General features: G+C 31.3%; 5 protein-coding genes and 2 pseudogenes across 14 annotated transcripts in view; 4 read left to right on the top strand and 3 right to left on the bottom strand.

Annotated features, from left to right (window-relative positions):
• The window catches only part of LOC149885578 (uncharacterized), an 18981-nt gene extending 18746 nt beyond the window's left edge, over positions 1 to 235 (top strand). For all 4 annotated transcript variants that reach the window (XM_090094417.1, XM_090094418.1, XM_090094419.1 and 1 more), the window contains one exon: positions 1 to 235. This exon is cut by the window's left edge and continues 1087 nt beyond it. The gene's annotated coding sequence lies outside the window, so the exon portion shown is untranslated.
• A 1243-nt stretch (positions 236 to 1478) lies between these two features.
• LOC149885577 (uncharacterized) lies at positions 1479 to 2248 on the top strand. The gene has a single exon (XM_090094422.1). The coding sequence runs from the start codon at positions 1594 to 1596 to the stop codon at positions 2170 to 2172; it is 579 nt and encodes a 192-aa protein (XP_089950548.1). The 5' UTR covers positions 1479 to 1593; the 3' UTR covers positions 2173 to 2248.
• Positions 2249 to 26093: 23845 nt separating this feature from the next.
• LOC149885576 (uncharacterized) lies at positions 26094 to 27728 on the bottom strand (annotated as a pseudogene).
• A 6040-nt stretch (positions 27729 to 33768) lies between these two features.
• Positions 33769 to 60720, top strand: LOC145184848 (uncharacterized). 4 transcript variants are annotated; one of them, XM_090094413.1, is made up of 11 exons: positions 33769 to 33904; positions 34430 to 34540; positions 36177 to 36561; positions 38698 to 39064; positions 39363 to 40005; positions 43862 to 44054; positions 46216 to 46635; positions 46781 to 47059; positions 55655 to 55809; positions 55907 to 59060; positions 59506 to 60720. In XM_090094413.1, the coding sequence occupies exons 2-11, from the start codon at positions 34472 to 34474 to the stop codon at positions 60567 to 60569; spliced, it is 6729 nt and encodes a 2242-aa protein (XP_089950539.1). In that variant the 5' UTR covers positions 33769 to 33904; positions 34430 to 34471; the 3' UTR covers positions 60570 to 60720. The 4 variants fall into 4 exon arrangements, with proteins under 4 accessions (XP_089950539.1, XP_089950540.1, XP_089950541.1 ...); XM_090094414.1 differs by having other exon boundaries at positions 34430 to 35588; XM_090094416.1 differs by lacking the exon at positions 33769 to 33904 and adding an exon at positions 35954 to 36006 and having other exon boundaries at positions 34428 to 34540.
• On the bottom strand, positions 41297 to 43095 carry LOC145189559 (uncharacterized; annotated as a pseudogene).
• Positions 60721 to 67032: 6312 nt separating the features above from the next.
• Positions 67033 to 69042, top strand: LOC145183966 (small ribosomal subunit protein uS2). Of its 4 annotated transcripts, none has more exons than XM_080059481.2 (5): positions 67033 to 67126; positions 67599 to 67888; positions 67964 to 68254; positions 68426 to 68647; positions 68887 to 69042. In XM_080059481.2, the coding sequence occupies exons 2-5, from the start codon at positions 67637 to 67639 to the stop codon at positions 69001 to 69003; spliced, it is 882 nt and encodes a 293-aa protein (XP_079915607.2). In that variant the 5' UTR covers positions 67033 to 67126; positions 67599 to 67636; the 3' UTR covers positions 69004 to 69042. The 4 variants fall into 4 exon arrangements, with proteins under 4 accessions (XP_079915607.2, XP_079915608.2, XP_079915609.2 ...); XM_080059482.2 differs by having other exon boundaries at positions 67062 to 67130; XM_080059483.2 differs by having other exon boundaries at positions 67104 to 67134.
• Positions 69043 to 70329: 1287 nt separating this feature from the next.
• LOC149885575 (zinc finger BED domain-containing protein 5-like) lies at positions 70330 to 71184 on the bottom strand. Its single transcript, XM_090094213.1, has 2 exons — positions 70930 to 71184; positions 70330 to 70698 (listed from the first exon to the last, which is right to left on the bottom strand). The coding sequence occupies exons 1-2, from the start codon at positions 71182 to 71184 to the stop codon at positions 70330 to 70332; spliced, it is 624 nt and encodes a 207-aa protein (XP_089950339.1).
• Between the last annotated feature and the right edge of the window lie 905 nt (positions 71185 to 72089).

Here is a 72089-nt window from a genome sequence, read left to right as displayed (position 1 = left end):
CACGCTTATCCTGAACTTATCGCGAGCATGCCAGTGCTTAACTTTGCAGTGGCTTTATTTGGCATTGTAGCTACAGGTTATCGAGAGGCGACATTAGTATTTGTCAATCAATCAAAAATCGATGTTAAGAATCGAAAACATGAAACCTAAATATTTAGGAATTTCATTTTTTGTTTTGTAAATTTACTTCTTTTAGTCTTTCAAGTTGTTTTTTGTTGTTTTTTTTTAATATTTGAAAAACATTTTTGTACCGAACAATTTTTATAATGGATTATGTATTAATTATATATTATTGTATATTATCTATATTAGTTATTAAATTATTTTACATGTCAAGCATTTTTATATATTATATAATATCATACTAGTTAAATATTATATCAAGCTGTAAGTCAGATGCACCTCCTTTTGAAAATAAATTTCGACGGTCCTGTTGGTGGTATGGCTCCACTTATTGCTTTTTAATTGCTGTTAAGAAGTAAATAAATAACTGCTTGTTATCATTTGGCCCAACGAAAATCGATGTTAAGAAAACATGAAACCTTATTAATTAAGAATGTCATTTGTAAATTTACTTTTTTTAGTCTTTCAAGTTGTTTTTTTTTTTTTTTGTTTGTTTGCTTTTTTTTGTTTGTTTTTTTTTTTAATATTTGAAAAACTTTTTTTTTACCGAACAGTTTCAATAATGGATTACTTTAACTATATGTTATTATATCAACTATAATAATTATCTTTTATGTCAATTATTATTATGTATTATATATTAGTTTTATATTATTATACACCATGCTAGTTAAATATTATATCAAGCTTTAGGTCAGGTGCACCTCCATTTGAAAATTAATTTCGACGGCCCTGGAGGTGCTTGTGAAGGCTCCACCTATTGCTTTTTAATTGCAATTTCGGAGTAAATAACTGCACCTTGTTATCATTTTGTCAAATGCAAGGCGGATTTAGTAACTTATGGTGGTTGAACACCCATGTAAGTTAGCAAAAGCTCGATAAGCCAATTCTATCATTCTGTTGTTCATACGAAAGACCTTAACAAACTCAACTACGTAATTCAACGATGATTCACCAAGTTGCTGCCGTTTTATCGTTTGACATACTGTCAGTGTATTGGTTGTATTCTGACTATTTTCGAATTCACCAGAACATCAATGTATCCAGTCGAGGGTCTAGTTAATAAGTTTAAAATGACTGCAAAGATGGAATATTGGAATTTATATTAAAAAGTCATTCGATATTAATTTCTCGAGTAGGTAAGCAGAAGATAGTATGGCTCACGATGTGACTTTAAATTATGCAAATTTTGTCGTTACGTCAGTTAACATTCCGTGAATTTTTGGATAATCAAAGCATTTTTTTGCCATTTTTACAAAGTTTCCACTCTGGCATTGGGATGAATTGTCGCCAATATATCTTAATTCACCATTCTTAACTTTAGACAATGAAGAAAATACTTTACATGACAAAATAAATTTCTTTCAAAATAAAAAAGCTACATATGCAACAGACGGATGTGACATTAGTTTACCTAAATCTAAAAATCTAGAGTTGTGAGAAAAAATAAAAGAAGAAAAAAGATGTATTATGGATTTAAAAAAAGAAAGTGTTTCTGCTAGGGGCTGTAGCGAGCTCCTTAGTTCAATCAAAAATCAATTGTATGAGGTAAATAAAAATGCCAATCCTTTCACAGAAGTATATAGTCTGTTACTGAAAGCGTCAAAGCTTTTACAAGAAAATACTACCCATGAGAGTAGTATACCTATTAGTCAGCACCAACATGCTAAATATTTTAAACTTTTAGATTTGCCAAAAAAATGTAAAAAAAATACATACTCGAATCGTTGTGGATTGGCTAAAGACAGAAAAATAGCTGCTGCCAAGATAAATTTTACAACATTGAAATGTCATGATGTTGATGTAGAGGAGGAAGTAGTTATGGAAGACATTGAGCTAGATGGCCTTCCTTCATTTACTTCTAATGTACCATATATGTCAATAAAGCCTGAAGGAGAGTTTGAAAAAATGCCTGCTATAAAAGAGAACTTCGAAGACACCTATATTTTAAACCCTTGTTTCAATATCACTGACCAAGACTTAAAATCAATTGATAGCAATGAAATGCTAGCTGACAACATCTTTGTGTGCCAATCCATAAATAAATAAATTGAAAAACATAAATGAATAACAAATTAAATAAGTAAAAACATTGATTTTTGCATCTTCTATGCTCAAAATGTGATGCCTTTTTGTCAAGACAGTATTGAGAGCATATTGTCAAGATCATGACAAATATGTTATTGAAAATAATTTATTGTTTCATATAGCTGGCAATAAAAAAATATTATTGTTAAAATTAATTGTTTATAAATTGTTTTAGATAAAATATATTGATATTAACTATTGTTACATTTTTTAGGCTATAAAGTTATTTTGACACTGAGTCAAAATAACTTTATAGCCTTTAATTTCTATTTAAAACATTCAAATTATGTTTATTTACTAACATTGTATACCATGCAATGGCTATAGAGAGATACTGGTATGTAGCAACATATCAGCTACATCTCTACGTAGCTACTACATAGCCTACATCTATGTAAAGAGATATAAAACTATGTGGATTCCCCCTATATTTATAAACTGTTATTACTATTGTTTTTATTATTATTGCTATTACTATTACTATTTTTATTATTATAATTACTATTATTATTATTATTATTATTATTATTATTATTATTATTATTATTATTATTATTATTATTATTATTATTATTATTATTATTATTGTTATTATTATTATTATTATTATTGTTATTATTATTATTATTAATATTATTATTATTATTATTATTATTATTATTATTATTATTATTATTATTATTATTATTATTATTATTATTATTATTATTATTATTATTATTATTATTGTTATTATTATTATTATTATTATTATTATTATTATTATTGTTATTATTATTATTATTATTATTATTATTATTGTTGTTGTTTTTTTAAAAAATTTAAATTCAAAAAAAAATTACCCTGACAAATAATTAAATTAAAACAATCAATGTTATTAGTATAACAATGACTATAATACTTTTAAGTATAATAATAAGTTACTGATTGACAAAAATGGTATCACTTATAATTAATTTGATCAGAGGACAACACAGGTTATGTCTTCTTCTAGCACTTGAACGACTAAAAAGAATTTTAAAAAGTGTAATATTACACTTATATTTGTTTAAAAATAGTAATAAAAACAATTTTTATTTAAGTGTATTTACACCTGTATTTATTCAAAAATAGTAATAAATACACTGATTATTTTTATTATTAATCTTATTATGATGTTCTGTTAAGTTTTAACTTTCTATTATTACTTGCACTATTTGTATATACTAATTTCCTTGAATGTAATACTTTTCAGAATATATTAGATTTGATTTAATACGGCTGTTTGTTTATTTGTTTATTTTTATTGCGCTTTGATTATCCAAAAATTCACGCAATGTTAACTGACGTAACGACAAAATTTGCATAATTAAAAGTCACATCGTGAGCCATATAATCTTCTGCTTACCTCTCGAGTAGAGTGGCACCTCGAGCCTTATCGACCACTTGCAGCACTATCGAAACGTTCCTTTTGCATCATTTTAAGATCATAGAACTACACTAACCATTTCATCTTACGAACTATTGGAATATTTTTAAGAATTCAAAAAACAAACTACAACTCTTCTGAATTAGGTAAATGGTCTAACTTGTCTCGCGGTCAAGAACTAAACTTATGAAGCCGCTTTCTCTCTTTGTCTGATCAATTGCCGTGAACAGTTTAAGCAACATGTGTTGCTCTAGATTTGACATTTCGTATTTAAAACGAAAAAGCTAAAGATTGTATGTTTCTTTTTCTTGTTTTTTGGTTGACCATAACTCTTCATTCCGTGTTGAGTTTTTTAATTATGTTTTATTGGCGAGATAATTTTGTAAGCTCGCTTTTTTAAAAACCCCTTAATTTTCGAAAAACAGATAAAATCGTCATCAGATCATATTGAAGAACCAGGTAAAATTTTGTTTCAAATTGAAAAACAAAAAACTTGGATTGCAAAACGATTTTTTTTTTTTTTTTTTTTTTTTTTTTTTTCAAGAAGCGATTTTTGTTTTATATTGAATGTGAGCTGAATATTCCATATAAGCAGCCTTTCACATACATCTGTTGTGTGAATGAAATATACGGAGAGGGTGGACTAGTTATATTGAATTATTTGTTAAAGAATGGCTTTAGACCCTGAAAGAAAAGGATCTGGAAAAATCGAAGCATCAAATTGGTGCTAAAGCAAATTCAAAGAGAAAGGAGTACACCATGACGTTTGATAATGCTCGTAAGGACAGTTATTAGCGAATTCTGAAGGACAGCTGCAAGTATATACAGAGCACAACAAGTCTACTTTTTCTCCAAGAGTGCACCTTAGGCGATCAGGCAAACAAAAACCAGCTTTCGACAATATATCTTTTATGATTTTCTCTCAATAGTAAACACTCTGACTAGAGAAATCCAAACTTTTAAGTATTTAGCATGTTTAGTTTCTGAGACATTGAATTTCTAAAGTTTAAAATGGATTTCATTTTGCAGGCTAAAGTTTGATTTTGACCACTCTAATCGGCACGCTGTAATCTACTGCTTTTTAGTGTCAACCTGCAAGTTTTTTTCATGCAACATCAAAAATCCAATACCTGGGATTGATTTTAATGAATAGAAAAAGAATATGACCAATTAGTTAATCAACATTTAACATCAATACTTCGAACAATCTTATGTCATTATTTCGACACATAAAAGGCAAAAGGCCCTAAGTGACATTTTTACAATTTTTCAAGAGAACTAAAATGCTACTCATCTATTCAAAAAGATTTTATGGAAAATTTATTTCACCTCTTTATTAACCTGCTTTCATAATTTATCTAATAAACTAACAAAATATATAATAAACTAACTATACAAACAAGTTCACATAAAAATATCATCTTCACCAAAAAGGTCACTTAGGACCTTTTGCCTTTCAGGTATCGATATTTTCAAGTAAAAAGGTCAAAAGGATATTTTAATGTAAGGATTTTAAAGCTCTTCCTTAACATGAAGGAACATCATTAGCCTTTTTAGAAATGGGAAAAAGTCAACTACTTGGGCATCTTACGACTGGAACATAATTGCTTTAAGTTTCTATAGACAATTTTTTTAGGAAAGAGATATCATTGACAACATCAGTAGGGGAGACTTGTACTGAATGGACCTTGTACTGAATGGACCTTTTCAAAAAAAAGAACTTAGAGACCATTTAGATGTATTTTTGTCGTCACAAATAATTCACCTTTACACAATGTCTCTTCAGTATGTCTGAGTTAAATTTATTCAAAGAAAAGCAGTAGTTATGGAAGTTTTCTGTTTTTTCAAGGCAAATGTAATTTTTTAACTTTTCTGAGTTTTCAATTTACAAAGTTTTTTCAAGAAGAAGTGAACTCTTAATATTAATAATATTATAGATATATATTTTGGACTTCAGATAAAAGTAGAAGGAAAGTTATCTAGGGTACAGATTGTTGTAATTGTTTGGGTAACATGTGGATATTGATATGTGTACTGAATGAACCACCATTGATTGTACTGCATGGACTGGACCATTTTCCGATTAGAGCATTTATTGCGTTTCAGTTTGTTACTTACTAAAACAAAATAATCGTGTCTTTTTAACATAAACAAGTTGTGAAAGTGTGACTAATAAAGTATACTAAAAAAAAAAAAAATCTTGGGCATAAAAAACTATAAAGCTCATGGTTTATCATGATTCATTATAGGTTAATTTTCACTAGGATAACAATATTATCATTCAATATTGGAACATCAATATACCCTCATTGCTGTGCATAATTCAACATTTTATTTATTACGAGTTTACTGCTGGTCCATTCAGTACAATCAACTGTACTGAATGGACCATTAAACAATTTAGTACAGGTCATGTTTATCGCATTTTTTAACAATGTTTTAATTGCTCAATGGTTTACACTTTTCAAGGATAGTTAGTTAAGATATGAATCTTGTCTTCTGAACTAAAAAACCCACCATAGTTATTCACAAAATAAATATTAATCGAATTTATAAAAAAGTCTTATTTTGTGGTCCATTCAGTACAAGTCTCCCCTACATTTATAACATTCTCTTAGGTCTTTTTGCAAACTTGTTTTATACGGAGCCATTTTAATTAATATTTTAAAACTATAATATAATTTTAATAGAGTATCAAATTCCCTATAAATATACTAATTTATTTCAATTGCATGATTATGAGTAGCATACATAAATTGATTTAAACTTTGTCTCATTTTTTAGTCATCAGGTGATAAATCAGAATGTTGTTACGTATTTATAGCTTCTTAGGGCTTTAACTTATCTGTTTACCATACAGAAATTTTATCGTTAAAAATCTTAGTTATTTGATCAATGAACAATCAAAAACACGCTTGAATTTGCTTCTTTCGGCATTTATTGAATTTTATTATGAGACAAAAGTGACGTTTTTTTGCATCTGGTTAATATTTACTCCATAGTGTGCAGGGCTCTATCTGGCAGAGAAATGTGGTTGAAATCAGAATGATACTTTCAGAGAGTGAGGACGAGTTTTACTCTAACGATTGCTCTCTACAGAAGTCTTGAACGATTACTCATGAAACTTGTGAGGCTTGGATATGCCACGTGACGATACTGATATCTAAATTTTTAAGATATTTAACATGACATTTAGCCTTATCATTTGAGTAATATTGACATAGTTTGGCTTGACTGACTTATATAATAACTTGTCAAACGGTTCAGTTAATGAAGCTTTTCAGATGTTCGTTAAGGGTGACCTTCCCTTCTTTTTCGGACTTGTAAAAGCACGCTCTCACAGAAATCTTTTTGACATCAGTGATAATTGTAGAACACGCATGGTCTTACATTTCAAAAAGTTCTACATTATCACAGGATTTCAGATTTTTACTCTTGCAGAAAGTTGAAGTATTGAAGAAATATTTTAGCATTGTAACAGTACTCAGTGTCATGCAAACAAATATAATTTGCATCAAATGGCTATTACTAAAAAAAAAAAAAAAAAAGAGGATTCATTCCTAGACTAGTGCAAACAAGGCTGTCATAAAAAAATGTGTATCTGCTGAATTATTTTAAAAAAAAACAACCTCCAATTGCATCATCAATTAGTTAAGAATACAAATATTGGTTTAGAATTTGAGAATAAAAAAAGTGTGTTTCAGCTGAATCCGCAAAGCCTGCAAACCACTTATGAGGTATTCTATGAGAAAGTGGGACAGGCATGTTACTCACCATCTCAGATTTTCTTCATACTTTGAAAAAATGATCACTTACATCACATATATTACCTTGTAAAACTTTTGCACTGTAATTAAATGGGTTTTTGAGAAAAAATGGTGGATTAAAAAAATGGTGGAATATATAAGGAAAAGCGGGTTCTGAGCCATGAGCATGAACACCGATGCAAAACGCAAAATAAACGCTTCAATTTTTTTATGTAAATAATGTCTTAAACGCCGATTTTTCAGTATTCAAGAATGATATTGATTGTTTTTAAAAAGCGTGCATCCTTTTAAAAATGGTTTCTTCAAAATTTAAAGCCTTGTTCTCCTGTGTCTTTTATCATCTTTTGAGCTGAGTGTTATCACAAGCTTGTTGTGTAGTGACTGATGGCCAAGGTGGTGTGAGTGCCATCATTCAATAGGATCCTTTTGTCATCGTTAGCGCTGAGTGCGACTTTGTTAATTTCTTCAGTGTAGACGTCATGATGATGGGATCGGAAAACGTTCATGGTTGCAAGATGTTCATTCTTATCCTTCAAGCAGTCGTAGTAGTCTTGATGAGTGAGGTGATTTTTAACCACGTTCTTTTTGACTCCTTTGCATTTTTAAAAACTTTATTTTTAAGAATGTTACCACAAGGTGTTGATAATGCTTTGAAAGTCAAGACCTTCATTCAATTTTTTTAGAACGTAAAGGCATAAATGTCCGCAATAAGAGGTATGACCAAACTGTACTCTTTCGCTGTTGTAATAAACGGGGCTTTTTAAGTAGTCAACCAGTTCGACAAGAGGAGGTTGAGCGTATGAATCAAAGCTGTATTTCTTATCGCCGTCTTTGTACCAGCACACCCAATGAAATCCTCCAGTGCTTGAATCACCAGTGTTTGCTATGCCACATTCTTTTCTTCTTGGTTTTTTCGGTAACTCGTCTCTTACAAGAACGCCTCTAAAGTTTTTAATTTTAACTGTTTAGCAGCCTTTATCAGTTGAAAGTTGGTTAAGGCTTCGTTGGGTAAAACAATTCCTTCAACGTTGATCATTTTTTAAATTTTTTAAAAAGTTTAAATTAGAGAATGGAGCCTAAAATGGGTATGCTATTGAAGGGTGAATTAGGACCGAGAAGTAAACCAGAACCAGAAATAAGAGTGGTTGCAAGCGTACCGAGCAAGGGGAGTAGAGCACCGATGAATCCTCCTGTTATTTCATGTCCTTTTCCAGTTTTAACAAAGAGTCCTTTTCCAGTTTTAACAAAGAGTCCATCGCCTTGAGTATTTCCAATCCAAGGTTTTAAGAATAAGCCAGAGCCAAATTTGGTTATTTTTATACCTTTTCCATCTTTGCTCAAGTAAAATGTTTTGGGTTTATTATGATTAACGCCTCGTCCAGCGATAGAATCAACCATAGCTGAGCCGGCAGATGAAGCAAGTCCGCCTAATAAACCTTTTGCAAGTACTGGAGCTGCACGAGAGGCAAGAGTTCCTAGTAAAGGTAAAAGGGCACCGATGAATCCTCCTTCTACTTTTGCGTTGTGCATGAGTTGTTTTTTGCTGAGTTTGAGCGTGACACCTTTTCCAGCTTCGTAGGCTTTTCTAATTTGGTTGAGTTGTGTGCTAGTGACAGCAAGAACATGTTCACCGTTCAAGTCTTGATGAGTGAGTTTTATGCTAGCAGCAGTCTTGCCTTGAATGGCTTTTTTAATTTTATCAGCTTGTCCTTTTGAAATGTTGAGTTTGATGTTTTGATACATTTTATAGAGTTAAGAAATTTATTTATTTCACTTCTCGAATGTGATAACGAATCGTAATGTCCTCACCGCGAAAATCGATTAAATCTCCATTTTGATCAATGATGCGAGTAACCATGGTTGAAATTTCAAGAAGCTTAACAGGAAGATAAATTAAATGCATTGGTCTTTCGATGATTTTGTAACCAGGGTTAACATTTGGGTAAAAGGAGTAGATGCAATTGAGTTGAGTTCCATTAATGTAGGATGATCCGATAAAGTTGTTAACAATTCTGATGGTGTTGCAGCTTAAAATTTTAGCAATATGATCAGACTCGTATTCGGAATTGGAATTTAATTTTCTTTTAGTAAACCCTAAAACTGAGGCGATGCTGTTCTCCACGTCAAAGTCAATCAGATAATTCATACCAAGTTTAATGCTTGATTTTAAAGTATTAATGTTGATTCCAATTTGAAGGTTGTTTGAAGAGTAATTTATTTTATTTGCGATGATATAGCTTCCACGTTGAGCTGTTTTTATCGTGTTTAAAATTGACTTTTGCAGATAGTCGTTGATGTCTTTAATTTCATAGCTTCCATCAGGAACGATAATGTTTTCCCAATGAGCACCATTGTTCATGCTGTATTTGAACGAATTGTTTTTACTGTTTATGTTTGGTATGCTATTGTATGTTTCCAAGCCGAGAAAAGCCATTTCATAACTTTTTCCTTTCTCGAAAACGATTTTGTCTAAAAAATCAGTCGTGATAACACTTGATTTACTATCCACCTCAATGATTATACCAGGCATTTTTTATGTCGTGAAAATTTTTTAGATCATCTCATGATCAGTGGAAAAAGGCAAAATCGTCAAACCCGCTTCGGTATTTTCCATTATCTTTTTCAGAGGAGAGATCAATGACAGCAAATCCACGATGTTTAGACCAGCAATCTCTACAAAACTTTCTAAATTCTTTTATGTCCATATCACATGAGGCGTGTCTTTTATAAATTTCACCAACAGTTCCATCGTCCTGAGGAAAGAGGCAAATAAAATTGGCATTGGTTCTAATAGCATGCCCATCAAGGTCGAAAAAATTTTGAGCAAGGTAAAACATGTCGACGTTGGAGTGCCTTCCGTGCGTGTAATATTTTTCACACATGCTTTGCTTTTCTCCTTTTAAATCGTCGAAGATCATTAAATTGTTTTTTGTTCGATCAAGTTCGGAAGGGTCAGACACATCATCTTCACTTTCGAAAAAATAACACTCTATGTTATCAGATCCATGGAAAGAATTTTTTGAAAGTTCATCAATCACATCTTTAGGGTTTAAATTCAATTTTTTCATCTTTTTTTTATTAAGCAATTGGAAAATGAGTTCTTTTGGAAGGTTATTTTCAAAGCCTTTTTTGAGTATTTGATATTCAGGTTGAAAAAGGGATTTACCAAAGACTTGCAAGTGGTTATAATCCAGCCATCCAGGTCTTAATAACAGGTTTAACATCAATGTTGTTTTTCCACAGCCAGATTTTCCAACGATGAGTCCTCGAATGTCTCTTGGAAAGAATTTGTTATGATTTCTTGTGCTTTCTTTATCATATGACAAATCAACAATGTCCATTTTTATGTTAAAAAACTTATTTATATATGTTAAAATCTACTGCGTTAAATGCAAAAGAGAAACTGAAACCATTCACTTGAAAAAGGAGATGACAAAAAACAATAGACCTATATTGAGGGGGAATGCGACTCTTGCGGAACGACCAAATGCCAATTTATTGCTAAAGAAACAAAAGGAGGTGACTTGGTAGAGTCGATCAATAAGCTGTCTAGCAAAATAAAGCTTCCATGGGCAAAATTTCCAGGAGAAATGCATATTCCAGGAATGAACTTTGCAGGGCCTGGCACAAACCTGGACAAGCGACTGACTTCTACGGACATGTATCAAGATTGGAGCAAGCTGGTAGACAGAGTGGACAATGCAGCGTACCATCATGATTTGGCGTATAAATATTTAAACGACCGACAAAACAGGAATGTGGCAGATCAGATGATGCTTGAGGAGATGAATTCGATTCCTAATCCCACTCAAAGAGAGATCAACGAGAGAAAGCTTATCGCTCCCATCATCAAAGCCAAAGCTAAATTTGGATTAGGTGTGAGTGATTTGAAATGGACAGATCAGCTTGCAGAGGAGCTTCATAAACCGGTTATTCGTCATTTTAAAAGAAGAAGGGTGATTGTGAACGACATGGATGAGATATGGGCTGCAGATTTGGTGGACATGCAATCGTTTTCAAAGTTTAACAATGGCGTGAAATATTTGCTCATGGTGATTGACGTGTTTTCAAAGTATGGATGGATTGTTCCGTTAAAAAGCAAAACAGGCTTTGAAGTAGCTGAAGGGTTGAAAAAAATCTTCAGTGAAAGAAAATGCGTCAAATTGTGGGTGGATAAAGGAAAAGAATTTTACAACAAGCATGTGAAAGCGTTGGGTGTGCAATTGTATTCCACTGAAAACGAGGAAAAAAGCTGTGTCGTCGAGCGATGGAACAGAACGATGAAAGAGAGAATGTTTAAATATTTTCCAGCCAACAATACTAATAAATACATTGACGTTTTGGATGAGATGGTGAAAAATTACAACAACACAAAGCACTCTTCCATCAAAATGACTCCAGTGGAAGCCAGTGATGAAAAGAATAAAGGTAGGGTATGGTGGAATCTGTATGGAAAGGATCAAACATTACCAGCAAAACCAAAATTTTTAATGGGTGATCAAGTGCGAATCGTAAAAAAGAAGTCTCATTTTGAAAAAGGGTATACACCGAGATGGACTGAAGAGGTTTTTACCGTGTCAAAAGTTCAGTATACGGATCCTCCCACGTATAAAATCGCTGATGCTAACGGTGAAGAAATTCAAGGCACTTTTTACGAGCAGGAGATGCAAAAGACGCATCAGGATATATTCAGGATTGAAAAAATCGTTCGCAAAACCAAGACCAGATCATTGGTGAAATGGTTGGGGTATCCAGACTCGTTTAATTCGTGGGTGAACAACGATGAATTAATCCGTTTGCAAAAATGATCTAAAAATTCAAAGAATTTTCCAAAAATGCATGCTCCTCACAAGTTTTTTAGAAATGTTGCCTCAGCAGAAGTTCACAATTTGGAATTGCAACTAAGATTTTTAGAAGAGAGGATCAGAGAGTTGGAGGAAAGAAAACCGAGTAACATTATTTTTTATACGAAAACGTTGGATCATCCGCCCTATTACAACACGAACAGACAGTATGAGATTTTTGCTCAGAAAGACATTAAATTTGTTGCTCTCTCCCATACAACGATATCTTTATCCATTGGACTGAATTTGGAGAAAGGTGTTGCAGTGGTGATATTAATGAATAAAATCACTGAGCAGTTGAATTATAGAAAGAACGAAGTCATTATTTCAGAGTCTGTAGATAACGTTATTATGGACGTGAACAGCAACAGCAAAGAGGATGTGATTGTTAAAAAAGGCGAAAAGTTCTGCACGATTACGCACATTGATTTAAAATAATCTTTCTTAATGAAAAAATGGAGATATTGAATGAAAAACTTTATCCAGTTCTTCCATCAGCTCCTGTAGATGAAGGGCATCGTCTTCAGAAGATTGGTGAGATTCAGAAAGAAATAGAAACTGAAAAAGTGAAAAGAATGGCTTTGAGCAAAAAGTACCATCGCGTTTTCAGGATCATTTCGAATGCGGACAATACGATGCAAGGATTATGCATAGCATTGGGTGCGACTGGTATTGGTCTTTTGTCAACAATTATTGCAAGTCCAGCAGCGATTGCGTTTGAAGGGGCGGCTATTGGAATGGGTTTTTTATCGATTATTGGCAGTCAAGTGAATAAAAAGATAGCATTGAAAGCGGAAAAGCACGAAAAGATAAAAGTGTTGGCAGAGTCAAAATTGAACACGATTAGCGAGCACATTTACAAAGCGTTGGTGGATGGAAGAATAAGCGATTCAGAGTTTCAGTTGATTCTTGATGAGCTTCAAAAGTTTAAGACCATGATGGGGGAAATACGAACCAAAACTAAAAACGGAATAGATGAATTGGCTAAAGAGAACTTGATCCAAAAAGGCCGAGATGACGCGATTAAAGCGTTCAACAATTTTTATAAAAAAGGATAACATTAATGTGAAAACTGATTTAGGATATTTTGTCTACGTATTTTAAAAAGATGTTTTTCTTTAAAATACAAGACCCTGATAAAAGAGATAAAATTGTGAGAGAAGTGAATGAGAGAAGAAAGAGGATTTACCAAGACGACAACATTTCAGAGTCAAATTTTCAAGCTAATGCGAGCAAGCTGTTTAAGCCGCTCATCGAAAGCAACGAGAAGGGATCTAAAAAATCTTTCCATGGATCTAAAAAGTTTGTATCCAAAATGCCTTTTGAAGTGAATAAAGTTGATGATAAAATGTTTATTGGTAAAATGGAGGTTGAAATGGATGGAGATGACATTATTGTTGGTGATGAAAGGTATGAAAGAACAAAAGGTCTTTGGGATCTCATGACAAAGTTTGAAATACCGAGCGAGTATACGGATGAAGACTTGCAAAATTATGAAAAAATTTTAATGGACAGTGATGCTATACGATCTGATACGAAGCCGAATAAACCGAAAGCTTCAAGAAGACCAAAGTATCAGAAACTTATTGCTCCTATTTGGGAAAAAATGATGCGCATTGAAAAAGGTAAAAAAGATCGTGGAGTGATTATTCTTCCAAGCGATCCGAATGCGCTGGTGGAAAAGCTTGAATTGAGTATTTCTTCCTGGCATGCTGGAAATACGGGATCTAGAAATGAGGCTGTTGCTATTTGTGATGAGCTGTTGAGACAAAAGGAGATTAATAAATCGGAGTACAAATCGTTAATGAAGACGATTGATAAAATTTAAAAATTCGAAGAATTTCCATAGATCCAAAGGATTTAGACGCCATGAGATGATCTAAAAAGAAAATGTTTATTTAAAAATGCTCATTGTGAACAAAAGAAGATATGCGAAAAAGAACGTTGTTGGAGGAGGTGGTATTCTAGACTTGATTAAAAATTTCATTAAAAGAGCAGCTGCTTCAAGTATGTCAAAAGCAACAATGACTATGCTTAAAAATGCTGCATCAAGCAAAATTGGACAAGAAGCGATTACAGCTGCAAAATCTGCTGGTACTGAGTTGGCTCTTTCTGCCATTTCTGCTGCTAAAGATGCGGCTGTTGATAAAGGTAAAAAGGCCATTGTGAAATTAAAGACTGGCTCATCCATTCAAACTAGGAAAATGTCGAAACAGAATGCGATTCGAATCCAAGATCTAGTGAAGATGGGAAGAGGACTGAAGATCGCATAATTTTAAGTCTTGAAGGATGAGTGTGAAATGATCTAAAAAAAAAATTTCTTTCTATAAAATGATAACTACCGATCGATTAAGACTGACTGATAAACCAGAGTATGACACTGGCATTGAAAAATTGGATTTTTTCGAGTACCTTCCAACCAATCTTGATTTAAATTCTTCAGGAACGATCACTTTTGAAATTGACTGTCAATCCATTAAAACACTACCATCAGAGGCTTACATTCTTATTGAAGGAGTGCTGAAAAAGAGTGATGGAACTTTTTATGAAGCCACAGACAAGATCGCCTTGGTGAAGAATGCTTTGATGTATTTGTTTAACGACGTAACTTATGACTTGTCTGGAGAGCAAGTGGAAAGAGTTATTTATCCAGGTCATGCCACTACCATTCTTGGAATGGTGAAATACCCTCACGGATTTCAAATGACAGATGGTATGAAGCAAATGTGGTTCATGGACACATCAAATCTTGTTGAAAATGAAGGATTTAAAGTTAGACGAGACCATTTGTTTGCAGACACTACATCCGTTGGCGCTTTTTCGTTCAGGATACCTTTGAAGCACATTTTTGGTTTTTGTGAAACCTATGATAAAGTTGTTTACGGGTTCAGACACACCATCACCTTTACAAAGAAAGAATGCGATGATGCGATTTACAGAGCGGAGAGCGCTAGTATAGGAATGATTGATCTTAAAAAATTCAGGCTTTATATGCCACGCGCTGAATTGAGTGTTTCGAGAAATGCTGAATTCATGAGTTTAATAGCTCAAAAGATACCTATCGAAGTACCTTATAAATCAAACAAATGCGAAAGACAGCTTATTCCTGCTGGTCAAACGGAATTTACCTGGTCGCTTGGAAGAATCACCGACAAAAGCGTTCCGATGTTTGTTTTGTTTGGACTTCAGACGAACAGACCCTCTAGTCAAACTGTTAATCCGTCACTATTTGACCATTGCGATATTAGCAATTTTTACGTGACCGTCAATGGAATAAAGTACCCAAATTATAATTACGACTTGAATTTTGGAGAAAAGAAAGTAACCATGGCTTATGCAGATACGTTTTCTTTTGATGAAAAATATTACGGCACAAACGAACTTGTTTGCCAATCTGGGTTGTCCTTGTTTCAATATATAAAACTGTATCCCTTGTTCTTTGTGGATATCAGCAAGCAAAAAGAAAGAGTGGCTTCAGAAACAGCTGAATTAGTGATCAACCTTAAATTTCGAACTTCAACTGTTGCAAATACCGTTATCTTTGCTGTGGTGATCTCCGACAAGCTGCTTAATTTTGTTTCAAATGGAACTCACATGACTGCTGTTTATTAGATTCTTTGACTTCGTATGGATCTAAACCATGGAAATGATTTTTTAGTTTTTTTATCTAAAAAATGGATGACAAAACGTTAAAAGAATTGCAAGAATTAGCTAAAAGTCGTGCGATAAAGGATTACTCACAAATGAAAAAAGAGGATCTTATCAAAGCAGTGAAAACAACAAAGCCTGTCATTGGTGAAAAAAATTGAATTGGCTTAAAAAAAATCATGGCAAAATAAAATGTATTACACAAAAAAGTTTTTAAAAGAGTTGCTGGTTAAAAATGGTGTTACTAAAACAGCTAAAAATATTCCAACGTTGTTGATGCTTGCGATTGAAAATAACTTGATCAGTAAAGATGATATTTTGGAAAGAGCTAAAGAAAAGAGAAAACGTCGTGAACCGAAAGAAAAGAAACCTACTGATCCAAAATGGGACTGGCTTTGTTCAGTTAAGAAAAATCCAATCACTGTGAGATTGACTAACGTTGAGACGGGTGAGGTGACTGAATACAAGTCTCTTTACAAAGCGGAGAAAGCAACTGGTCATGGATGGAGATATTTAAAGCCTCGAGATGGAAAGGTGGAAAATGGATTTAAAATTGAATATTTACATCCTTTGGATTCATGAAAAGCTTTTAAAAATTCAAAGAATCTAAAAAAATGAATTCGCTTAAAAAAAAAAGTTTCTTTTCTTAATAAAATGAGATATACAACATCATATTTGAAAAATTTGCTGAGGGAAAATGGAGTCACCAAAACCTCAAACAATTTATTTGGTCTGATGATGCTTGCGGTTGAAAATAACTTGATCAGTAAAGATGATCTTTTGGAAAGTGTGAAAGAATACAAGCCAGTAGGTCGACCAAGAATACATGAGCCTAGAAAAAAGAATGAGGATCCAAAATGGGACTGGCTTCGTTCAGTTAAGAAAAATCCAATCACTGTGAGATTGATTAACGTTGAAACAGGTGAGGTGACTGAATACAAGTCTCTTTACAAAGCGATGAAAGGAACTGGTCATAGATGTGAATATTTTGATCGTCGAGATGGAAAGGTGGAAAATGGAATCAAGATTGAAAAGCTTCATCATTGATTTTTTTCAATTCTTTTTGAAGAATTGAAAAAATTTGCTTTAAAAATCTTGGTGCAAATAAAAAGATGGGTAACATGCAAAGCGTTGAGAAAAAGTTTAACTTGGGTATGAGCATCCTAGACATCGAGTCTGAGCTGTCTTCAGATCCAACAGTTCGAAAAATTCAAAGAAGGGTGCGAGGACTTTCTTTGGAAGCTAGAAGCCATATTTTAAAATGCTGTAAAAATTGTTCTTTTGAAGCTCTTGACACGATTGTACAACTATTTATTGATGCTGAAAGGCATGATAAGATTGATAATCTTGCTCAACTTTTTAGTTCTCGAAGATCGTATTCTAAATGAAATTCGTTTTTTGAAGAAATAAAAAAATTTTGCTGAAAAAAAATTGAATTCGAGTAAGATCATTGACAGCGATTAAAAAAGATGAGTGATAAAGAAGAAATGATGAGAGAGTTTGAAAATAAGATGGGGGAGGTATATGATGAAAGAAAAAAGCTGACTCAAATGAGAAAAGAGTTGACAGAGGAAAGAAAAATGAAATTCCCGTACAAAATCAAAACGTGGGATGAAGAAAAAAAAGAGATTTTAGAAGATCTTGAATTGTCTGAGTTGAAGAAAAAAGCAAGTTCGTCCGAAGAGAAAAAAAAGGTGGCTCAAAGAAGAAAAGAGTTGACAGAGGAAAGAAAAATTCCGATGAGTGAAGAGATGAAAGCTGAAAAGAAAAATCTTTTTAAAAAAATAAAAGAGCTGAATAATGAGGTTAGAAAGTTGGTTGAAATAGACAAATATTTAGTTTCTAAATATATAGAGATTAGAGGATATTAAAAGATAATTTTTGATTCTTTTTTAAGAATTAAAAAATTGAACTCGCTTTAAAAAATTCCATGATATTTGAAAAGATGGAAAGGAAGTATGTGATTGAATTTGATGAAATGGGTCGTGCGCACTTATTTGATGAAGACAAAGACGGCTGGATGCGAATTTACTGCACACGATGAATGGGGAAGAAAGTACATCATTAGATTTGATGAAACAGGTCAAGCACATGTATACGACTCCATAAGCGAAATTTTTGCCAATTATCTTGTTTCATAAGATCCTGGAAAATTCTCTGAATTTTTTAATTCTTAAAAAAGAATTGAAAACGGTTGTCATGGTTACCATCATAATTTTTTGCGGAAGACTTTTCGAAGAAGAAAACATGCAGACAGTGTGCCAAGATTTTAAAAAATTGAATTGACTTAAGGAAAATCACGGCGGAAATAAAATGAGTCGTCAATCTTCAGAAAAACTTATCGCAAAAGAGCGAAAAGATGAAATCACCGAAAATTTTTTTCTTTCACTAATAAAAATGGAAGATAAAGCATTGAAAAAAGTCTCAATGGCATCATTACGAAGAGATGCTAAAGAAAGGCACCTCAAAGGCTATACCAAAATGACAAGGGAACAGCTCGTTGAAGCTATAAGAACAACAAAACCTGGCATTGGTGTCAAAGAGCCTGTTAATGATCGAAAAGATCGAAATAAAATGACTGTGAAAGAATTAAGAAAGATGGCTAAAGACCGTGGTGATATCAAAGGTATCTCAAGACTAAGAAAAGCCGAGCTCATTGAAGCTATAGGACCCATCATTGGACGTGGACCTGCTCCTCAACATGTAGCTCGTAGACGAACGACTGAGGCTAGACCTTTACCTACACCTGTTGCTGATCCCATTATTACTTCAGCTTCTGTTTCTGCGCCTGTTCAAGCACCTGGCTGGCTTTCAAGGTTTAAGGCAACTGCTATTAATGCGGTTAATCATGGTTTTAGCCAAGTAAATGATATCATTAGTTCATTCATCCCATCTGCGGTGAAAAATGCAGTGAGCAACGTGAGAAATGGAGTGGAAAAAACGATCAAGTCAATCAAAGACGCTGTTACAACACCGTCTGATACAAGTCCTGCTGAAAAGCTGCCTATTGCTCCTAAACCGCGTGAAAAACCTTACACCATAAAGTTTGATATGACTAAGCATTCAGCAGAGCGTTCAACCAGACTATTTTCATATGAGCCGTCTTCTCGATGCCTTTTTTCAACTTGGTGAGGGAGTCTGCTATTCAAACCATGTCAGGAGAAAGAAACACAAAGGTAAGGATTATCTTAACTTGTGAAATGACTTGCGTAAGCATCTTAACAGGTGAGGAAACTACTCGAATGGCAAACTTTTCATCCAATGCGAAAAGATTATTAGAGGGTGATGATGTGAGAGCGCTCATTACCGAAATGGAAGAAAAAATCTTGGAACGTAGCGCTAATTACAACAAGATGGGATCCAATTGCGTCTTGTCTAAGATTTTAAGAATGGATATCAGCTTTGTTGATTATGAACCTTTCAAGGGCTCTTCCTATATGGAGCTACCTCTAAAGTTGAAAAACAAAAAAGCCATCACCAACATGGAAAACAACGACAATGAATGCTTCAAGTGGTGTGTCACCAGGGCGCTGAATCTGAAAAATATGCATAATTCAAGAATTGATAATGAGTTGATTGAAAAATCAAAAGAGCTCGATTGGAAAGGAATGGAATTTCCTGTAAAGGTGACTGATGTCGAAAAGTTTGAGAAAAATAATCTGGATATTAGCGTGAACGTCTTTCACTATGAAATGAATAAACCTCAACCTATGCAAATATCCAAATTTCATGATCGAAAGCACTGTGTTGATTTGCTGTATATTTCAAACAAAGACAACAGCCATTACTGTCTCATTAACAATTTCAGTCGGTTTGCTGGCTCATCAACAACAAAAGGAAAAAGAAAACTACATTTTTGCAGAAATTGCATGCATGGTTACGACCTAGAAGAAAAGCTTCAAATTCACAAAGAATACTGCTATGAAAACGCTCCAATGAGAATTGATCTTCCTAAAGAAGGGTCAACCCTTGAGTTTAAAAACTACAACAATAGTATGAGAGTTCCGTACTGTGTCTATGCCGACTTTGAAAGTTTCATCAAGCCCATCGATTACAGCACTGAATATGATAGTAAAGAATCGTACACAAAACAATACCAAAAGCATGTTCCAAGCTCCTTCTGTTATTACATCGTAGGACCTGATGGTTTTAAAATTAAATCTTTTGAGTACACAGCCAAAAGCGATGAGGACGACGTAGGTAAAAAGTTTGTCACCAGTCTTGAAGCTGACTTTATAAAGATTTGTAACGACAGTTATTCGTTAAAACAACAATGGGAAAAAAATAGAATAGAAACTGATGAGGATGAAAAGAAGTTTAAAGATGCAACCGAATGCCACATTTGCAAAAAGGATCTTAACGGTGATAAAGTATGGGATCACTGTCATTTGACTGGAAAGTACCGTGGAGCTGCTCACAATGCCTGCAATAAAAAATATCGAATTCCAAAATTTATTCCCGTTGTCTTTCATAACTTGTCTGGCTACGACAGCCATTTGTTCATCAAGAGATTAGGCGGAAAAAACGGGAAACTCAATTGCATACCCAACAGCGAAGAAAAATATATCAGCTTCTCAAAAAGCAATCAAAGTGAGAGATTCGATTGATAAGAAAGGCAAACCGAAAAAAGTGTATAGAGATTTGAGGTTCGTTGACAGCTACAGGTTCATGTCAAGCTCGTTAGAAGATTTGACTGACAACCTTGTTAAAGATTTGTGTGAGGAGTGCTCCAAATTAGACCCTAAGACATGCAAAAAGGACTTGATAAGAAAGGAAAAAAATGCAAGTGCAAAGCCAATTGTAAAGATTGCGCTTCTAGAAGATCTAAAAAAGGAGACATCATGTGCAAACATCTAAATTCATTCTACAGCGGAGAATAAAGAGATTTGCTACTAGGAAAAGGAGTTTACCCTTACGAATGGGTGGACTCGATTAAAAAATTCTCTGAAACTCAATTGCCATCCAAAAAAGACTTTTATTCCAGACTAGACGATAAACACATCAGCGATGAAGACTACGCGCATGCGCAAAAAGTTTGGGACGTATTTGGATGCAAAACGTTTAAAGAATACCACGAGCTGTACAACAAGTCTGACGTGCTGAATCTTGCCGATGTCTTTGAAAATTTTAGAGACACTTGCATAGAATATTATGTTCTTGACCCTCTTTGGTATTACACCTCTCCTGGTTTGGCTTGGGATGCTATGTTAAAAGAAACTAAAATTAAATTGGATTTAATAACCGATATCGATATGCTCAGCATGATCCAAAGAGGAATACGCGGTGGAATCTGCATGATCTCTAACCGACTTGGAAATGCTAACAACAAATACATGGACAAATATAACCCTTCAATACCATCTACATTTATTCAATACTTGGACGCTAACAATTTGTATGGATGGGCCATGAGCAAAGCTCTTCCCGTTAGAGGATTCAGATGGATGACTGATCTTCAAAATTGGCGCAGCATGCCTTGCTTTCTCGAAGTTGATTTGAACTATCCTGATGAGCTTCACGATTTACACAACGATTACCCTTTAGCTCCTGAAAGATTAACCATTGGAAAAGTAGCCAAGCTGGTTCCTAATTTAAACAATAAAGTAAAATACGTCGTTCATCACGAAAACCTAAAACTCTATGAACGATTAGGTCTTGTCATCACCAAAATTCATCGTGGAATCACCTTTGAGGAAGAACCTTTCATGAAATCGTACATCGATGGCAACACCAAAAAGAAAAAAGACGCTAAAAACGAATTTGAGAAGGATTTTTTCAAACTCATGAACAACTCCGTCTTTGGAAAAACCATGGAGAATATTCTAAAGCACGTTGATATTAAACTTGTCACCACAAGAAAAGAAGTCTTGAAATTATCTAAAAATCCTCGTTATGATCGGTACACCATTTTTGATGAAAAACTAGTAGCGATTCACATGAAGAAAACACAAGTCACTTACGATAAACCTGTTTACTTAGGAATGAGCATCCTCGACCTAAACAAAACTCTCATGTTTGAACACCATTACGACTACATGAAACCCAAATACGGTGATCGCGCAAAACTTCTCATGACCGATACCGACTCGTTCATTTATGAAATCAAAACGGAAGATTTTTACAAAGATATTGCTGACGATGTTGAAACCAAATTTGACACGAGCGAATTTCCTAAAGACCATCCTGCCATTCAAAACGTTGGCTTCAAAGTAGGCTTAAATAAAAAGGTTATTGGCATGTTTAAAGCTGAAACCGGTGGTAAGCAAATCACACATTTTGTTGGACTTCGACCCAAGCTCTACTCTTACTACATCCCAGAAGAAGTTGAAAAAGAAGATCAAGAGCACAAAAAATGCAAAGGTGTCAAAAAGAACGTGGTTAAAAATCACCTCACTCATCAAGACTACTACGACTGCTTGAAGGGTAAACAAGAAAAGCTTGCGACCATGAACGTTTTCCGATCTCATCTTCACGACATCTACACTGAAGAAATTAACAAAGTCGCACTCAGCGCTAACGATGACAAAAGGATCCTATTGAATGATGGCACTCACACCACCTTGGCCATCGGTCACTACACAACAAGCTTGTGATAACACTCAGCTCAAAAGATGATAAAAGACACAGGAGAACAAGGCTTTAAATTTTGAAGAAACCATTTTTAAAAGGATGCACGCTTTTTAAAAACAATCAATATCATTCTTGAATACTGAAAAATCGGCGTTTAAGACATTATTTACATAAAAAAATTGAAGCGTTTATTTTGCGTTTTGCAAAATAAACGCTTCGGTGTTCATGCTCATGGCTCAGAACCCGCTTTTCCTTATATATGGTGGATTAAAAAAAACAATGGATTTTATGGTATAGGACCAACATAAAGAGTTTGTGACAACAAACTGAAGATGTTATTTTAAAATTACTATATAAATTGGAGTTTACATGAAAAAGACGCTTCACAAGAGTTTCTATTTTCATTTTTTTCCTCTTTCAGTTTTGATAAAATAAAGTCTGAATTTTTCGTTGCTAGGGCGTTAAGATAAATATTTTTACTGCTGGTAAAAAATGTTTTTTTAAACACACTTAAGTTAAATAATAAAAACCGAAATAGCTATTAGCAGATGATAATATTCAACATAAAAAGAGGTTAATAACTTTTTTTGAAAATCTGTATTTCTTTTTTTACAGAAATATCATCAATGAAATTTGTTTGTTGTCTCCAGTTTTCATGCAAAATGAAAAGTTTATATTTTCCAACAGTTAATAAATAAATAACGCGCCAAAACCTCAAATGTACATGACGATTGGCTCCATTTATATTGATATGTTTTTTTCGATAGCTGCAATGTCTTATTTGAAGAACTCCCCTAACTTATCATATACTGCTCAAACAGTACAAATTAATTGAAAGAAATTCAGAAGAGCTTGTAGAAACTGTTTTTTAAGAACATAAAACAAAACTTAGCCCGTTGAAAGCCGTTTCATTCACACTAAAATTAAAGGTTTTAGTATTAATGAAATGGCTTTTATATCAATTTGTTTTATACAAAGATCTGAATTTGCCAAAAAAATAAGAAAAGGAAAAATGGCAAGTTAAATCAACGAGATTTTTAGTTTTAGCCATTGGTTTATTTGAGACGGAATGACCAATGACGCAACTATTACACTCACCGAAAAGATCATTTTAATTTCAGTTATTAGTTGCAGCAACTCATAAAAATATTATCATAGTTAGAATGTTTTTTATTAAAACACGCCTAAAATAAACTGAAATGCTAAAAACTTTTTATGCATTTAAAAAAATAAAAGATTTTGTTCGAAACTTTTTTCATTTCTAAACGACCAACTTTTAAGACCATTTTAGTTTTTTCTTAATTAGTTGTGAGTTTGTCTACCTTTTTTATTATTTCTTCAATCATTCTATTTGGTATTGAATGAGATTTTTTAACTCGTCTTAAGTTATTCGATCCCAGCATTCCTTTATCTTTTCTTTTAACTCATTTACGTCATTAAATTGCTTTCCATTTGCATAGATTAAACGAACCAAACTACTCCATATGTTTTCAACCGAATTTAGGACCGGGCTATTTGGAGGCCATTGTAAAATATTTATTTTCTTTGTTTGTGACCAATTTTTTGTATGATTTGAGCTATGAATGGTTTTTTTTCCGATATCATATCGGAATGATAACGATATGGAAATGAAACGATACGCAGATCCTTAGTTATCAGTCATCTCATTTAATTTTGTGACATCGAAAAATCATGTTTTACGTAGGTCAGTTGTTAGCACACAGCTGAAATTATACAAAAATGATGGTTTAAAAAAATTGACCTACTTATCTTTCTAAAGCAAGGTAACAAACTTTCTTTAAGTAGTTCTTATGGTCTTCAGAATTAGAGTACCTTCAACAAATACAATGCTTGATTTTCCTCTTCTTTCGAAGGTTGCCCAAACCATTAAATTACCACCTCCAAAATTACCTCTAGATAAAACTTAATGTCGGTATAATTTTTTTTTTCCTTTCTTAAATCATTTCAACTGACAACCATCAGGATCATCTAAACTGAACTTGCTTTCATCAGGCCAAACAACGTCATTCCAATCTTACCTTGTTCCAATGCAGTTTCTAGCAAACTCAAGTTTGGCTTCTTTTAGTCTTTGAGTAATTGCTGGTTTTCTTTTTAATTTCTTACGATTAATTAACGGATTTGCTTACTCGCTGAATAGTTCGAACGCATGTAACTAATGATAAATTACTTTTTATCTTTCCAGCAATCATTTTTATTTTCCCTATTGAATTGCTTACTAACCTAAAAGTTGCTCGTTTAGCCCTTTTACTATCTTTTTACGCCCTCTTGTCTTCTTAAACACATTTCCATTTCTTCCTTTAAGATAATTGCAAACCAGAGTCTTCGATCTCTTTATGCTTTTTGCTAATTCTCTTTCGCTTGGGTTCTTTAAATAAAAAACATCACTTTTACCATGCTCGTAATCAGTGATGTCTTTTGATTTGGCCATTTTTTTAAATAAACAAGATAAAAAAGTAGAATTTTAAAAATTCATATTAAGTTCAAGTTATATAAAAATAATTTAGAGGAAATATCAAAATAAAATGTTTTAGAAAAGAAAGCGTTTTTGAAAGTTTGTCGTTTTGAAAATATTCATAATTTCAATTATCATTTTTTTCTATAAGTCCAAGTTTTTTAGATATTCATGTATACTAGTTTTTACTTATTAGAATAACATGATTAAAATAAGAATTTAAATAATTGTTTAATAAAGAAGTTATAAACTTTTATAAAGTGCTCTTGAAGAAATTATAAGTTTTTATGAAGTGCTCTTAACGTTTTGACGTTGAATGTACAATATAAGCGCAATATCAGTGTAAAAAAAAAATCACTTATTGTCGTTGGAATGTATAGATTCATAGTGTTTGGCTCAAGAAATATTGAGTTATGTTTTCGTTGTCGCATACTACACTTTGGTTTTGAAAACGAAACTAAATGAATTTTTGCCTACTAAAAATGCAATATTTTAAGCCTTACTCCGTGTTTTTGTTTTGTTTTGCGTTAATTATTTTGTCCAAGTTGACAAATGTTATGATTTTTGTCTAACTCAAAAAATTCTTTTTGCAGCATTTAAATTTATTTGTTTATATTCTTCAAAACTTTGCTGCAAAAGCAAAAGCAGCCTGATAGGATGCTTAGAGCGAAAAACTAAATTTGTTGCTGCGAGTTTATTATAACATGTTAGATTATTTGAAAAGTAAAAAAGCATTAGAAATGAATTTTTGTAACTACAAATACAATATTTTAAGGGTTTTGTTTAAAATTCTTCTCACTTTCAAACTGAAATCATTTATGTACTAATTTTAATCAAACATTTGTAGTTTGTAACATTTTACTAATGGTTTTTAGGTATATAAATAGAAAAAGAAGGAATATTAAACAAATTTCATGTAAATATTGATAGTGTTATTGTGTATTAAAATTAAAGATTAATGCATTTTTTATTAATTTCATGACTACTTTTTAGGTTCTTAAACGGAAAAGTAAAGAATATTTATCATGATTATCTTAGTCTTAAATCCATTTATTGTCAACATTTTTGTTAAAAATTTTTTTTTGAGTGCAAATCGATTTCATACTCAACCATTTCATGTAGAACTTTCTTTTTATCAAAATTTTTTGTTTTTTCTTTCCTTTTTAGCTTTTCATTTAATAACTTTTTTCTGTAGCCCATTGTTTCTGCAATAATTTTTCTTCTTCAAAATTTGAGTTTTCTTTCACCTTTCCCTTTCTTCATTACAGCATGGTGATGTATTTTCACTGTTCTGTTGCACGTCATCAGATAAAGTTATGGTTTTACTTGTCTTAGATGACGCTCTTCTTCTTGTCTTAGATAAGGCTCTTTTTCAAAAAGGTTTTAGCTGCGGGTATACAAGATCACCTTTCCAAGTTAATTGATCATAAGCTTTTTTGAACTACTCTAAAATAGATGGATCAATGCACGATTCAATAAAGATTATGTGAGAAAAAGCTGATAAAGTCATATTTGAAAAAAATTCTGCTCTAAGTAAGTCGTTGGAGCGTAAAATCACAGTGTAAACAGCCAATCTTTGAGCAATTCTTTTTGTAGTCAACGCTATTAGCATCGAATGGAAAAATTATGGTCTTTTTAAAACTGTATTTGATATTATGTGCTGTAGAAGGATAGGCTATGAATGCATTTAATGCTCTGGTACATTATCCTTGTTTTTTTCTTGTCCTTCATTGTTGATGAGTAATTGTCGGTAAAAAGATTTTCCACTTTGCTTTCATTCGCCCAAAAACAGCTACACCTAGTGAGTGCAAGATGTGTGTTGCACTTGGGAACAAAGCAGTAAGAACTTTTAGAACAAAACTCGCCAAGTTCGATAGAAAATGTGACGCATGACCATCAAGGAAAACAATAACTATTAATAGGATTTCTGTAATATACTCAAAAAAAACACTCACGGTCATCCTACCATTTTCGGTTTTCCCAATGTCCCACCCTGATCGAACAGCATTTAAAATTCTATGTGGAAGATACCAAATGTTTAAAAGTTGTTAATGATGGAGCAAATGTTCCTCTGGCATTTACTTTCAAGCACTTTCTTTATATATTTAATTCCCTCTTTCACCAATTAATACATGAATTTTTGGTCACAACTGAAAACCACTATTATTCATAATAAAAGTGAACAAACATTGGTCAATCCAAAAGCATTAGGAATCTTATCAAACCAACCTTGTGTAGCTTTTTTAGTTACGAAAAACGAGATAAATATATATTTATCTCGTTTTTTAGATGACTGTTCATAATGACGTAGAAATGCATAAAATCAGTCTTTTCCAGAATGATTGTTACGAAATTTTGCTTTCATATTGTTGGAATTTAAATATTTGTTGTACATTCTGTATCTAACAGCTGTGCACAAGCATGTCAAATCCCATCCTGGAAGATGTTTATAGCCATTCAACTAACTTGTTTTCAATATGCTCACTTAATACTGATTAATACCTTCAGTGTCGTACCTTTATTGAGGTTCTTCCAAATCTTTTATTGTGAATTCTAAAAGTCCTGCTTTTTTTAACAGCATTAATAGCATCCAATCTAATTGACTATCTGCATACTAAAGGTTTTGTTTTAAGTTACCAGTTTTCGTCTCATTTTTTTTGAGTTGCGATTTGTAGATGAACCTATCCAATTAAAACAATGTTCATTTTATTTTATTTTTTTTTTACGGTAAAAAGACATAAATTTATCATTGATTGGACATAGGATATGTAAGGATTCACATACCTTAGTTCATACTTATCGTACATTCAAAAATAGTACATTTTCTTCTGCACTTAAAAGTATTTTTAAGTGCCAACGATGTATTGCGTTTTTCTTTATTCAAATAAAAGTGCATGGCCATTGTTGTTCGTACGTAAAACACAAATTTAAAAAATAAATAACTACTTCGTCGCGTTGGTTTGACAAAGTTCTAACTGACATATTTGCCAAAATTGACTTAATCATTTTATTGGAATCATGATGAACAAAATAAACTGAAATTTACAACGGTATAGTGCAAAACAAGCAAACTGCTAAAGTGCCAAAGTCCTATCTGCAACTTTATTTAACTAATATTTCGTTTGACAAGGTTCTAACTAACAATAACTTCATAATCTCTTGCTGGTTTTTATTAACTAACTATTATGATAGAGAATTTTATACCCAACAAAAATCATATAAAAAATAGGTCTGAAAATCAACAAAAAGTGTTCTAATTTGACACCGATGTAGAATAAAATACCATTAAAGCTATTATTTGAAAATTAAATCTTTTTTATAACGTTACTCAAATTGATACCTGTCACATTGCGAAACAAAATACTGCTTTCAATTAGCATAGAAATATCTATTATAATTCAAAATAAAAGGGGATTTATGAGCTAAAAATATCTTTTTATTCCAAAGTAAAGAGGTTTTTGCATTAAGAAATTTATTAACTTACCGCAGTCAATGTAAGTACAATTTGCCGCGCCATTCCCATACGGTAAGTCGATCTAACTATATTTTGCAGTGACCCCAAAAAGTAAGCAAATACTTCTTCATTTTTCTTTACTTATCTACGACGGTTAGTCGATATATGTGCACCTTGGAACGTTGATCTTACAAAGTAGCTTATTTGAACTTTTTAAAACAAAAATATCAGTAATATTAAAATTTAAACAATTTGTAAAAAAACTTTTTGTAGCAGTAATAAAAACCAGGCTGCGTAGTTAAAAGAGAAACCACGAGGAAAACAATTTTAGTGAAAATGCAAATAAAAACTGATGGCACGCTGAAAAACAAATTTTTTCAAAAAGGAATTACGCCAATAGATATTTTTTTCATTTAAAATAAGAAAAAGTCAGTGTTTGAAAAACATTTTATCTTACTACACAGTCAATTTCACAAAAGCTAGTGTACAAAGCTCACAACGTCAAATATGTTAAAACAAATACTCCTGCACAAGATCTACGAGGTGAAACCATGAAAGGCAAACCTACACCGCACAGTGCACCAAAACGTACACCAACTCAGCTAGGGACCACATTAAATCTTTTCCAAAAGTTCACATTGTCACATTGTCGTGTAAGTACCAATAGAGAATACCTTGAGTCACACCTTAATATTTCAAAAATGTATAATCTTTACAAAGAGAAATGTATAAACGAAAATGTTGAGCCAGTAAAAAAATCTATGCACTACCATATTTTCTCCACCGAATTCAATCTTGGTTTTCACATTCTCAAAAAGGATAGATGCGACCTTTGTGAGAAGTTTAAAGTTGCTGAAAACACTGATACTATCTCTGAAAAATTGAGAGAAGACTTTGAAAGAAATCAAGTTTTTTTTTTAAAAGTAAAAAAGAGAGATATACGTGCTAAAGAAAAAAAAGATAAAAATGTTCCGATTTTACTTTTTGACCTTCAAAATGTTATATTGACTCCGCATGCAAAAATTAGTTTCCTTTTTTATCTGAGATAGCTAAGCGTGTATAATTTGACAGCTTATTTTTAACAACCAAAAAAGTATACTGTGCATTATGGACTGAATCAATGGTGGGAAATTTGCAAAGTTTTGAGTGATGTGGCAGAGGAAAACGACTTAAGTGACTTAATTACTTGGTCTAACTCCTGCGTTCCTCAAAATCGGAATAGTATATTATTAAATTCTGTGTTACATTTTTTAAGAGACAATCCTAACATTAACTCAATCACTATGAAGTATTCTCTTCAGGTCATTCATGCGTCCAAGAGGTGGATCATACCCATAGCAAAATTGAAAAGCTCATGAGGAAAACTGATTTTTATAGTCCAATTGGATTGATAAGGATGTTGAAACAAGTTAACAGAAAAAATCCTTGTCGTATCATTCAAATGAAATCACATGACTTCAAGGATTATTCAGTAACAGCAAAGCTATTTAATTACACGTCAGTTCCTTTTTCTAACGTTGCTCTTCTAATATTTACTTAAATATCTCACATTATACATTTTAAATCTAGCCATGATTGCAATGAACCTATGAACTGTGCGTCAAGTTCAATGAAAAAACTAACAAAAAGAATGCAGCAACAAGTCCATCAACTTTCCACTGTTTTGAATGTAAAACCAAAGATTCAAAATTGTGCAAATGAACTTCCAGACTTAAAAAAAAAAGGTATTAAAGCTGCATTTCTGTTTATGCCTCTCGAGGACAGAGATTACTATCGATTTGTTCTTCTCTTATAAAATAAACATGAAAAACCTTTAAGGGTTGTACTTAATGTAATAGTTTTAAAATGTACCAAAAAATGTAGTACAAAAAAATAAAAAATGAGTAAACAAAATGTTGTAACCTTGTTTTGCAACTGAAACAATAATCTAATTTATAAAAATTTGCTTTTTATTATATAAATGTTTCAGTTACAAAACTTAAAGTAACTAACTGCTTCAGTCACAAAATTTCAAAATAACAAACATGTTTCTAACTACCGTTAAACAGCAGTTAGAACCTTGTCATAGTGAGAATATGATTATTTCACTATGACAAGGTTCTTACTGCATTTTTCTATGAAGAGTTCATTTTTCTATGAAGAGTGAAACATTTTTTAATAAAAAATACTTATAGCAAATGCTTATGTTACCTGAGTAAAAAATATTATTGATGGATTTTAATAATTTTTGATGGTAGGAACATAACAATTTTTAAAATTGATTTACTCAAAACTACTCGCGGATCAGTTAGAACCTTGTCAAACCAACGCGACAAGTCTTGTCGCGAAATTTCCGTAGACTTTTGAAAATCAACGGTAAGTTTCGATCAATCCTAGGTGTAGAAACCAGGGCTGTGGAGTCGGTAAGCTGCTGTTCCGACTCCGACTCCGACTTCGACTCCTTGATTTTACCATGGACCGACTCCAACTCCTACTCCGACTCCGACTCCCGACTCCGACTCCGACTCCTTCATAAGTAACCAATTTGTAACAACAAATAGTTGGTTGTTTTACTACAGTTATTTGTTTGTAACAACAAATAACTGTAGTAAAATGTTAACATTGGCTATTCCATCACTATGATACAAATAATCCAACCACTTAGTGCTTTAAACAATATTTATAAGAAAACAATTTCTGAACAAACAACTTTTCTGAACTCTTGTTATGCAATAAACTCTTATGCAGTCGCTAATAACATTATGAATTTGTCAAAATCATGTTTGAAATATTGTCAGTTAGACAATATTTCAAACATGAAAGAACTTGTTCTTCTTTAAGTTCATATTCTTTAAGAATCTTTTCTACTAAGACCTGGAGAAATTCGCTGGTGTGATTAGTTTTGGCGTCTTTTACTGCCAATGTCTTGGTAACTGCTTCATTTTTTTCAAAAAAGAATTAAACATTGATTGCAAAATAGTTCACTCTGTTAAGAAACACAAAGAGTCCCTTGAGACATTCATTAAGTTCTTCTTTTTGTTTAACAGCTTCTTCAGTCACTAATTTTCTAATATTCTCTCTCTCCAGAGAAACAAAGTTAATTGAATACTTACAGGCTTTCTGTTTGTGGAGCAACTCCAGTTGAAAATTATGAAACTTTGAAAGATTTTTTTTAAACCGGAGTCGGAGTCGGTACAATTTTTCCAACTCCGACTCCGACTCCAGCCAAAATGAGCTCCGACTCCGACTCCGACTCCACGACTCCGACTCCGACTCCGACTCCACAGCCCTGGGGCCAATGCTATAAACATAAAAAACGAAGTTTTTTCCGTAAAACACGAAGTTTTTACCGTAAAAAGCGAAGAAAAAAAAAGTCCATTGCTATAAACATTCAAAAAACTCCGTTTTTAAGATAAAAACTTCGCTATTAAATCCAATGCTATAAACGAACAAGGGAATCGCCTTTTCAGATAAAAAATGCGTTTTTTCGAAAAAAAACTTCAGATAGATTTTTGATCTCAATTTTAGATATTTTCTTCGTGATTTTTGGCGGCCATTGTTGGAACAACGTTAGCGCTTCAAAATCATTGAACATTCTTTGTTTGTGTTTTTATGCAGATATTTTATAGATAAAGCTTAAAAGGATTTTGGTAACTTCATAATAAACTAATTATTTAAAATCTGCATTTAATCGATTATTCAGTTCCTTGTTGTGCTTCGTTAACAATGCATGCATGAATTTAAAATTCCATACTTATTTATGAAGGTTTTCGATAGTAATTCTGATTAAACAAATTTTTCATAGTGTTTGACTAAAGAAAAGTATAAAGAGTTGATAAATATGCCATATAATACACAAATACACAACAAAATGATACACAAATACACAACAAAATAAAATGCTGTTTAAAGAACTTAAAATGTTACTAGCAATAAAGATCAGAGAAAACAAAGAGGTTCTTCTTGAGAAGCTTAGTATGTTTTAATTAGCAAACTATTTAAATAAAAATATGTATTGCTACATTATATTTTATATATATGTATATGTATATATATATATATATATATATATATATATATATATATATATATATATATATATATATATATATATATATATATATATATATATATATATATATATATATATATATATATATATTTATTTACAAATGTTATAGTATAAGTATGTAATATATAGTATATATTAACATAATATAAGTATGTAATCAATCAATCATATTTCTAAATAAAGATTTTACATTCGAGTTTATATACAAATAGTTATAAACTAATGTAAAGTAAGCTACTAACAGTGCTAATGATATATAACAAGGGTAATAATAATGGCAATTTAATCATTCTATTCAAAAACAGCAGAGATATATTACAGTATATAAAATTAACAGTGATAACATGATGTAATGTATAGTATATATCAATTTTATATATATCTAAATATATATATATATATATATATATATGTAAATATATATATACTTCCAATAGTTTTATTAACTTAATACACTAACATTGAAAATAGCTTCTCCTACACTGTATAATACGATAAATTGTGTTGGTAAAGATTCCATGACAGTCTCTGAGAACATGAAAAAAAACATTTGTGCCAATAAAATGAAGAAATGCTTAGTATAATGTTGCAAATTGCTTAGTATAATGTTGCAAATCATCTTTAAGCCTAGTTTCTAAAAAATCTAATACAGCTCTTGAGACTCGATACTGCTCTCGAAAAACGTTGTCAGAATCATCTTCGTTAAAAAAGCGACCATTAAACTAAAATGATATTGAAAAACAAAACAAAAATATAATTTCTGCGCCTATTTAGTTTGATTTCTGATTTTGTTCGATAAAAAATCATTATATATATATATATAGTAATTTTAAGTAATGTTTTAAACAGCAACCTCTCGAGGCAATCGGTGGCGAAGCTAATTTTCTGCAACTTCGAAATCTAAGTCTTCGCCCGAAAAAATTAAATTCATGTTCCTACTTTAATTTTACACAGCTTTTTTAAACACCAAATACTAGAATGTAAAAATATTCATAAAAGTAGAATAGACAGCACAGCATACTTAATGACTAATAAAATTCATTAATTAGGCCTAATAAATAAAAATTACAATAAAAATTACTATTATATAACTACTATGTATTACGGATAAAAAAGTTCGTGAATTTTAGTGACGTATACGTTTTATGCTTTATAGCAATGGCCGAAAAAAATACAAACAGCGATAAATTCTTCGAGATTACGAACTTTTTTTCGTACGTGAAAAATTGCGTTTTTACGAAAGATTTTTTTTCTCGAAAAAAACTTCGAATTGTTTATAGCATTGGCCCCTGGTAGAAACGATCTTATAATTGCGCAGTACGGTGTTGAGCGGTACTGTGAAAAGTAACAAGTGAAAAAACAGCTTTAAATATTGAAACTGTGTTTGTTTATCGACTTTCCCAGAATTGCAAGACAGAAACGTATCTCGTGACTCCATTCACAAAAAAAGGTTTTAAATTTTCCCGAATGAATCTCCAGTAAGAGCAAATAATATATTGATATTTAAACAAAATATGAATTATGCATTAAAAATTTTCTCTACAACTTTTTGTTCTTGTCATTATATAAATATATGCAAAATACCAATAAGAAAAATAGCAGTAATGATGATAATAATAATAATAATAATAATAATAATAATAATAATAATAATAATAATAATAATAATAATAATAATAATAATAATAATAATAATAATAATAATAATAATAATAATAATAATAATAATAATAATAATAATAATAATAATAATAATAATAATAATAATAATAATAATAATAATAATAATAATAATAATATTGTAAAAATACTATAATAATTTTATATGCAATTGTATTATAATATTATAATATATTATTAGTACTGTTGATGATGATGTTGTTATTATTGTTGTTTTTACTATTATTACTATAGATTTTTAATAAATCTTCATTTTGCAGTTCACAAAAGTTAAAATAAATAAAAAAGTTTTCATATAATTTTTTTTCATTTCAAACTATTAGGTTTTTAAAGATTTCTTAAGAGTTAGTCATGCTAATGAGTTTATGCAAAGTGTTGCCTGGTTGCTGAAAATGAAGAAAAAAAATGAGGATAAAGCATCCCCTCTCAAAAAAGTATTTTTTGTTTAGTTGTTTTTATTTAAAAGTTCAATGCAACAGCTTATTCCAACACATACACAACTTGCACATGGAATAATGTAAAAAAATAAAACATGAATAAAAAAAAATTGTTAACAAGCAACATAATCATTCTATACAGCTCAGGACTTTTTCTTGATTTTGGGTGTATGAAATTTTTAAAATACATTTATTTGTCCTGTCCAGTAATATATTAATTCACTAAAGTATAAGATATTTTATTCACTAAAGTTTTGTTAACTTATGAAAGGTGTTTAAGCATAAATAAAAACAGTTCAGTATACAATATGTAAAACAACATATTTTCAGCTTATGTTATGTTAGACAAGTAACACTATGCAAGTTTTTAAATGTTTTCAAAAATATACTTAAAAGACTACATGCATGGTGTTCAAGTTGAACATAACTTTATTGATAAAAATTAACATCAGAATGAATAATTTAAGTAGTGAGATATACACACAGGGCTCAATATAAAGAAAGTCACTGCCTTTAATGCCCATTGATTTATAGTTAGCATATATACTGCTTTTAAGCAAATAGTATTAGTGTTTGAACTGAAGAACCACTGGCTTTTGTGTTTCATTTATATATAAGTAAACTAATTTGCTTATATGACTCTAAAAAAATGTTTGATTGCAGCTGTATCTTCAAAAAGTATGATATATTCCGTAGTCATTTTCATAACAAATGAAAATTGCATGTTAATTGCCTTTTTGTAAATAACTTTTCCCATTTATTAATTAATTTTTGCATGCACCTGCAGAGGTTTTCATTTGTTCAGAGCTTTCCTTTTGATAATATCAATCATACCAGATTCCTATCTCTGTTGACAAGTGGTTTTATGTTTTAGTTAAAAGAGTTTAGTTTAACATTTTAGTTGAAAATTGCTAAATAAATGTTAAGTTTCTTCATTGCAAAGGTCCTGCTGTTCAGTCTTTTTTGTCTAGCAATAAGGATACCTTTTGGATATCAATAAATGACATTACAACAAAATTAGATTCTCTTTCTTCTGGAAGCACTGGTTAGTTTTATTGCTTTGATTATGATCAAATAAAACATACTCAATACACTAGGAAATTTATGTGATAGATATATAGTTCCTTTGTTTTCTTTTCTGTCTAATTTTTCTGTTTTCAATAATTTTCACCATAATTTTTTTTAAATTTAATATATAGACTAAAGAACATGCAGTTTTAAAACATTTGTAAAAATCTTTTAAAGCCCTGAATAAATATAAGAGTGTTATTCTAGCACAGCTTTTTTATTTTGTTGAATTATAAAGAGGCATAAATATTTTGACAATTTTTTACTACTTTTTCAGTTTTATTATTAGTTTAGAACATGAAGTTATGTTTACTTTCAGCGTAAAATTGGTATTAACTTTAGACATGAGCTATTATGCGGAACAAGAACCAATAATATCTTTAAATTTTTAAAAGGTAAATTGAGTGAAAGTTCTGAATCCAAAGATTTTTCTTGTTGCGCTTAATGGTTTATAAGAAAACTTAAGTACAAGCAAATGTTAGGATAAATTATTTGAGTTCTAGAATTACTTGAGTTTTGTATAAAACTGTATGGCATACATTAAAAAAAAATTTTTTTGGTATAGAATCATGATACTACTAAGCTTCACAGAGCATGCAAGTCTGGTAAATTAAAGGAAATAAAGTTGCTACTCCAAGAAGAAACTTGGAAATCTGCTATTAACAATCAAGGTGGTGTATTTGGATACACACCACTGCATGAAGCAGTTGTTGCTCGAAAGCCTGAGGTTATCAAACTGTTGCTTGATCTTGGGGCAGATGTAAATTCAAGATCAAATGGTAAATATACACCACTTCACATAGCTGCATCTCTTGATGCATGGAACTGCATTGAAGTGCTACTGGAATATGATGCTGACACAAGCTTACTTGATGAGTTTGATAAAACTCCATTCAAAACAGCCCTACTAAACAATCGTGGTATTTCAAGTCGTCTTCTTTTCAGCAGGGGTAAATTTGGTTTCTTTTATTTTTTACCATTTTGTATTGTTCTTTAGGTAGGGTAAAATAGCTAGTAATCACCACCCCTGTCAATAATTGCTGTTTTGGCACTAAAAGTTACTGTTGGGTCTAAAATGAACCTCCAACTTTAGCTAACATCTGTCATAAACATGGCTGGTGTTAAGTTAAAAGCAAATGCATAAGATGTGTTGGAATAAAGCAAGCTTCTGTTTTTTTTTTAATTTTGATATAAAATTTAATGAAGCAAATCTTTTTGTAGTTGCTTTTTTTATTATTGTTATTTATCAAAAATATTAAGTGGTTTTGGTGTGACAAGACACCAAAATGATGTCTTTTTTTTATAGGTGCTTTTTTTAAATTATTACTTATCATAAATATTAAGTGGTGGCCCACCACCACTTAATATTTTTGATAAGTGATGGAACATTGTGAAACAAAGTGCCAAACATTGAAGCCAAATTGATTTCTCTTCTATAATTCACAATCCTGTAAATTTTGTGTGACTTTTTGTTAAAAGTGTAATTTTAGGTTGTTTTTTTATCATAAACTAGTAGTTTTGAGGCCCTTGAGAGTCCTTTCTTGGGTGAATATCATTTTGAATTAACATTTTTACATGACTTTCAATTTTTGTTTAAGATTCACTGCTCTCCTAGTATTGTCATCAATATTAAGTTTAAACTGTTCATTTTTGAAATCATTAACTTCCTTAGAGATCTTACTTAAAAATTTTCCTCCTGAGGTGTTTTATCAAAGTTGTAGCTCTTAAAATTATTGCTTGAAAAATAATTTGTAAATGGAATGAGCCTTCTTTTTTTTTTGTTATTATAGAAAAGTTTGTTTAAATATAAGCAGTTAAAATTCTTGTTTGCTCTCAAAGTTTTTTAAAATATCATCTTTTGCATGCTGATATTTATTTATGTTTGTTGTACTGATTTTAACTTTAAAAATTTCTATAATTTTTAAAAATGTTAAAAGTGTTGAACACTAGTATGATTATATAAATCCATCACCATTGTTCACCACTTTGAACTTTAAGGACTATGCCCCCCTTATTTAAGAATATTAAGAATTGTCCTTTTAATGTGTATAATAAATAGCAACTACTCCTTCATAGCTATTGAAGTGTAAAATTTGATGTGGAAGTTTGATTTAAATTGAGATGATTTACATATAACATTCGATCGAAGAAAAGATCAAGACAGACAAAACACCAAGTGAATACACATCTGCAATTACATGAAAAATAAATCAGTCACACTATTAATGTTTAATAACATTTTCGCAAAACATTCAGAAATATAATAATTAGAGAAATTTAGAGATTACCTTGTCTATAGGTAAATCAAACATTTTTCTGATCCTCATGTGACACAACAGAAAACTGCACATCTCATGAACTATATATAAAAAATTTGATCTTTTTGTATTGTACTTCAATCAAAATCTGTATTCAACTTTAAGAGTATCTATAATCAAATTTAAGCATTTTTACAGGTAGCTCACAAAACATCTTGTGAAAATTTAATCCCAAATTTTAATCAAAAGCTATTTAATTTATGACAAACTGATACTTTTTGCAGTTTAAAGCTTTACAGCTTAGTTTCTCTATTATGATACAACCAGAGATTCAAGTTTGAAATGCTATTCAGTTGTTTTAACAAAATCAAGGATATATTTGTGGAATATTTTTTGGAATAGTTTAGTAAAAGTCAATGATTTTTTTTTAACTTCTTTTATATAATGTAGTGTTAATCTAATGGTTATTTGGTTTCACAAAATAGAAAATCTGATTGCTAATTTTTAAAATATTAAGAAAAAAAAATTTTATGGCACTAAAAGTGTATGTCACATACAAAAAGCATGTCAAAAAAAGTGGTGAGGGCTGAATGTTTTACCTTAACTATGAATTGTCTGTGAGTTTATTTTGCTTTGGATTATAAAGTTAAGTTTTTTAAATGTTTTCCTTTTTGTTTTCATTTTTCATTTTTATTAATGTTTCAGATTTTTTTGTCAATATTATCATATACTTGTAATTACTGTAAATATTAGTTTATGTTATCTAAGGAATAGGAAAAAGTAAACTAATTTTTTTGCAGAGTTTTTATTTTTGAGTGCTTGATCTAGATGTGTTGAACTCTATTAAGCATGACCGCAATCAAGAGTTTATCAATTATCTTGGAAAAATACGATCAGAAGATGTTACTCCAGATTGTTTTGAAAAATGTCTGAAGATAGCACTTGAAAAAGACAATTCTGCTGCTGTTGGATTATTATTGCAACGTAAACCACGTAATGCAAAAGAAGTTTTGCATAAAGCACTTAAAAAAGCTGATTGTTCAAAAAGTACCCTTGTGCTGTTATTGTGCTATGCTGTTGAAAAGCAGTTCAATAGTGTTATAAAGGTTATTTGTGAGACAACTGATTCTGAATTGGACAAAACTCAATGGACATGTGACATTCGAATTTCTATTGAAAAAATGCAACAGTTAAAGTAATATTTTAAAATATTTTTTTCAGTTTTTTCTAAGTGGTGTCTTGAGTCTTAATCTGTTAATATTGTATTGTTTTTACTAAATAATAACATAATCCATTCTTTATAAACTGTAATAAAAAAATGTTATTTCCACCAAATGATAGCCTGATCCATCTTTTATAAACCACAAAATAAAAATAATAGTAAAAGTTGGGAGCAAATAAACTGTTGCTCAAACAGTTTATATAAAAAAAGTTGAATAATTATGTTGGGAATCTTGTAAATTAAAACATTTTTCTTTCTTTACTGCCTAAAGGTTGTTTGTAGACGAGATTAAAGACTTTTTTGCATTCCCAGTTAGCATTGGTTGCAATCCATTGGTTAAAAATTATGAAGCAGTCAAATGTATATTGTGTAACATATTTTGTGATAAAAACAAACTTGTTGCTAATTGGAGAGGGTTGTTGTTGCGTTCTGTTCAGGAAGATTGGTTGAAATGCATAAATAACTATAAAGACCTTGTGCTATCGTTTAACAAAATCAAAAGTGTTTCAACTACTGATATTTGGATCCATCTTGGAAGTGTGGAAAAACTGAATCTTAGTTCGAATAAGTTGCAAGAAGTTCCCCCTGACTTGCTAAAGCTTCCAAAACTTCGCAACTTAAATTTATCATCAAATAAGTTGAAACATTTACCAAATGTTAAAGAATGGTCGCCATATCTTACAACATTATCTCTGGACAATAACTTACTGGAAAGTTTTCCATCTAATGTTGAAGGACTTCCAGTTAAGTACTTGTATATTGCAGATAATAGATTGGACAGTGTTCCTGAAGGTATATGTAACTTGAAGTTTTTAGAAACGCTGAGTATTAGCCGAAATGTTGATATTCATGAGTTACCTGTGAGTATGGGAAAGTTGACCAGGCTGAATGAGCTGGCATTGGCAGACTTAACAGTACGTAAATAATAATTTATCTTATTTTTTGGTTTTGTGTTAGTTTTCTTCTAAATTACTTTATTTTAAGCCCAAGCATAACAAATCATATTCCCCCTTTTGACAATAATTCAAGTTTATTAAAGTTAGTAGTTGGTATTAGGGCTTCTCTCTCTACATATGATGATTTTTTTTTTCAACAAAATTTGTTACTGTATATCTTTAATAAGAGGTTTTTTGCAATTCATTTACAGTCATCTAATAGAGTTGTTTGGAAGTAATTGTGTAAGGTGATGCACCAAGTTGACCTAGTTTTCTTGTGTTAATGATTTTTAACTAGAAATCTTTGTAAATATAATTTAAGTAGTCTTTTCATTATGGCATTTCAGGATTTTTGTTGTAAATATTAGTTAGTTTTTATCTATACCAAGGTTTACTTGGTTTTTATAATAACTATTAACTTGGTTTTCATAATAACCAATGACAACTTTTTAAAAACAAAGACAAACCGTTAATAAAAATTAGGAGTTTTTGAGATAAAGCACAATTCATTTACAATCATGTTATAAAATTGTGTGGAAGCACTTAGACAAAGTGGTGGATTCAATTGATGTTGCTTAGTTATCTCGTACTAATGACTTTTAACTAAAAGTGATTGTAAACATAGTTTGAGTATAAATTGAAAGCAAAGTTTTGTAAAAGAGCTGGTTGGTAGAAGGGAAGGTGTAGAATTGTAATGTTGTGTTTGCTCTAAGAAAACAACAACTCACTTGCAATTAAGCAATAAAGATTGGTTATAGCTATTGACTAAAAATTATTGGTTTTTAAATAAACAACTTGTCTCTAAAGACTTGTCTCAAAAAGTATTTAAGTTCAAGCTAAACACCTTTTAGATAAGACTTAAAGACTTTTTCACAAACCATTCGCATTGATTTTTAACTATTAATTCACCCATTGTGGACCAGAAGGCATATTAGGTTTGATGGAGTGTCACCTGGGATTTTTTTACTGATAAAGTATTGTTTTTATTATTCTAACATGATTTAATTATATTTAAAATTAGTTTTACTTGCTAAGAGTGGAAAATACACAAAACTCTGAACCCCCTCCCCAATCAACAAAAATGAGGGGGTTGTTAATTTTATATGTCCATAAATCCTGAATACTAAAGTATTTTTGGATGAAATTTGAAATCTATTGATTAATTTTGATTTAGTTAAAGTCAGTAAAAAAGTTTTTTTTTGAAAACCTATTTAACGCAGGTGGGCAGGGGGTGTCTTAAATTGTGGGTTATATTTTTCTCTTTGCTCTAATCCCACAACTTTTTCTAAGACAGCTTTACTTTACAATAAAATGAAAATGAAAATTTTTACAAATTTTAATTCCCATAAATATACAATATTATAATCTTTTAATTCCAAAATCAACAACAGCAGTTTTCAATCTATCTCCATAATCTTTATGATCTATATTACGTTTGTATCTTTGCCATGTAGGCTTAAACTTTGCATGAATCGCCTCACCACACTGTTCTGCATACTTTGACAAGCCGCATCCTGCATGCTTTACAAAAGGAAAAACATGGCAGCATATAATATGGATTTTCCATGACACTGTTAGTGTCTTTCCTAGAAAAAAAGCTGTCTCCTGTAGGCATAGAAAAGCATCTTTAAACAATGATATTTTGTGTTCTGAGTCAGAATCAAGATTTCTTTTACAAAACAAGCTTCTTTTACAGATTTAAAAGTTCTTAAGCTTTGGATTACAGGAAGTAGATATGGCACTTTAAGTTGTACTTCAAGTTGAAGTTCATCAATCAATTTTAAAATTTTATTTGCATTATTACCATCCCATCCAACTCCATGATATCCCCTTTTAATTATATAGTGTTTTTTCAACCACAAATCAAAACCATCCCATTCAGTTAAAAGAAATCCTGCTATTTTATCTACTGCTCCAACTGTGTTCTTTAAGATTATCTAGTTTTTTAACTATATTTTCTTCCACACAGTTTCTTCTATTTAATCCAGTTCTAATTGTAGAACAAAGTTTTTTAGTAGTATTATCAGAAAGTTCAAGTGAAACTCGCAGTTCCATGATTGTTTGAAGAGAAAGTTGTTTACTGCTTCTGTTACTCTTTAAATTGGCAGCGTCAACTCTAATAGAGATAGGCATTCCTCGTGTTTTTAGTTTAAAAAATTTCCCTTTTTCTATACCTTCACTCTCCATTTTTTTTTAATGATAGTGCTGGCTATTTGTTCAGCATATTCTCCTAATTTTAAACAGTGACCAATTAAGTTGTCTACAGCGGCAGCTTGTGTACACTGATGAGAGATGCCTTGTCCAGTAACAAGAAAACAAGTACTGCATACATTTTCAGCTACTTTCAGTTCACAAATGTTGGAACAGTGACACCCAAACACGGATCAAAAGATCTTCTTTTGTTTGCCCAATCAATCTAAAGCATTTCAGACTATAAATTAACAAAATTCTACTACAACTTTACAATAAATTATGCAAAAAGATTTGTTTTTAATAATTTGTTTTAGTTATCTTATATATCTAAGTATATATTATAAATAATCAACTGTTGTATTTATTGCTAACAATTACATGACCAGGAATAAAAAACTACCCATATGTAGTGCATCCACACAAAAAAAATTAACTTTACATAAGATTGAAAAAGTATACATTTAATTGCTATTAGTATACAAAATACCTTAGCAACTTGAAGTCCCCATGATCCCCTAGAAGTATGGCCACTCTTGAGAAGGTATAAATTTCGTTTACAACTACCACATATGACATTAGGAAAACTCATAATATTTTTATCATAACCATCATATATGTAGAGCTTGATAATATCTTGTGTTCGGGTGGTTACTTCAGATAGTGACTTAGATCTGGCACTTTTTTTAACCCAACACACTGCACAAACCGAATCACGTAAGAAACTGTTTCCAGACATAATATACTTGGTATTTTTATTTAATGAATTTGCTTGGTGATGTTAATGAAGTAAGATTACGCTAAGAGAACATCCAGACAGGTTTTATTAACGGAGAAGCACTGTTTAATGTTTAAGCTTATTGAAAAAGTCTAATTTGTAGTCGAGTATACTAAATACACAACATTAATATTTTTAACTAAATTTAAATTTTAGTTTAAATGATTGCCCGGCAAATAAAAGAGATCTCCTACATAAAATTCGGAACTCAATTTAACTCAACTTATTCATTTTCAAATTTTTATTTAAAAATTGATTTGACAATTTAATTGTCTTAGCAAGTGAAACTAACTTTAACTATGATTAAATCTTTTTACTATAATGATAAAAATAACTTATCAGTGAAAAAATCCCAGGTGACACTCCATCAAACCTAAAATGATCTCTGGTCCACAGTGCACCCCAAATCATTTATTCATAATGTTATTGTTAAATTTAATGATTAATAAGTAGGAGATTTTAAAATGTTTAAAGTAGGAACCTTAAAGTTATTTACATTTTTGAACCAAAATCAATTTGAAGGAAAATCAATGATTATATTAATAAACTTTCTGCACCTCATAGACAAATTGTCATACAAAAAAGTTGTTTAAACATTAATTAGTGTTTTCATTTATTAATATTTCAATATCAAACAATAGAATTGAAAATGTATGGGAAAAAAAAAGGATTAAAGTTGCAAAATGTTTTTCTCCTGAATTTAAATTATGATTTTAAAGGAAAGTTTTAAATTTATCATTATAACACTAATTAGGTTCTAAACTTGTCATTGTAATTATAAATAAAACTTGACTTTTTTATTTTATTTAAAACTAACATTATTTTTGGATAAAATGTAATAAAACTTGAATAAATTTTGTATTATAGATAAATGATCCTCCTGCCAGATATTTACGAAAAACTAAAGATATTATGAATTACTTGAGAGCCCGATTACGATCTTCAGAACCTTATTTCACCATGAAGTTGATGATTATTGGGTTTGCAGAGCAAGGGAAAACAACTTTGCTTAAAAGGCTTCAAAATATAACAAATTACAATGAAAATTTACCAACCCAAGGTAAGTTGTGTGTGTAATTTTTAATAAAGATCATTAACTTTCTAAAGCAATTTTTATTCTTTGTGTTTTTAAAGGATTATTTTCTTAGACTTTTATGTTATTTCAAACTTTCTTGACTAGTTTTTCAAATATTTTTTTTTAGATTGGTTATAAAGTTTTGGGACAGTCTCAAAATTGTTTTAAATCAAATATGAAACTTTTTTTCTTTACTGACACATAAAGCTCCTATATGAAACTACATAAAAGTAATTATACATGTTTTCCAAAATGACACCATAAACAACGATTGCAACTCAAGAGCACTTTTCATTTTTACAAACCATTTGTACAATGATTTTCAATCCATCAAATATCAGGGCTCATCTAAATGCTGAATCATGTGTTCATTACATCATTCAGTAGTTTAAAGATCCTGGGACTGGTAATTGTTAATATGTGGAATAAGCTCTAATAGCAACATTTTTTAACCCCATTTTTGAGCTTCAAACAAATTACAGGTGTTATATTACAGGGTTTTTTTATAAAGTATTTCATGATACTTTATAAAATAAACCTTCTCTTCTCCTCTCCCCTTTTCTTTTATCTATCCCTCCCTAATTGAATTTTTATTTCTTGTTGGTTTGATTGTGAAATTGATATTAAATATTCAAGAAAAAAACTTTCCTTATTTCAGAAAAAATGAATAATAATTTAGTTAGGTGATTTCAGACTTCTAATGATTCCTGAAAAACTTTGCTGCAGGGTGCACAATCCATCTCTCAGTATAAATTTGATTAGAGGATCTTGAGGTTAAAGAAGAAAAAATCTGTCAAGATTTACTGAATCTAAAGGAGGTGCCGAAGACAACCTGTTTCATCCTAAACCTCATTAAGGAAGGATAACCAAAAGATACCAAAATTTTGAAAAGTTTTTTGGAAAGTTTTTTGGTCCTAAGTAAAACTAGTTGAGTATATTATAACTTAACAATCTGTTACAAAAAGAAAACTGGGGATAAAGAGTTAAGATTGCCAGTTTCAGGTGAGCAATCCCTGTTTCTTTCATGTACATTACCTGTGTAACTTAAAGTACAAGAAACAGGAATTTCTGTGGACTAGCTTACAAACATCCTCAACCTAATACTGTAGCCCTGTTCAAATGCAGTATAAAAAGGAAAATCAGCAAATCATTCATACAGAGTATGATTTTTAATGTTATATGAACTTAGTTCAACAACCATAGACTCATTTCCAGTCAAGCATAAATTTGAATGTACTATGATTGATGGAACAGGTTCCACTTTCCTCACCTAATTAATAAGTTCTCACGAAATTGTACAAACACAATACTCACAAATGTACAAGCACAATACAAACACAATACTCACAAATGTGTTTGTGAATTCAAAAGTATGAAACACTTTGATATTACTTTTATTAGACAACCTAATCAACTGTCATTGGACCTGGGAATCAACTCTAAAAATACGGCAAGATTAGTTTTTATGAGTCATATTACTTGGGATCCACACTCTGAATCTCTGGATTTGTATTCTTGAATGTCTGTTATATATAGGATACAAAAGAAAACCAGAATGTAATGATTCTGGATTTTTTCATGCAAACTTTATTTCCGTGAAGAATTGTTTTCAAGTGGAATCTTTTAAGTAGACAGATATACTTTCAATTAGAAAAAAGGAATATCTGTTAAAAACCAAGGATACACTTTGACCAGTAGTTAAATTTCCCAAAGATGGAGGGTCTGACTCACCAAATGTTAGAAATATGACCAGATAGTTATTTAGGAGTTACAAAAATTCTGCTGAAATACTTGTTAATAGAAATCTTGTAAAAAATTCTTAATTATTTTTTTAGTTTTGTCCTTTTTAGTTTTGTAAGTACCCAACAGATGCAGATAAATTGACTAAACTCTGAGGGTAACTACCTTTTAGATCTTGAATATAATCTTGTGCCATCAATTGGCATTCTGAAAGAACCAGGCCTTTATACCATTTTTTGAACGAGATAATTAGGGGAGCTGAAGTTGTTACTACAAAGTACTAAAACCAGGTCTCCGAAAAAGTTATATAAAGTTTATTGACAAATATATAAAAAACAAAGGTTTTATTGCAAATATATTACAAGTAATTCTTAATATAAATTTTAATAATTTTTCTCTCATACAGGCATCGATGTTCAAGATGTTACTATAAATCTAAAAAAACCATTTACATTTCGTGTATGGGATTTTGCTGGCCAAGAGGACTACTTTGCAACGCATCAGTGCTTTTTATCTCCCCGTTCTTTATACTTATTGGTTTGGGATGTGACTAAAAAGAAAGAAGGTGTGCAACAGCTCAGACCATGGTTTGAAAATTTAATTGCCCGTGTACAAACATTTTATGTCATTGTGGTTGCCACAAAATTGGACCTCCTCAGTAACGCAGACCTAAATGAGTGTGAAACCAAAATGCAGAAGGCAATTGAAGACCTTTTAGACACAATTCCTGCTGTAAAAAATATGAGAGACCGTGATCAATATTTTGATAACAGGCTTCAAACATTTTTTATTTCTCTAAATCCAAAGTTTTCTGATTATAATAAAAGTAGGTTGGTTGCTTTTAATTTAAAATAGTTTGTTTATTTTGTTATTCTCATAATGTAAACTAAAAAGATGAAACCTAAACAAAGTTTGACTTTAACTTTTTAATTATGTTTTTTTCTTATTGTGCTATGCTAACTATATTTTAGATATTGAAAAGCTAAAAACAAAAATCTATCTTCTGGCAGAAAGTATGACATGTGATGGAAAACAGAGTGGCGATAAGATAATGGGTATGATGATTCCACAAAGCTATAAAAAATTAGAATCAGAGATCATAGAAAGAAGGAAACTGAAAGAGAGAAACCATGAGGTTCCAATTATTAGTAGAGAAGAGTTTGTTCAAATTGGCAAATCACTGAAGTGTACTTCTGATCAATTTCATGATGATGATATTGAAGCAGCTACTCAGTTTTTGCACTACACAGGTTTTGTTAAATCCTTTTTTTTTCTTTTATAAGAAATAAGTGCTTTCATATTGTTAAATTCAAACGTATGTATTGCAAAAAATGTATGTATTACAAATGATGTATTGCAAAAAAAGTCTTAATTATGAAATTTGTTATAAATAATCTTTGTAACAATTTCGATTTTCGAAAAAAGAGCAGATAGAAAAACAAACCAAATCAATAATCAAAAAAAAAAAAAAAAAGTTCAAATATTGCAAAATATTTAAATTCAAATATTGCAATAATCTTTAACTTTTATTCAATTGTATATTTAGCTTTTTTCCTTGATTATTGGTATTTCCTTGATCATTGCTATTTTTTACTTACAATATTTTGATTACTTTAATATACATTTGATTTAAAACTATTTCAAAGTTTTTAGTTTCATAGTTAAATATATTGTTAAAAGTGGGTGGGGGAAGGGGTGGGGGAAGGGGTGGGGGAGGGAGGGGGAGGGAGGGGGAGGGTATTTTAAGAGAGAGAGAGAAGTTGTTTTTACAAAACAGTGTCCAATTTCAAATTTAAATCTTACATAAAAGGAGAATGAATATAATTTAAGGTTGATAAATAGAAACAAAAAGGAAGAGAAAGAACAGTGTTTGCAGCTAGTCCTTCAAGTAGTTAATGACAAAAAAAAATTCCAGATGAAGAAGCCACTTCATGCTGTAATGTGTCAAAATCAACTATGATCAAGTTAAAGGCAAGTATAAGTCAAATATTGTTAGTGAACCAAGAAAAAATGAGTCCAATCACTGAAGTGATTAATTTCATCTCACACTAGTCATTTACAACCATCAAAGAGTTTTCAAAACAGTTAAAGTCAAAAAAAAGCCAAAGTAGTCAAAAGTTATTTAGTTATTTAGCTTCATAATTAGATCTTATCATTAACTTTAAATCCAAAAAAAGCTCTTAGCGGTTTCAACAGTGACGGTTTCACAAAATGATTTTTACAAGATGATTTTTTTTTTTTTTTATATTTTCACAAAATCTTTCAAAACATCTAATCTGAAAAAACTGCAACCAGCGCATTGTATCGAACTTTGAATGCAACAAAATCGAAAGTTTATTTCAAGAAGAACAGGGTTTAGTCCACCTGTTTAGTATTATGTAATCAATACTCCTAAAATGCCATACAATTGATTGGCAAATGAAGAAATATGACTGAAGCAGGTTCTATTGTAATTAAAGAAGCTGAACAAGCTGCCAAAAAACAAAAATTGGACAAAAAAGTTGCCAATAAACTGTTCAGAAAACAAGAAAAAAATTGCAAAGATTAAAAAGAAAAAAGTTTACAAAAAAAGAGAAGCAAAACATTATTGAGAGAAAATTAGCTTTCATGACCATTTGAGAAAAAAAAAATTGATTTGAAATTTATAGTATTAAGCTAAATTTGTTAAAGAAGTCAAATAATTTTTTTATCTTCAGGCTGATCAGATAAACAAAATCATATAGCTAATCATAATCAAATTCTTTTAGACCACTAATTAAAGTCCACTAATTAAAATATGTCAAGAAACTTTTCCTCAAATCTTAACTCAACAACTTGAGCATTTGTGACTTTTGATTCTGTCATTTGACAATCCAGTGTTGTTCTGAATGTGGACAAAATCTTGAGCTCTTAGAAGTGGTGCATTCCCAAAGAGTCTTTTGGCACTTGATAGATCTTAATATTTTTAATTTTAACAGAGCATTATACACATAATTAGCAGAGACCAAGAGAAAATGCAAAACGTTCTAGCAACATGTTTCTAAAACTACTTGTGAAGTATAACCAAGGTTAGTGTTTTTACCTGGAGTAATAGGCATAGGATGGCCTCCACAACTTTGTGCAATTCTGACAGTCCCATGAAGTGAGTATTCTTTTGAAGAGATAACAATTGATGTAATCTTTTCACTGACTTTTGAATCCTTGGAAGCAAGTTGCTTTATATTCTCTCTGAAAGTGTATTGATTGCACTGATGAGGGACTCTTCTTCCAATTGGAGTGAGACAGTCAGAACACCTCCTTTGATTTTGTAAAGTTCCAGAACATTGTGAGCTATCCAGAAGGAGATATGATCGATTTAACAAATGATGACCGATTTAACAAATGATGCAATCACAAGGCTGACTACGTGTCTCTGGTCTCACAATGACAATTTTGAAATCATAAAACTTTGGGAGAGCCACCTTCTCATCCTTATTTTTTTTGTGGAAATGTTTCTAAGTGGAAGATGCAACTGCAGGAATTCAACACTTGGCACCTTTGGGTCAGAAAAGTCAGAATGTGAAAGAAAAAAGATTTTTTTGTTTTGTTGAATCAAACAACTTGTTAGTTCTTGTGAACATTTTTTAAACAAAGGATACAAATAGTTTTCAACAGCTTAAACAAAGGATACAAATAGTTTTCCTACAGTATTCATATTTTTTTTGAAAGAGTTTGGCATTTTTATTTTGAACATGAAAAAAAAAACATTTTGAGAATGATAAAAAGCCACAAGAAACCTTCTTTTTCCCAGATTTTGAGAAATTTATCTATTTTGTTACATAATATTAGGGTTGTGCAAAATTTAAAAAAATACTGATGTTTATTGATTAATCATATTTTATATTTTAAATATATAATTTATATTTTAAATAAATAATTTATGTTTTAAAAAAATAATTTTTTTTTCAAGATTATATTTAAAATTTTATCTGTCTCATTTGATTTAAAATCTAATTTTTTTTCTTGGACGGCCATGAAGGATTTCAACTTTTTAATTTTTTTTTTTTTTTTTATCAGGAAGGTATTTACATTGTTCCCTCTAAAGAGTTTTTCTGGTACTTTTAACAGTAATTATTTTCAATTCTGAATAGGGTAAGGTTGCCAATATTGTACCCCCTAAGACCAAATTTAAAAACGTAGGCAATCTACTGAGTAGAAACATGGATTTTCAATTGGATTTCATAATTTTGGGATTGTTTGTTGTAAAGATGTTAAAAAAACTCAAAGTTTAAAAAGCGTTAAGTCTCGAAGAATCAAATTTAAAAAATAGCGCTAAGAGTACAATTAAGGAAACTAGATCCTTAATTGTACCATTGTAATCCAATATTGTACCACTTTCTTGATTTCAAATACTTTACAACTTCGCAAATATTTTATGATTTTAGATTTGAAGGGCTCAGTGGAAAAAGTACTTAAGTTACATTTTTTCAAAAATGAGTTAAGACCGGTATATTATTTGATTACCTCCCCTAAACCATCCCTGTAAATTTAGGCCATGGAAAAAGTACCAAAGTAGCTTAAATCGAATACTATACATCAGCTGTTTTGGTAAAATTTTGAAGAAAAAGTTCTTAAGTGCTGATCTTTAGGGAAAAAAGTTCTTAACTGTTACCAACCAATCACAAAATTACTGCCAGCCAATAAGAATGCACCAAAGAGTCACACCCTTCTGTTACTTTCAACAACAATGGCTGACACCGTAGTTGAGAAAAGTGAAAACAAAATTGGGAAAAAAAGAAAATCTACACCAAATAAATGGTCAAGGACTGCAATAAAGCATGCCAAAGCTTCAGGTATGTTGTTTATTGAGTAATCAAAATAATGAAATTAAAGATAGCTATGTATACTAACTTATATTTTTAAAAAAAAAATCACTTTACTTTAAATCATGCCATGAGGCATGATGCTATAGTTTTGGCTTCCATGCTGTACAGACTGTACACGGTACTGTTATCACTGCAGAATTTCGGCGATTTGAGGACTTTATTATTAATATTATGTAAAATCTAGATCTAGTCTGTTTTAAATTATACAAATATTAACCTTTGTTATTTATTTCTATTGAATTAAACAGTTCTCAGTTCTATTTTTAAATAGTAGGCCCTATCTTAATTTGATTTTTTTAAAATTTATAGTTTATAGATCTAGTTACTAGATTTAGTATTAGCCTATCTATACTATTAGTATTATGCCCTCTTCACCTCACTCATTTTATGTTGTAGCCTAATGTAAAATGTAAACTTTATATTTACAGGCGATGCGCACAAAAACCACGTGGGAAAGGATGTTGATGAAAGGAGCCAGCACTATGTGGACTGCAGGTGCAAATGCTTAGAGAAGTTTAACGATGGAGAAAAGAGTAATATTTTAAAAGAATTTAATGAGCTTGCCGAACATGAGAAACAAAACATTTATTTAAGGGGTTGCATTTCTGTAAAAGAAGAAAACACTATTAGGCGAAAACAGAGTCAGGCAGTCCCCAAAACATTCCGTAGCAGCTACAGCTACACAATAAAAGAAACTGGCTCTCCTATACCTGTGTGCAAAAATGCTTTTTGTGCTCTGCACGGTATTAAGGAATCACGTCTGAAAAAAAAAAGTCCTTGACTTTGAAGAACCCCTACAAGACTTAAGAGGAAAGCATGGCCATCACAAAAAACTTAATGATGAGATTCGCCAAGCAATCCGTCAACATATTTCTTCATTTCCTGCAAGAGAAAGCCACTATTCTTGAGCAGACAATAGAAAAAAGATCTACCTAACCTCTGACCTTAACATTTCTGAGATGTTTAGGTTGTTTTTGGAACAACACCCAGACATGAAAACTATCGCCAAAGAATGGATCTACAGAGATATTTTCAACTATGAATTTAATATCAGTTTTGGGTTTCCACGCACAGATGTGTGTGACACGTGAAAAATTTAATGCTGATATTAAATCTACCACTGTCAACAGAAATAATGATTTGGTGTTAAAACTGAGAACTGAACATGAAGTTCACAAAAGAAAAGGGGATGCCTTCTACGAGCAGATAAGAGAGGACAAGCATCTTGCTCTTTCTACTGATGATACTCAAGTCATAGCTATGGATTTTCAAAAGAACCTGCTTCTACCTGTTACTGGGATTGGTCAGGAATACTACAAAAGACAGCTGGCTGTGCATAACCTTGGGATTCATGATGTTTGCTCTGGAAATGCTTCGATGTACATTTATGCCGAAAACTTTGCTGACAAAGGACCCAATGAGGTTCTTTCATGTCTGGAACACTATATAGATGAATTGCCAGAGTCAATAAGGAAACTGGTCATTTTCACAGATAATTGTTTTTCACAAAACAAGAACCAATACATTGTTGCTTTTTTGCAAAATTTATGTAATACTAAACTCAGTGAAGTTGTTATTAAGTACCCTATTCCTGGTCACAGCAGAATGCAATATGACAGAGACTTTGGCAGGATTGAAAAAAAAAAATTAAAAACAGATAAGTTTCATAAGCCTTCTGACCTGGTAAATCTTATTGCCAAATCAAGCATTAATAGTTCATGGAAAATTGTGTATGTTGAACATCCATTTACTGACAATTTGGAAATGGACAGTAGACCTGTTGTAAGGGTTAAAGATTTTAAATCTAGCCTGGATAAAGTAATTAAAGCGCCAGAGGGTGTTGTCAGTCTCAGAGGGATTTTATTTGAAAGGCTGAAGAACCCTGTAGGCAGAAGCCCCCTCACTTCCACTTTAAATTTATTAAAACGGTTTTCTTCCAATAAAAAAAGCAAAATTTAATGATATTATGTCACTTTTGTTGCATGTCCATCTTCCAGAGAGTGTAACTTTTTACACTTCCCTCAAACCTATAGAAATGTCTCCAGAAGAGGATGAGCAAGCTGATGATTTTGAATAGGGCATTAATTTAATTTAAATTTGTATAGATAATTATTATGGTAAATAGTGTTACCATCAAGATTGTAAATAATTATCACATCACATTTGTTTTACTATTTTTGTTGACCGATAGTGTAAATTCACTTTGTGTTTATACTTTTTTGTTTAAAATTTGAATGGAAATAAACATTTTGACATAATCATAAACAGAATCTTGTCAAAAAAGTGTGTTTATTGTTAAAGAATATTACTATTTGCCATTAGATGTTTACCTTAAAGGCAGTCTTTTAATAAAATGATTTTCCAGTAGGAATTATTCAAATAGCAACTATAACAAGTATCAGTAGATTGTTCCATCTTATGTAACCTACACTAATAGGCAGATGATCACTGATGAACTTAACACTGGCAACAGAAATGTTATCTACCTATTAATTAAACATCATACTAACAGCTGCTTGAATTATAAATAAACAGGGTGTGAGAAGGGGACTATTATAGATTGACAAAAACATTTATTGGTGCAAAACATTGCTGGTAAATTTAAAAATTAAGTTGAAAATAAAAATTTAGGGCAAAAAGTACCTAAGTGCAAAACATCTTATTTATCACAAAATCATTATTTTTTTACAAAACAAGTATAAAACTTGGTTTAGATATGTAGCAGTGTGTGCTGGATATAAAAAAAAATGTTACAGTTGAGTAAAATGAATAAAAGGTATTTCAGCTTCAATTTAAAAACTTTGACCTACTTTTTCTCAAAACTCTCAAAATACACTTAAGTACTTTTTCCACTGAGCCCTTCATTTAAGGAATTAAAAAAACTGATTAAAAGGAATGGTTTTTATAAAATCAGCAATTGGAAATATTCTGATATAACATTACATAACACCTAACTCCCCATAATGAAATGAAATGAAATTTTTCATAATGAAATGAAATTTTTTATTTAATAATTTCTATGAAACTTGAATTTTTTTCTTCTGGAAAATGCCGAAAACAGGTATCAACACATATGGTACAAATTTTATTTAAATTGTATGTTTACCAATGGGTTAGCTAAGATTAGAATAGAGGAGGAAGGTAGGTATTAAAGATAGTTATACTAAATAATGTAAAACAATATATACTATATCTGTTTTAAAAACAACCACACTAAGTATTGTAAAATAAAATACATAAAAACTTTATTTTTGGCAAAAGTTTCAGATATATTGTGTCTGTTTTTGATTAACACCTACACAGTCAACATGACACCAGCCTTGACATATTGTTAAAACTGAACAAGAGAGTGCATCTTTTTAAGCACTGCTTGTCAATACAAGAGTAATACTGAAATTTTTCTTTTTTTGTTTAAGTGGTGAAGTTCGTATTGTAAGTATGGATATTTCTCTAATTGGAATCTCAAAAGGAACTTTTTAAACTTTACATGCGTTTTTTAGCGGTCAGAATGGTTGCGTCGGTACAATTTCGGATATGCCTTGAGGTACAATTTACGTAACTAATCTGACATTCAGATAATTAAAAAATTTCACAACTAAAAATAAGATATTTTAAATTCTAGGTATTTATTTTGAATTTAGATAAATTATGCTTTAGCATAAATACACTGAACAAATCATATCTTCTGCTTTTTTTAGTGAAATACGCTTAGCCATAAAAACCTAAAATAAGAAATCTCCAATAACAAACCAACAAGAGCTTACTCTGGCCTTAATGCAGTTGGAAACGAGGTTTTATAAAAACTTTTTTTTTTAATTTATTGAGTCATTCAACAGTTGCAAATCGTAGAACAGCTTCTTCGAAATGGCCACCATTTTTTTCTAGCACGAGCAAAGTCGGTCAGGCAAGTCATCAATCGCAGCACTCATCTCATGCATGGGGAAATTATCCTCTGCTTGAAAGGCAGCGCGGTTTAGAGACTTGATATATGGGTGTTGAGTAGATCGAGCCATATCTTCTTACACAAACCATAATTTTTAGCCCAATGAATTTAAGTCTGGGTTACCCGATGGCCACTGACCTGCTGAAATGAAATCGTTGAAATGAAAGCGTTGTTTTTTGAGTCACTTTTAAGTCGATTTCTCTAAGTGGGCCGGAGCAGAATCTTGTTGAAAGGTCTTCGGCTTTCACCTGAAATGGGTTCTGTTGCATCTCTTGATAACTGAGCATACACTCGACGTTCTGTTTATTAAACGATTCTTCTACGGTAAAATTTTTCTCGCCAGTAAACAGAACTCGTCTGTGGACTTTGTTATCGTACCGACAGCATTACGTTTTCGATTTTCGCTTACGTCATTGCTTTAATATCGGGTTTCTCGTGGGCTACCGGATTTCGGACGGTCGATTATTCCACCAGTATTTTACAACAATATTTTTATATGTATTATGTATGATTGATATAAAAAATGGTGGAGATAAAAAAACATCTTTTTTGTTTAAAAATGAAAAATGAAAATATGAATTTCTAGCAAAAGAGAATTAAAGTAGATACAATGATAAAATGCAATCAAAATAGATGATAGTATATTTTTCAGTTGTTAGTTATCTTCGACTTTTTCTAGAGATAGATAACCATTCTTTGAGGCATTATTTGAGGATATAATATATGTTTGTATCTTTCTGAAATATTATAACAAAAAAGTAATAAGGGGGAGAATGTTATTAAAAAGGCTATAAAAAACCATCGGTCAAAGAGTGTTGTACTGTTCATTTTTATTTGTTTTTTATGTTATATTTAGTTCGATTCATTTTGTTACGTTTAAAACCTTTGTTTTGTTAAACCGGTTAGTCATATACCAATTATCATACATTATAAAAGTTACTTTGGAGAGTTTAAGCATTAAATGGTATGTCAATATACACAGGTCAAAGGGTTCAAGTAATAACTGATTTTATAGATAATTCTTTTTTGTGTTAGTGTTATTGAAATTTTTTCTTTAGGTACCATTCTCCATTTTGACGGTGCAAACGAAGGTTTAAAAGATCTTTTTTTCATTAGTCCATCTTGGGTTTGCAAACTCATGTCAAAATTTATTACGATGGATTTTGTGCATTCTTTTATTCGTAATGGTATCTTAGAAAGAAAGTATATTTCGGTGAGTAACTATTTAACGTCATTAAAAAAAGTAAAGTTTATAAAATTTTGTTGAAAATGAAATTTACAAAGTAATGTAAATTTCTTTCTTTTTGCAGTTAATTTTAGGGAAAGATTGGGATAGTGAAAATCCAGATGTGGTTAAAAAGTATTTGAGGTTACTATGGAGATTCCAGATAGCTTGCGAAATTGATGATCATAGAATTCTCGTTCCACCAAAACTTCCGGGCAAGGCTCCAAATCGTTCTCCAATCATTGATACGAACTGTTTACTGACACGTTATTATTTTTTTAGCTGCATACCATATGGTTTCTGGGCTCGATTTATCAGTCGTTTTTTGTTAATAACTAAAGAAATGTTGTTACCTAATCCTGGTAACAAAGCGAAGCCTGAATTTTCAATTATAAAAAATAAGGGGCTGTCAAATGAAAAGCAAGAGTTGGATGCATCTTATGATAAACTAGATGAGCAGCCTCCAAAGATAAACGATATGAACATTTCAGGCATGTTGTTTGTTGCATCCACTCCAAAGGCTGAATCTTGCTTAAATCAAATACATCCAGGTCCGCTCATATCAGAAATAGTTCAATGCTCAAATAAAACTGAAGAGCCGAGGATTAATAACTCACTAGTTGATACTTTTGCAATAAGATGTGTCCCAGTAGCATGGTTTTCTAATAACTCGGACACGTCAAATGAGTCACTTAGTTATTCACATTCAGATATTTCCTTCAGTAGTGCAACCTCACCTGAACTTAGTGGTTTAAGGAACGATAAAAGAATTAGTGCAACAGATAACTTAGATCAAACTCGAACTAGCTATAGTTCAAATAAAGAAACTAGCGAGGATAGTAGTGATGAAGCGGCCGATAGGGAGAGACTTTCCGTTAGTAGTAAGAATTCGATAGATTTTGACAAAAATGCACTGAGTAACTTTCAAAGTTATAAAACTGAGATAGAGAATAAATTGCCAGAACATCAAAATGGTGTGAGCCATCAAAATAAAGGAGATGGAAACGAGGAAATCAATATATTACCTAACCACGAGATTAACAGTGGGTATGGAGTACATCAAAATGGAATAGAAAATGTCAACCCTGCAACTCTAACTAAGATCAATAATCTATCGCTAAAAAATGAAGTCGTTCAGGAATTTGCTGAAGATAGAAAAAGGTATGAAATTAACAATATTCAGAGCGAATATGACGAAGGAAAACAGGTGTTGTCCGCAGGTCACGTAACAGATACACATGATTGTGATGTAAGACAAATTTGTAATAAAAGTGGTGAGGAAATTAATGAACTTAGCCTAACAAGTGTGAGGCAAAACTTGGAGCTTTCTCGTGAAGAAGATAATAAAAGTAATCATTCCTTTTCAGTCCCAATAATCTATGGTCAGGAAGTATTGCAACCTAACTCGAATTATAATCTGAGCAAAAAGGTTGATGATAACAATCTCAAGCATAAGTTTGATGAGCTCGACGCCTCTAAGTCTGACTTTAACAAAAGCCATATTTCTGAAGATGTCAACCGTCACTCTGATGAATATCTCTCTCAAGTATCTGCAAACACCGTCACAAATGATCATGACAAAGAAAGTTTCAGTGAAAGTGAAGTGAAAAAAAAGTTTCACCCTGAAAATACTTTAAAGCAATCAGACGATGAAACTGATGGTTTTATAAATATTTCTAACTTTAACTTGCCTGTAACTTCAGTTCAAGATTTTGATAACAACCAAAATAGGGAAGTTGATGATATCGAAGCTCAACTTATTGACGAGCTTTCAAACAACGATGAAATGTATGAAGAAAATTTTGAAGATTGCGGAGAACTAGCTTATCTCTTAGATAATAACTATTTAACTTGCTGGGATAAGGGTATTGCATTCGACCATCCTCAATTGTATTTTTCCGTACAACAATTACCTGAAACAGTTAAGCCAGATCGAGAAACTATTGAAATACACGTCTCAAAATCTCTTCTGGGCTATCGTGTCCTCAGCTACGTTGTTGATCATGTTCGAACACTTTTAAGAGAATGGTACGAGGGATTGGTTATGCCAGGTAAAGAACCTCAAGTTGTTTCATGTATACCATGTCCTGTTTGTACAAGCCTTGATATTTATCCACCTTCACTATTTAAGATAAGCACTGCCTTTGAGAAAATATATAAAGTTTCAGAAGATAACCCTTGCAAGTTGCTTTGTGAACGAACCCATGTTCCTAGGACAGTCAACATAACAGAATTTTGTCCAGATCTTACTTTTCAGGATTTGCCGAAAACAATGAGATTTACCAACAGCGATATTCAATGTGAGCAAACCGAGATCAACAAACTTGGAGAAGGACAATTTGGGAAAGTATTTCGTGGTTTGTGTAAAAACAAAATACGAGCCGCAATAAAGTTCTATAAGTTTGACATGAACAACGCAGATGAGTTGTCGTCTTCTTTGGATGACTTTTATGAAGTTCGTCAAGAAATCATAATGCTGAGCAAACTTCGTCATCATCCTTACATCATTCAGTTCTTGGGTTTTTCGCTTCAGCCAGATTTATGTGCTGTGATCGAGTATGCAGAGCATGGTGCGTTATCAACAATCATTTACAAAAAATGCATAGTCATCCCGCGTATTGTAAGGTTTCGAATTTGCCAGCAAATTGCAAGTGCTGTAGCATTCATGCATCAGAAATACATTCTTCATCGTGACATTAAGTCAGATAACATTTTGCTTTTCTCCCTCGACCATGACGCAAGAATAAATATCAAGTTAACAGATTTTGGCACAGCTAATTTCATGAGTCCTTGCGGCATGAACACGTTTTTCGGCACAAAAGGCTACGCTGCTCCAGAAATGATTTTGTTTAAATCGTCTTTGGATGAGTACACTTCGAGCGTAGATATATACTCATTTGGTGTTGTTCTCTACGAGTTAATTTGCTACCGTAGACCATTCCACGACGTTGTCGAACCGTATGAAATAGATCAAAACGTCAAATGTGGTTTCCGACCAAAGTTTTATGATATTCCTTACGCTTCTTACGGACTTGTTAATTTAACAAGACTGATGACATCAATGTGGGATCAAGAATCTTCCAAAAGACCCAGAGCTAAGGATGTTTTGAATTTGTTATTGTCTCCAATCCTTCAACTAGTTTTCGGCATAAAAAAGTTGCCGTCAATGCATAACCCACGCGAGTTGTGTTATATCAGCATTACTAATGAGCTTTGGATTGCATGCGATGACAAGAAAGGTAAATATAGATTGGGTATAAAACATAAGAAGATTGTGAATTTTTATAATCTGAGCGCGGTTTTTGCAGGTTAGTATTTTTGCGTCTTATTTTAATTCGTAAAAGTTCGTAAAAGTTTCAGCGTTTAAACTACAAACTGAAATACAATGTTATATTTACAAAAACTTTAAAAAAACCGCAACCCGCGTGATTTTGTTAATCCCTAGGAAAATGCAGTTTTATCCTTTGTAAAATTGTAAATCTAGTCTCAATAAAGTATATGGATACATTTGGTACGTAGCAATAACTGTTTTTGATCATGCAGCTGTTACGTTTTACACAAAATACCTCATTGCCATTCTGCGAACAACAGGTTTTACACAAAAATTAAAAAAAAAAAAAATTAAAAGTTACCAAGAGTAATATCAAGATTGATAACTTAAAAAATGATTTTTTTTTTCTACAGGTCAATTTATTATTATCATCAACATGGAAAGTTTTGAAATCGTCCACCAAATAAAAGTTGATGGAAAAGAATTTGGATTAGACAGCTTCAATATGTCATCTATTAGCCTTGCGGGAGACGAGCATGTGTGTGTTGTGTTACGAGGTCTTCAGGATGCCATCTTAGTTTATAAAATAAAAAAGCGCAGCTTGGCGAAAAGTTATTCTCTTGAGGACTCTAATGTTGTTTCAGTTTCTGCAAATCAAGAGTGGGTTTTTCTTGGATTTCATAATGGTCGCTGTTGCAAGGTTTCTTTGAGAAATTTTATAAATGGTAAGATGTTGAAAAACCTTCAAGACATTCAGTTAAAAGAGAATTTTCAGTTAAAAGAAAATTCTTTGATTTCTTCGGTGCTGTTGAGTGAAACATTGATTTGGTCATCTGGTCGATCAATTATTCATTGCAATTTAAAGAAGGATGAAGCAGGAATGATACAAACTCACAATGAAAGAAACGTCCGAGAAATTGTTCTTTCTTTTGATGAAAAAACGTTTTTTGTCTCCTTTCAAAGTAGTCCTAAGATTTGCATCCATAAAACGGACTCTAAAAAACTTTTGCATAGCTTTAGCTGTCGTAGTGACATACTGTCATGTTCACCTGCAGCTCAGAACGTGGACCTCAGAGTATCGTGCATGTGTTCAGTCGATAACATGTTGTGGGTTGGTACTGGAAGTGGGCATATCCTCATTTATGAAGTTCGTAAAGGAGGAGATGCTTTTAACACCGTACTTTTACAAACACTCCATCCATACATAAACGAAATGAGAAAGCTTGTGCTTGTTCCTACGACTCAAGAACGCAAAGATGGCGTAAAATATCTTATTGTGAGCACCGGAAAAGAATTAAATGAGAAAGCTTTTGGAACGGGTTCGTTTTTCGAATTTAACGGTCAAGTTCCTAAAGATCAAACAGCAATTAATCAAAATCTTTGTAAAATCGCGGATGCTGATGAAGTAGGGGGGAAAGTAATTCTTGTTTGGCAAGTGTTAGCGGCACATCAATATCAAAATTTATCGTTGTCCTAATATGCGTGTTATATAGTTTTCACGCTTATCCTGAACTTATCGTTAGCATACCAGTGCTTAACTTTGCAGTGGCTTTATTTGGCATTGTAGCTACAGGTTATCGAGAGGCGACATTAGTATTTGTCAATCAATCAAAAATCGATGTTAAGAATCGAAAACATGAAACCTAAATAATTAGGAATTTCATTTTTTGTTTTGTAAATTTACTTCTTTTAGTCTTTCAAGTTGTTTTTTTTTTTTTTTTTAAATATTTGAAAAACATTTTTGTACCGAACAATTTTTATAATGGATTATGTATTAATTATATATTATTGTATATTATCTATATTAATTATTAAATTATTTTACATGTTAAGTATTTTTATATATTATATAATAGTTTTATATTATTATATACCATATTAGTTAAATTTTTATATCAAGCTGTAAGTCAGGTACACCTCCTTTTGTATGGCTCCACCAAGGACTACTATACGGCAGGACGCGCTAAGTTGATTTCCTGACTCCGCTAGCGAAGGCCATTCAATATTTCTCACTAAACTCTTATTTAACTAAATTTGCCCAAAGTAACGTTTTATAAAATCAAATTATTGAAATATTATTAAAATAATTTTGAGTTATTGTTAATAAAAAATTAATAACAAATTAAAAACTTATTTAAAAAAGTATAAAAGATCAATATAAAAAAATTCCTCCATGAAAAAACGTAAACATTATATCCTCTAGAGACTTTTTAACAAAGTGAAAACTTTAAAAAAAACAACATGAATTTAATATAATAAATTTCTTAAAAAAAGAAACAACAAAATATTATGTATATATCATAATGACATTATTCAGCTAGGCGTGCCTTCTTAATTGATGTCTGATAAAGACATGCATTTTTCGTTTGGTCTTAATCCAAATTCTGCATTCCATGCAGGAGAACATTTGCCAAACGCCTGAAAAGGCTTTTTGAAGATAAACCTAAATCATAGTATGTGTCCATTACAGAAAGAATGTTTATAAGTCTTTTTCTACAACATGCTGTGTTTTTTTTCTTTTACAAAGCATAAACCAATTTTAACTAGCTGATAGCTACACTCATGTGGGACTGTCAAATATCCCCTTGAAACTTCCTCAATAAAGTCTTTAGCTTCATTCGTTAGTTTAGGTTCATCATCTGGATAAACTAGTTCACCTTCACATTTTTTCTCAAGCCACCCTGCCACATAGGCAGCAGAGTTCTCTTCAGTTTCAAAAAGACTCACATCATAAATGCATGTTTCAATTGAGGTTGCATCTTCAATACTAATTGGACCCTTGCATATGTGACCTTTTCTATTGGGTTGCCCTACTTCCACTGATTCTAAAAATGATGCAGCAAATCGAGCTATACGCTTTTTAAAAGCAGAGAAAACATCACCAGCTGCCATAAAAGCATTTGCCCCTGTTGATTGTCTATAAACAGATTAAAATTCTCCTTCTATTCTGTCACTTTGTAGCTCATGAAGCAAAACATAATCAAAACCAACTGAAAACAAATGCTTGCAGATAGCTATCAACCCTTCAGTGGTTTGCACAAGGGCTTTTTTGGTATCATGGGTAACACTGAACTCGTTCAGGTCCATGTCCTGATTTCATACATTTTAATGTGTCTAAAAACAATTGAAGATTATTTGAATCTTTATCTTGCACAGATCGGTTGTGATCTCTCAGCCTAATATCTTGCCCTTTTGCAGAAACATTAACAATGTTCCACCAATCTAAAATATTCTGAATAAAAGAGGAGGTTTTATAAGCTCCTTTTAGTTTTAGGGCAGCTACTACTTTCTTATTAAATACTCTTAAAACATGCTGCACATTCTGTAGTTGAAGTCTCGAAGGATAAACAGCGGCATAGGATAAAGGAACTGATTTTAAAATGTTATCTTTCTCATATTGATATAGACCTTTTACAATTGAAAATGAAGCTATGGTTTTATTATCTAAAGATATCTTTTGACACTTTTCAGAAATCCAGTTATTTCGTAAGCATTTAAGTAGATGAACTGTGTCAAACAAAAGAAACCAAACACGATGATCGTCTAATGGATGAATGGCTTGATAGTCAGTAATTCTGTTAAATATTTTGCAGTATTGCTGATTGATTTTATGATTATCAGTTACAGATCCTAAAACTATTCCACAGTGTTTTTCAATTATAATAACAGCTTCTTTCACAACAATGAACTGATACGATGATATTAGTTTGTGAACAGGAGTAACAGAAATCATTAAACTAGGTCCGCCATGTAAGCATTTCATCATAACACATAGCATAGAGGTTGCTTTGGATTCTGGATCATTTTTTGCCATCCCATTTAAAACTCCACATGAATAAGCAACTGTTGGTCTAATCTTTACCTCGTCAACTATCAAAATAACATTTTTCTGGTAATTATTCTTTACTTTTTCAAATGTTTTTTGTAAAACCTGATCAATGTTAGTGGCAGAAATTATAGACTGCAGCTTCCTTTTACTTAGAAGGACTAAAAAATCACGAAGTTGATGCTAGTTGCAGTTATAAAAAAAACTCGATTGCAAAGCAATAATCAGCTATAGAGAAACTTTTGTTATGCAAGAGTCTAAGTTTTCTTGTAATGAAGTTCAATTTCTTTTGCTTAATATCATCATCTAATTCAAATTCATTTTCTGAAAGAGTATTTGACACCTTTTCAATAACATCATTAACATGGAGTTTATAATTATGAACTAAATTAATTGCTTCGAAAAATTGTGAGTAGAAGATTAAGCCATTGTTTGGATTCAATATATTACCTAATGAAACACTAATTCCATGTTTAAAAGCAGAAAAAGTTAGCGGTGAACACAAGGTACACTTATCATAAACAATAATTGTCATAAAACTCTCTTTGAAATCTTTTGACATAAAAATGCATAAGAATTTATCCTCTTGTCGAGATATTACTATATTTTCATACTTTTTGTATAATTCGGTGTCAGGATAAAAATCTTTTTTGATGAAATACTTCAATTGCTGATCCTCAGGCTTAGATTGGCGAAGCACAGGCTTTGGTGTTGGTAAACAAGAAAAAGGAACATTAAAAATACTTGGTGCACATGCTGGTCGAGTATAGCCACCAGGCACCTTTATCATTTCTGTATTTTCAGGCCAATGTTTTTTACATATAAAGAATTTAGATGGCTCCATAATAAAATTTTTACGTGAAGGAAGCACGTTAATCCATCTCTGTTTCTCAACTTCATCTTTAGGTAATTTAAAAACACGACACTTATTAAATTTATTAAAATCCCCTTTACAATTTACAACGCCACATTTGTTCACCATAATAAAAGTAAAAGATTTTCAAAAATTATTACTGGAACGTAAAAGAACACTACAACTTTGATAAAAACAATGACCTTCGCTAGCGGAGTCAGGAAATCGACTTGCGTCCTGCCGTATTGTTGTCCTTGGGCTCCACTTAATTTTTTTAAATGCTGTTTCGGAGAAAATAAATAACTGCAGCTTGTTATCATTTTGTCAAATGCTGGACGTTTTAGTAAGTTATGGTGTTTGAACACCCATGTAAGTTGTATGTGATTATGTATGTAAAAATGTAATTTTGTGTAAATTTAGCGAAAACTCAATAAGCTAATTCAATCACATGTTTCTCATGTGGATGACCGTTTTATATGATTTTACGGACCTAGGCAAACTGAACTGCATTATTCAACGATGATTGTTTGTTTCACCAAGCTGTTGCCGTTTCATCTTCTAATATACTGTCAGGAAAATGGTTGTATTCTGACTATTTTTGAATACACTAGAACATCAAAGTATCCAGTCGAGGGTCCAGTTAATAAGGCTAATAGATTGTCCAGAATGAATCCGAAGATTCAATATGGGAGTTTATGTTTAAAAGTCATTTAATATTAATTTCTCGAGTAGAGTTGCATCTTCTCGAGCCTCGTCAACTCCTTGCAGCATTATCAAAACACACCTTTGGCATCGCTTTAAGATCACAGAACTACGCTAACCATTGGATCTTATGACCTACTGGGATGATTAGAAGAATTTAAATGACAAACTACACCTCTTCCTGAAATAGGTGAATGTATTCACGTTGTTCAGAAAAATCTTTGTAAGCAGCTTTCTGTCACTATAAATATTTTGCGTTATGTTCAAGAAAATTACTGATCAATTACCATGAATAGTTTAATCAACAAATGTATTGCTTTAGATTTCACATTTCGTACTAAAAACGAAAAAGCTAAAGATTGCATGTTTCTTTTTCTTGTTTTTGGTTGACCATAACTCTTCTTCGTGTTGAAGTTTTCAATTTAGTTTTATTGGCAGGATTATTATTTTATGAGATTGTTTTTTCATAAATCCCTTTATTTTCATAAAACAGATAATCATCATGAGATTTTAAGATAATTTACAGCCAAGTTTTTGTTAAATACTAGGGCTCATAGAAAACAGTTGTTAGATATAGAGAAAAAATGAGAGATTACTGCGATGAAGCTGGAAGATTCTAGAGCGTTGAGTTACAGGATGTACAGGCCAGGGTGTGATGTGCTGTGTAAAGTTTAAGGGTAAGTCGTTTCATAGCTGAATCTAAGGCTTGCCTAAAATTATAGTTCTTAGATAGTTCTTGATTTAGTATTGATCACCTTGTTGGTAATTAATACTAAACTTCCTAAGGATATTAAAGCTCCTTTGTTAGAACATTGGGTACTGTAGCAGATTTTGTTAATTGTCATTTAAAATCTCTCTAGGAAATTAGGCCATACTGTTGAGTAGTTAATGTTACTGAAACAGCAGTCATTTTACATACTACAAATGTTCTGGTTGACTATCTAAAATGAATATGTTAAATTTGTTTATTTTCATTGGTTCAACCTTGATGACTTCAACATCCATGTCCAATATAGTGGCGGAATATTGTAAACGTAACGAAAAATATATAAAACGTAACCCAAAGTAAATATTTTTATGATCATTAAGCATTTTTTGTCATAATTAGTTACTTTGTATTTCATACTGGTAGCAAAAGTGAGTTACACTTACTATATGCAATTATGCAACACACGTAGCCATAAACTTTTTATGGAAGCCTTAATTTGATGATACAGATTTTAAATGAGAATATATAATCATAGCATATAATTACAATAAGGTATAGTTCCATAAAATGTAAAGTTTGGAAAAATAAAAGCTCATTTTAAGTCAAATTTCTTTTTCTTTCGTTTTATGAAACAAAAAAATTTAATTTTTGTTGTTTCATTTACACGAAATACCACTGGCTTGCGAAACGTTTATTGGAAGGCTTAAAATGAAACGTGAGTTGGAGGTGATGAAAAATGAAACAGAGATGGAGGTTTGTTGTATCAAAAACACTTCGACGAGTGAATTACATCAAGTAAAGACTTTTTAAATCATCTATCCATTAACAAAGAAAAATTCCAGGAGGTCCACTTGGGGCGTCTAATTGACATTGTCATCTTTCGATTTAAGATAAATTTGGAGAAGTTATGTATCTCAGCACAACGGAGCTTTTAGCTCATATGCTTGAGTGTAAGGACTTTTCTGATTAGATGTAAAACAGCCTTTGAAGTTCAATCATTTAATAATGCTTTTTCCCCTTTTTTTTTTTTTGGATGGTACTTACTTCATTCATCGATCGTTTTTTTATCTTTTTATTTATAGTTTATATTGTGTACGAACATGGTATATTACAATTGACTGAATTGGCGTAGGAGGTTGAGGGTGGGGCAAAGAGGTAGCTGCCCCTTCCACTCATCAATTGCCGATCAAGATTATTACATACAGTTTACAATTTACCAACTTATAATACGCTTATTGAGCAACAGTTTTGCGTATCAAGTTTAACACTGCGACGATCTATATTTAAAAGTTCGGTAGATTATGTTCTAACTATATTGACAATAGAAAGAAGTTTGCTATTTAACTTCATTTTGACTAATTTTTAAAGTATTTATTTTATTTTTATGTTATATAAAGATTTTAAAATAGCATGGCATTCTTAAACCATTTTTTTATACTCTTAAACACATGGGTGATATAATGACTGATGGTCAAACAAGGGTCTATACAATAGATATAAATACTTATTTAAGCCGCTTGCTTTTTATTCTTTGTTTGTGCATTTTATTTGAAGAAAGGGTGCTTAAAAAGTATTTCTTCAACTGTATCTTTACTAAGTATATTGGAAAACCTCACAAGTTAAAAAAAACATAATACACAGCATATACATTGATGTTACTATTTACATCTTAATATTGTCCATAACTATTCTTGTATGCCTTGATTTTATTCACTTACAATTGCAATACCGTAAAGATAAATTGATGAATGCAAATTGTATAAAGTAACTTATAAAAAGAGTTTTAAAAATGAAATTTAATGGGTATATAACGAGTTCCCTTTTTATTATAAATAACGAATAATGTATACTATGGACTGACGTTCTCCCACAAATCATTGCGAGAATATAAATAACACGTGCTAAAAAAATCGAGCCTTTCAAACCTCTTGACGTTCGGATATAGTGAGTTAGTATGTTAAAAGTTTATGTTCTACAACAGTAATATTTATCAACATGACTAGGAATTTAAGAATTTCACAACATTTGGTATTATATCAATATTTGGTTTTATTACTTCGTTGAAATTTAAAAAGATGAGTTTAAAGGCTGACTCCCTAACTGATGATTATTTCTGAACATAAAACTAAATTTTTCATGTTGAAATTTTCAGAGGCTGCTTATGAAGTTAGGAGTATGCAGTTTTTTTTCTCTTAATATGGAAAGGTCTTAATCAATTGCAATTTAAAAATTTAAATATCAATATACTGAATATTAAAAACTAAAACTTTATGAACTTATGATTATTTCTGATGTTTAGCTGAAAGCTAATGTAGAAACATTCAGAGGCTGCTTATGAAGTCATAAAGAAGTTAACACATTTAAAAAAAAAGCTGTATTCTTTAGAAATTGATTTTAATTTCTTAAATTTTTTAAGGTTGTCCATCGTTACCTTATCAGGATAAACTCACCATAATGTCTGAGGGAATTGATGCTCTTTCTCTTAAAGAAGAAGATGTTGTCAAGTTCTTGGCAGCTGGAGTACATTTAGGTTCAACTAATGTTGGATCATCTTGCCAAGGCTATGTTTTTAAAAGAAAAAGTGATGGTATTCACATCATTAACTTAAGAAAGACTTGGGAAAAACTTATTCTAGCAGCAAGAATTATTGCAAGCATTGAAAATCCTGCTGATGTTTGTGTTATATCTTCACGACCTTATGGAACAGTAAGTATTGTGTTTTAAGTTTTCAATCAATGTAATTGAATTAATTCAATTAATTGGTTTTGCTTATGTTTTTAGCGTGCTGTTCTTAAATTTGCTCAATCAACAGGTGCCATACCTATTGCTGGTAGGTTTACTCCAGGAACATTTACAAATCAAATTCAAAAAGCATTCCGTGAGCCTCGCTTGTTAATTTCTACTGATCCACAGCATGATAATCAGGCATTAACTGAAGCTTCATATGTAAACATTCCTGTTATTGCCTTATGTAACACGGATTCGCCTTTGAGATTTGTTGACTGTGCTATTCCATGTAATAATAGAGGTATTCAATCAATTGGTACTATGTGGTGGATATTAGCAAGAGAGGTGAAATATTCTGTTTTGATTTGTATTTTACTTTTGAATGGTTAAAATAAAGCTGTTCTTTTATCTGTTAAAGTAGTGATGTTATAATATTGATAAGTAATTTTCAGACATTGTATTCATTTAGCACTTGATTTATGGTTCAGGATGTTAAATAATACTTAATTTTATCAGGTATTGCACCTCCGTGGAATAATCAGTCGCAAGACACCATGGAATGTCATGCCTGATTTATTCTTTTACCGTGATCCTGAAGATATTGAAAAGGAAGAGCAGGCTGCAGCTATTGCCTCTGCTAAACCTGATGAACCTTATCAGCCTGATTTCTCTGGAAATGTTGATCAATCTGCTGCAGGCGCTGACTGGGGAGATCAACCAGTTGTTACTGGTGCTGATGTAAGTCTTATAACAAAAGAATCTGTTTACTCTTTATACAGAAAAGTCTTGATGAAATGAAACCTGCTAAGAAATCTAAAATTATTTTTTATATCTAGAGTTTGTTTTTCTGTTTTTTGTTTTTAATTATATAATAAAGGAAAGGATTTGTAGAGAGAAATTTGTTAAATTTAAATTGTTCTGTATTTCAATAATTTCTATTTGCAAAATAAACTTAATAAACTGGTGTTACTTTATAGTGGACAGCTGAACCAAGTGTATCAAAGGATTGGGCTGCTGAACCTGCTGGCTGGGAGGCTGATACAACTGCTGTGTCTGCTGATTGGGCAACCCCTAAGACAGAAGACTGGGCTTAGTTTAACTGTTTTAAAATAAATAAAAAAGTTGCTCTTGAATGCTTTTTCTCTTTTCAATAAAATCCTCAAAATATGTTAATATTAACTCTCTTACATTAAAAGTACTTAAATACTTCAGGAGTTTCTCGATAATTTCAGTTGAAAATACTTTTTTTTTTCTAATGAACCTAGAACAATGCGAGTACAAGAAAATGTTACTCGCTTTTTCATTTGCATTTCAAATTGAGGCGGAAACATTTTAAATCATTTTTGAAATAAACATTCTTTGTTCATCTACTCTGCCTCGTTCCAATGGCAAATTTTCGCCACTATATTTCGCTTTAACATTTCCTTTCGTTCCTGAATATCTTTATAAGTCAATATGTGCTGCTAAAGAATCTGAACATTGATCGTATTAGCCCAGTGGTTCCCTTTTCTTACCCGCTCCCCAAATTATATATCATAAAATCTCCATGGACCCCTTTGCTTTTAAAAAGTATTACAAGACGAACTTTTTAATATTGTAATTTTTAATCATCAGGACAATATTTTATTCAAGGTATTTTTTAATTGAGTAGACTATCTATGACCCAAAAATATTTTATCTTAGTTAATATATGATACAAAAACTGGTCAATGTGAATTCTGGCACTGCTTACCAGCAATTAATATCTGAAAACTCGGTTCGGTTTTTGATAGAGCACATCTAATAACTGCATCAATTTCAAGTCTATTTCTTTTTTTGGTTTTTACAGATAACATGGCTGAAAACCCTGCTTCGCACAAATATGATGTTGAAAAAGGAATAAGGGCTTTAAGTGCCATTGTTGAACACGATGGATATGAATTCCTCATTTTCAACCAGAAGTTATTTAATGGTGTTATTTTGAAGTGATCCTTAGCAGTGGTATCATTCTTTAACTATAAATTCTTCTTGTGCTTCCTCATTCACATTTTTCACATCACAGGAAAACGGTGATATAATTACTTCACTACTCAAAAGCTTCACATCTGGAAAATAGTTACCAAATTCACATTAATCAAATTATCTAGCTGACAAAGTATTTCTATCTTTATAACGTCGGGAAGCATGTTATTTCCAATTACGCTATTTAAATTTTGAAACATCAAATTTCCATTATTAATTCTAGTCTTATACAGTTTGAGCTTTTCAATGAATGCCTTCAGTTTATCCAAGTATGTAATGACATTAGCATTTTTGCCTTGAAGTTGCAAATTTAACTTGTTAAAATGACCCACAATGTCCACGAGATAAGCAGTTGTTATTTCAAAATTGTCAAATTCAAAATATTCTACCAGTCCACTTTTCATTTGATATAAAAACTTTCACTTCGTTTCTAATCCACATTCCAAATGTTGTGTGGTTCGAAATGGAAACGAGTGTACAGGCTCTCTAAATTGTTGAATAAAACAGTGTACACCAACTACATTTGGAGCAATCTCTTTTACCCTAGTCTGCAATCCAGACTTACAACCCATCATGGCAGGAGCTCCATCAGTAGTAATTCCTAACAAATATTTCCATTGTAATTGATTGTCATTGAAAAACTGTTTCATAATTTCCATAATATCAGCTGTTTTTGTTGTTTCAAGGAAAGAAGAGAACAAAAATTCTTCTTTGAATCTATTATTGTGAATATACCTACAAAATACAATTAATTGTGCCATTGAACTTACATCTGTGGACTCATCCAACTGAATAGAAAAATATGGTGATTATTTAATTTCATTAATAACATTTTCTTTAATATTTGATGAAATGTCAGTTAGCCTTCATTTGACTGTATTATATAATAAAGATATATTATCTATCTTCTTTACAGCTTCTTCTCCAAATAATAATCTAACAATTTCTTTTGTACATGGAAGTATAACTTCTTCAGTCAATGTGTGAGCTTTTTTCTTCTGTGCTACTATATATTAAACCTTATAAGATGCTTCTACTATATTCTGTTGAGTTTTGTGAATAATCCCAGTTTTATCCAACTTACATCTCTTCAGTGATTCAAATTTTCTTTTGAAAAGTTCAGAATCTTTTGTTCGAAGATCAGGATGGCACTTATTCAAGTGAATAGCAAGCTTTGAGGGTTTCATAGAGTCATTTCCTAGTACTTTATAACAAGTAATACACTGTGGGTAGCAAATGGTTTCTTTTAGCATGTAGGTAAAACCATATTTCATATATTCATCTGAAATGACTTTTTTTTACTTTTAGACATCTAAAGAATTTAAAAAATAATATAAAATAATGTAATATATTAACTCAAGATTTGTATAGTTCAGTTGAGAGTAGTATATTCTCGACTATTCAAAGAAAATAATTCAAATTACTTTCTTTCAAACCAATTAGTTAGGAAAAATATTTTTACCATAAGATAAGATAACTTTACATACCATTTAAAATTTACAGATGTAAGAATAATATAAAGTATTTATTGTTTCATTGTGGTTCGCAAGTCATTGACGGTTAACGTTGAATTGGCTTACACAGATTTTGTGCAACATGTTGTCTAGCATGAATTACATTTTGAATTTAAGATTTATTTGTTTCTTTAAAACAGAGATATAGTAACTCAAATTTATTTTGAATTTACGTTTACCCTGTGGTCCTTTTCAAAAGTTTATATGGACCCCCAGGGTCCATGGACCACCGGTTGGGAACCACTGTATTAGCCAGAAACAATAGAACTTAATCCGAAGTGCTAAGAACGAATGCAAACGACAGTCTAGTGAAGTGGTCTGAACTATCAACTAAGACAATAAGCTTTGCAAATTTAAAGCGAATTAGTTTTATTGGTTCAAAGTTCTCTAGATGCTTGACAAAACAACATTAGTGATTTCAGGAAATTTGACAAAAAGAATAGGAGATCCTACATTGTTATCAATTATATCTTCTAAATAGGGGTCGCAATCTAACATCATTCTGAAGAACATTTGAATTGTATATATGCCATATTCTAAATAGTTGGAAGATGAATTATATTGCAGGTGTTCAGTTCTTCTGCTGTTAAACGTTGTCTCAATACATTTTTAGACAATTACTTTGTACTCCTTCCTGCCTCGCATGTGCATTTAAAATCAAGACC

This window comes from Hydra viridissima, unplaced genomic scaffold, assembly GCF_058129835.1.
Source record: "Hydra viridissima isolate aposymbiotic clone 2 unplaced genomic scaffold, HvirCarnegie_v1 scaffold_7, whole genome shotgun sequence".
Taxonomy (NCBI): domain Eukaryota; kingdom Metazoa; phylum Cnidaria; class Hydrozoa; order Anthoathecata; family Hydridae; genus Hydra; species Hydra viridissima.
Note: the sequence above shows the minus strand (reverse complement) of the source record. Positions and strands in the feature narration are given on the sequence as shown.

Excerpts from the sequence above, each read along its gene's own strand:
- LOC149885577 (XM_090094422.1), top strand. The coding sequence starts at position 1,594 with ATGGATTTAAAAAAAGAAAGTGTTTCTGCTAGGGGCTGTAGCGAGCTC.
- LOC145184848 (XM_090094413.1), top strand. The coding sequence starts at position 34,472 with ATGCAAAGTGTTGCCTGGTTGCTGAAAATGAAGAAAAAAAATGAGGAT. Across the intron at positions 40,006-43,861 it reads TGGCATTGGCAGACTTAACA|ATAAATGATCCTCCTGCCAG; the intron begins GTACGTAAATAA and ends TTTGTATTATAG. Across the intron at positions 47,060-55,654 it reads TCAGTTTTTGCACTACACAG|GTACCATTCTCCATTTTGAC; the intron begins GTTTTGTTAAAT and ends TTTTTTCTTTAG.
- LOC145183966 (XM_080059481.2), top strand. The coding sequence starts at position 67,637 with ATGTCTGAGGGAATTGATGCTCTTTCTCTTAAAGAAGAAGATGTTGTC. Across the intron at positions 67,889-67,963 it reads CTTCACGACCTTATGGAACA|CGTGCTGTTCTTAAATTTGC; the intron begins GTAAGTATTGTG and ends TTATGTTTTTAG. Across the intron at positions 68,648-68,886 it reads CAGTTGTTACTGGTGCTGAT|TGGACAGCTGAACCAAGTGT; the intron begins GTAAGTCTTATA and ends GTTACTTTATAG.
- LOC149885575 (XM_090094213.1), bottom strand. The coding sequence starts at position 71,184 with ATGAAATATGGTTTTACCTACATGCTAAAAGAAACCATTTGCTACCCA. Across the intron at positions 70,699-70,929 it reads TAGTAGAAGCATCTTATAAG|TTGGATGAGTCCACAGATGT; the intron begins GTTTAATATATA and ends TTTTCTATTCAG.